General features: G+C 35.5%; 2 protein-coding genes and 1 non-coding gene across 3 annotated transcripts; 2 read left to right on the forward strand and 1 right to left on the reverse strand.

Moving 5' to 3' along the window:
• Nucleotides 1-13,675: 13,675 nt before the first annotated feature.
• On the forward strand, nt 13,676-23,222 carry LOC113753166 (thioredoxin X, chloroplastic). Its single transcript, XM_027297264.1, has 2 exons — nt 13,676-14,139; nt 22,634-23,222. Exons 1-2 carry the CDS (start codon nt 13,777-13,779, stop codon nt 22,838-22,840), a joined length of 570 nt encoding a protein of 189 aa, XP_027153065.1. The 5' UTR covers nt 13,676-13,776; the 3' UTR covers nt 22,841-23,222.
• A 1,298-nt stretch (nt 23,223-24,520) lies between these two features.
• LOC113752043 (sugar transport protein 10-like) lies at nt 24,521-27,793 on the reverse strand. The gene is made up of 4 exons (XM_027296186.1): nt 27,661-27,793; nt 26,368-26,693; nt 25,636-26,262; nt 24,521-24,979 (listed from the first exon to the last, which is right to left on the reverse strand). Exons 1-4 carry the CDS (start codon nt 27,791-27,793, stop codon nt 24,521-24,523), a joined length of 1,545 nt encoding a protein of 514 aa, XP_027151987.1.
• Nucleotides 27,794-48,006: 20,213 nt separating this feature from the next.
• On the forward strand, nt 48,007-48,113 carry LOC113754572. Its single transcript, XR_003465255.1, has one exon. It is a non-coding gene; the product is annotated as a small nucleolar RNA R71 (small nucleolar RNA).
• The last annotated feature ends 23,976 nt before the right edge of the window (nt 48,114-72,089 follow it).

Raw genomic sequence — 72,089 nt, forward strand, 5'->3', positions numbered from 1 at the left:
TCCGCACTTGCATGTGCCGATTTTGCCGTTTTGCTTGTTTTGGGCATGTTAGTGGCCGTTTGTAATATAATGAGATGCAATCTTCTATTTCAGACCGTGGTGAGTTAGGCGGAGCTGGTGGGGCCTACTAGCTAACACGCACGAAGTGATTTATGCTTTTGTACTACTTTTGTGTTTTGAGTAAGTATTCAGGCCATTCTTACATGTTCCTTGCTGATGTGTTTTGATATGTATGAAAAGGGTACGATAGGCGAGGGTGTACTTTATCGCACTCGACCTAAACCCTAATTTGCACACGTATTTGTACATGGCATATGTATATGAACCATTTTGGAACTAAAACCCTCGAGCTGGCATTTTGGTTGTGAGAGGTCGATCTCAAGACCTAGATGGACTATTCGAGCCGGTTAGGGCTTGGTCGAAGTCAGTCCAGCCTAGTCTGAGGTCACCAAATTTGTGAATCCGGTTCACCGAGTATGTGAACCAATTTTGTGACCCGAGCTTGTGAACCAAACTCAATTTCGTTCGCTCGAGCAAGTTTGTGAGGTGACTGGCCAGTGAGGGTGATAAGGTGTTAGGTGGGAGTACAAGTGGAGTTCTACGGACCTTATTTATGGTCGACGGAGTGTCGACAGGAGGTCACGCATGGCAAACGACCTGGCTTTGGAGCCAATCCGTATCCTACCATTGTGATGTTACATTCCTGTATTGATGTGAAATATTTGGATTTTATATGCTTAGTTGAATGTGAACTTTACCGTTTTACCCCTGTTTACTTACTAAGCATATAGCTTACCCCGTTTCCTTTGTTTTCCTTAGCAGGGGATGACACGAGGAACGCCTGGGCACATTCACTAGTATAGTTAGGTCTGCTTGTAATAGTTGGACAATTAAGATGTATGTTTGTGTTTTGGTGGTTTGTATAAGGACCCTCCTTAGGGTCTACTTCCTGCTGGTTGTTATCGCACTGTAGTATAGTGGTTCGACCAGATACTTTTGAAGATGTAAATAGAACTTTTGGCGGTTGTATATATTATAAATAGTACTCTTTGGTTTATTATAGTTTTATTGCTTTAAGTTTTGAGTCCTGGCGCGAGCCAGGCAGGCGGCCCGCCGATACCCTTGGGTTTGCCCTTGGGAGAAGTGGGGTCATCACATATTTCTTTTGGCACTTAGGATAAGAAAGAAACTACTATAGGAGGTAGTTTTATCTTATTGATACTCTTGAAATAAAATGTTTACCACTACTAAATAATTATTAGGATTATCACATATTATCCTCCATCTGATTCAAAAGAATAGAATAGAAAAAAAAAAGAAAAAAATACTGGATTTGTGGAAACACAAATAGGAGAAACTAGGTATCTCCGGCTTGAAATTGATTTATAACAAATAGCCATTTTTGGGGTACATTTGAGGAGGGACAAGCAATTGCAGTGAAGCAACTTTCTGAATACTCCAATAAAGGACTTGATGAGTTAAAAAATGAGGTTAAATACATTGCAAAACTGCAGCACAGAAATCTTGTGAAGCTTCTAGGGTGCTGTATCCAAGGAGAAGAGAAAATGTAGATCTATGAATTCTTGCCTAATAGGAGCTTGGACTTCTTCATATTTGGTTGGTTCCAACAAAATCATACATGAACTAATAACACATTTGTACCTATATATTGCATTTCATTTTTATTTTCTGGTACAAATATCTTAAATTGACTAGGATTTTCGTTTTAGTTATGCTTTCACCAAAAAGTTAATTCGCAGAGTGTTGGTAAAAATGCTATACGTGTATGCAATCAAATGATATGCTCAAGTGACAAGGCTGAAAAAACTTCAAAAAGCTTAACATGGTCGTTGACCTGCTAATGTCAAATCAACTTTTCTTTTCTTTTTCTTTTTCACAATTAATCTACTTACATTCAGGCACAGATACTAAAGTGTAAGATTTGTGCAGTTAATGATTAAATCAGATTGCTTGATTAGCCAAACCACTTCCACATTATCATTGGGATTGCATGAGGACTTCTTTATCTTCATTAGGATTCACGATTGACAATCATCCATAGAGATCTTAAGTCTAGCAATATTTTGTTGAATAGTGAAATGAAACAAAAAATATCAAACTTTGGAATGGCCAGAATTTTTTGGAGGAAGTGAGACTGAAGCAAGCACAAAAAGAGTTGTTGGAACATAATAACGATCCCTTGACCTTTGGATTTTACTCCATAGGATATTAAGTTAATTCTTACTCATTTTATTCTATCTTAGTGGCTACATGTCATCTGAGTATGCAGTCGATGGAGTTTTCTCAACAAAATTAGATGTTTTCAGCTTTAGTATTTTGGTACTAGAGGTTGTAATTGGAAGAGAACAGAGGTTTATGTCATCCTGATCACCATCATTATTTTCTTGGCATGTAAGTTTCCTCTCATTCCATTTCCCATAGCATTCATTGCATTATTTTTCTCATGAGCAGTACTAATCACCACAATTCCCTCCTGAATTCTCAGGCATGGTTACTCTACAAAAATGGCAAATTTCAGGAGCTGATCGATGACCATTTCAGTCCATCTTGTTTTCTATCTGAGGTTATTAGATCAATTCATGTAGGACAAGTGTGTACAATAATCTCTAGACGACAGGCCAAATATGTTATCCATGGTTTTGATAAGTTACCTTTCCCTAACGAGCTTGACTATTTCGTTGATAGAAATTTCTTTTCTAAACATGATGAGAGCACGAAAGCAAACAGTTCTAGCAATCGACTCTACATGCATCACATTGTTAGATGCTCAACAGGTAAGTAAATCCATTGATCCTCTTCTTCGTACATGTTAATTTGATCTCATATTCTTATCAAAAGATTTTTTTTGTTGGCTTATGTTTTTCAATTACCTTTATATTTTTTCAACCACATATTTTGTCACATACATCATATTAGAAAAAGTGTTTCAAGATTATTTAACAAAAGTTTCCAGATAATTTTCAACCCAAACAAACAAACAGCCGCCCAAATAATCTTCAATCCATGAATAAAGTTTTAAAATAGAACCCTCAAACAAAAATGTGTAGCTTCAGCATAAAAAGAGAACTTGATAGAATCACATCCTAGAGCCAAAAAAATTACAGGAAACAGGCACCCAATAATTGGTTTACAACCTATTCTTGATGGTGCCATGTGTACAAATTTTTTAAGTACATGTATGTTTGCTACTTATGATCTAATTAGTTTTATCATTTTTCTAGTATCTTAGGATTTGAATGGTGCTGTGACGACTCCACCTCCCCCTAAGGCGTACCAAAGGGCTCGGCGGACCGCCTGCCCAACTCTCGCCAGGACTCACTCACTCGCATCAATTAAAATAAGGTGCAACCTCAATAATAAACGAAATAACGGTTCCCAAGTTTGAAACATACGAATACATTCATTTCTATCTCAATCATCCATACAGACCCAAATACATCAAAAGATTTAAGTTCTCAGTACATTCAGCCCTAATCGAGCGACTAGTGCGAGTGCAATTACAAAATTCAAAACAACTAGACTACGCTAGTCGGTACACGTCTCACGCCTCGCTCGTACCCCTGTAAGGAAAACAAATGGTGTGGAATGAGCTAAAAGCCCAGTGAGGTTCCAAATAGCAAGTTAACCCTAATTTAAAAGTGCAAGTATCACGTAGCAAAGTAATGAGCATGAATAGTTCATAAAAGTGAGTGATAATACTTCAAGTAGCAAATCTCAAAGTGAGCGAGTGTAAAAGTTTTCAAAAGAAACAATAATCCAATAAACAATAATCACTCCAAAGTATAAGGATACGGATGGCTCTCAGGAGCCAAATTCCCATTGCATCACCAGAGATTGATTAAGTAATAGTTGACACTCCGTCAACCTTAATCATGAGTAATGGAGAAAGAAAGGGTGATCAGCCATTATACCTCAAGACAAGAGCTTGCAGGAGTGATCCTCCACTTTTCCTTGAAATTTTTGTTTCCTTAGGCTTCCCAAGCTTCCAAACTAGTGATTAATCGGTTTAGTTTTTCTTGTTTGCACTCAATCAAACAAAACCCAAGATGAATTGAAGTTCTCTTTCTCTTGTTTTTTCCCTCCAAAGCCACGACCAAGACCAGCAAGAAATGAAGAAAAATCATCTAAGAAGAAAGATAAGAAGGTAGGAATTAAGTTGGTCAAACAACCTTGGAATGGTTGCCACTTGTCGCGATGAGATTAGCTTTTAAAATTTTCTTTTCTCTCTCTTATTTTGGTCCACAACTTCGGTTGGTTTAAGGAGATATTTAGGTATGATTTTGTTCAATTAATAACAAGGAGATTAAGGTAATAAAGTAGTGGTCAAGTGGTGCACTCAATCGGTAACGAACGGTACATTTCGGTTCAACCCGATTTTCCTTATTTCGCACGTACTAGGGTTTTCACTTATAATTCACTATCTTATGGTTATTACTTCTAATCAAACACTCAATATCATCTAAAACTCACTCTTAATCACCAAATTTAGTGCACACATCTCACCGAGTGAGCACACGGTCAAAATACGCAAAAAGCCCTAATTTATCCGAACGAAGAACCTAAAGGAAAAACCCTTGATTCTATGGTGGATTGTAATTACTGAGGGTGTGAATGAGTAGTAAAGCTATTAGAAAGGAATAAATGCTAAATTAAAGGAATTTTAAGAAAAATATGAGAGATTTTACAATTTCATTGGTTACAATTATTGGTTCGATTAAAATATAAGGGATTTAGGAAAACCGGGTAGTCAGAAGTAAACTAGGATTTTTTTTTCCTTTTGATTAGAATTTAGGGTTTCTAATCTTTAAAACAAAAAAATAAAATATAGAAACTGTAATATCCTAAAAGTCGGGGTATTACAATCTCCCCTCCTTAAAAGAATTTCGTCCTCAAAATTCATTCATTTATTCGTAAATAAGTATAAGCAAAATAAAATAGCTATAAGGGTCAATAAAAGCATTTTCAAAACACATTGAAAATAACATACTTTCTTTATATACATATCATAGCAATTCACACATCCTACGGGACATTAACTCTAGGTATTGGTCATGCACTACACTTAATCAAAACTCGAAAAAGTACAACCAAGTACGTACACTTGCATGCTAAGGGTTCCAATTCTCACTAATATCTTCAATATATCCCAAGTCCAGATTATTTGCATTCCCCGTGTCTTGGCTTTCGCCATCCAACCTTATCCTAATAGTACTCGAGATATTGATTTATCATAAAGGTATCACTCTTTGGTACTCAGGTACAAGAATCTAAAATATGATCATTCCCCACTCGAGTTAGCTACGCTCAAGAGGAAATCAACCACTTTTGAGATTCCTACCCAACATACATATCTAAGATCCCCAACAATAGACAATTGTTCCACACTTAACAAGTCAATCCCCACAATCCGAGAACCCTCTCCCGGCACGAGCTCAATAGGTGCTCTGATACCACCTGTGACGACCCCACCTCCCCCTAAGGCGTACCAAAGGGCTCGGCGGACCGCCTGCCCAACTCTTGCCAGGACTCACTCACTCGCATCAATTAAAATAAGGTGCAACCTCAATAATAAATGAAATAACGGTTCCCAAGTTTGGAACATACGAATACATTCATTTCTATCTCAATCATCCATACAGTCCCAAATACATCAAAAGATTTAAGTTCTCAGTACATTCAGCCCTAATCGAGCAACTAGTGCGAGTACAATTACAAAATTCAAAACAACAAGACTACGCTAGTCTGTACATGTCTCACACCTCGCTCGTACCCCTGTAAGGAAAACAAATGGCGTGGAATGAGCTAAAAGCCCAGTGAGGTTCCAAATAGCAAGTTAACCCTTATTTAAAAGTGCAAGTATCACGTAGCAAAGTAATGAGCATGAATAGTTCATAAAAGTGAGCGATAATACTTCAAGTAGCAAATCTCAAAGTGAGCGAGTGTAAAAGTTTTCAAAAGAAACAATAATCCAATAAACAATAATCACTCCAAAGTATAAGGATACGGATGGCTCTCAGGAGCCAAATTCCCATTGCATCACCAGAGCTTGATCAAATAATAGTTGACACTCCGTCAACCTTCAAGTAAGTAACCAATCCAGTAGAGCACCACTTACACTACTCTTCGTCCACCATTCACACCCCCTACTGGGTCCAAAATCCTCAATAAACACGGGTGGTAATATTCGAGTATACCGATTAGCCGAGGAGATATCACTCCACTCGACAAAACGAAAGACCCATGGTTCGTTACCCAATCGACCAAGCTCTTGCCGGCTCGACTCGATTAACTAGCCAATGGGGTTTGGGGTCCCCAAAAAGTCGACGAGATAACACTCCAATCGACTGAATTAAAATAAAAGTATGGAGACGGGAATGAGAGGCACCTCCCACTCGGATAGAGTGTGGTACATGCTGTCGCTCCACACTTACAAATCAAGTACAAGTATATCAAGTTAATTGTAACAATAAACAAGTAGATATCATATTGGGGCAAGTGCGATAAAGTACACCCTTACCTGATCAACAAATCTCGTATCATGTATTTTCATGAATCAAGTATTAAAACAAGTATCCAGTTCAACCAGATATTTGGAAGCACTCACCAAAAGTCTAGTGCCTCTCAAAAAACACGTTCAGGTCCAACTTCTTGGTTGGAGTCCAAATCTGCGATAAAATATCATTTACGAATGTAAAATTTTCTAGAGTTCGAAACATAGGAATTTCGCTTCAAGAAAATCAAGTAAATGCAACTCGTTTAAGTAATATTCAAGATACTTATCAAATTCTAAGAAATTTATGCTCGCTCTTAAGACTTTGAAACTTGGAAACAATTATACTTTGAAATACCATTTGGGTCGACGAAATGGAGAAAAGTATATCTATTAGTCATAAATTTCATTTTTCCAAGGGTACAAGGTCGGCCAAGTTCTATCTTATATATCTCGATAAAAGAAGATACAAATATCCTAGATGGTTCAAGTGGTATTCACTCTCAAACCTTACTCAAGTTGCAAGCATATTTACATAGTTCTCGAGCGTAAATTTGGGCAGCACGCCCTTTGTATTTACCTATTTTCCAACCATTACGGTTTTATTATTTTCCTCAATCAAACCCAAAGTTACACACAACACAAATTCATTTCAATAGCCATTCAATAGGCTCAAGGTAATACAAGTACAAAAATCAAGCTAATGACATGTGCGGAAATGAAGTTTAACAAAAGACAGATTTGACGTGTTTTTACGTAACGGACACAACCGAGGCTACGCTTATCGGATTGAGGTTCAACTTATACTGTTTCGAAGCTAAGACAAAGGGCTACAATTTTGATGAAGATCACTTAGTCCAATTTCCAGTGTAACCCAGTCAAATTCCCAATTCACAGAACCAAATTCCTACTAATAGACCAATTAACCGCACTACCTTTAAATGGCCCTATCTCAAGTTACCAAAGTCCGTTTAAGGCGTTCTTGGAGGCGTTGAAAAGATAAGACAAAGTACTAAAACTTTCATGTTTTGGCAAATGGCTAAATCAGCACGGATCATAGTGAATAGACACGGTCAATTGGATGAACTGTCTAAAACTGATCACTGGATGCATCCTAGGGCAGTGAGGGTATTTTGATCTTTTTACAGGTTACGTTGCTCCGATTGGGCTGAAATTTTGTAGGAAACTATAAAATATCATTCTCTAAAACTTTCATGTTTTGTGCCAAGCCTAATTCAGCCTCTAACATAGAGAAATAGAATCGGGCAGAACTGAAGCTAAATTTTCCAGAAATCTGAAATTTTTGTTATTTCAAGCTATAATTCACATTTTCACCTTGAAACTACCACTACTATCACCTTTACAAGATTATATACCAGATATATACATCATACAACACCTAACCCACAAGAATTATAAGTAAATCAATCAAAATCCTAACTTAAAATTCATCACTCCAATCATCAAAACCACTTGAAATAGGCATCACAAGCACAATTCTAAACTTAATACCCAACTTAATCATGAGTAATGGAGAAAGAAAGGGTGATCAGCCATTATACCTCAAGACAAGAGCTTGCAAGAGTGATCCTCCACTTTTTCTTGAAATTTTTGGTTCCTTAGGCTTCCCAAACTTCCAAACTAGTGATTAATCGGTTTAGTTTTTCTTGTTTGCACTCAATCAAGCAAAACCCAAGATGAATTGAAGTTCTCTTTCTCTTGATTTTTCCCTCCAAAGCCACGACCAAGACCAGCAAGAAATGAAGAAAAATCATCTAAGAAAAAAGATAAGAAGGTAGGAATTAAGTTGGTCAAACAACCATGGAATGGTTGCCACTTGTCGCGATGAGATTAGCTTTTAAAATTTTCTTTTCTCTCTCTTATTTTGGTCCACAACTTCGGTTGGCTTAAGGAGATATTTAGGTATGATTTTGTTCAATTAATAACAAGGAGATTAAGGTAATAAAGTAGTGGTCAAGTGGTGCACTCAATCGGTAACGAACGGTACACTTCGGTTCAACCCGATTTTCCTTATTTCGCACGTACTAGGGTTTTCACTTATAATTCACTATCTTATGGTTATTACTTTTAATCAAACACTTAATATCATTTAAAACTCACTCGTAATCACCAAATTTAGTGCACACATCTCACCGAGTGAGCACACGGTCAAAATACGCAAAAAGCCCTAATTTACCCGAATGAAGAACCTAAAGGGAAAACCCTTGATTCTTTGGTGGATTGTAATTACTGAGGGTGTGAATGAGTAGTAAAGCTATTAGAAAGGAATAAATGCTAAATAAAAGGAATTTTAAGAAAAATATGAGGGATTTTACAATTCTATTGGTTACAATTATTGGTTCGATTAAAATATAAGGGATTTAGGAAAACCGGGTAGTCACAAGTAAACTAGGGTTTTTTTTTCTTTTCCTTTTGATTAGAATTTAAGGTTTCTAATCTTTAAAACAAAAAATAAAATATAGAAACTGTAATATCCTAAAAGTCGGGGTATCACAGGTGCAAATGGATATTTATCGTTTTGACAAATTCAAATACACAGACATATACATATATTAGCTAATGTCTCTGGTAGCGAATTCGTGTTTTAGGGGCATATATATTTATTGTGTACTTTTACACTAGTATGCACATCTTTTTTTTAGTTAGTTTTCTAACTAACACTGACCATAAATACTAAATTTGCATACTTCAATAATTAAAAGCCCAAAAACTAAACACATACACAAAATTATAATTCATCCTAAAATGCCAAATTCAACATGTGCACAATATTTGACAAATGAATTAAAACGTTTGGCTATGAAGATACCAAAAAATTAGAAGCTAAAATCCTTCTCGACCAAATGTTGTTTCATATAAATGAATTAACAGTTTTCGGTATTGCACATCAATTAAAAAATGCAGTAAGATAGAATCAATTAAAACAAAATTTTAAAAGAAAAAAATACAAAACAAAAATAAAAAATCAAGTTTATGCTAATCAAGTCAAATTCAAGTTGACTTTTGAACTTTATCAACTAAAAATGTCATTCATTTTTGTCTTGATTAGTTGGCAAACCAAGTTCCAACAAATTCTTGTTGACTCGAGTTTGATTCAAATATCAAATAATTTGTTTCAACTTTCAACAATAAATGCTGTTGGCAAACTTTCATCATTTGTTAAATTTTCTTTATACCATTACTAAGCGTAAAGTATCCCCAATATATTTAAGGAAAAAGAAAAATACCAATCTCAATTAGATATGGTAAATTATCGTACAATTGGAATAAGTATACATCTCTCAATGTTTACTAACTTTATGTGAAGCATTTGATAACTTATCAATTTTCATTCAAAAAACAAAATAAAAAAATCCCATGCTCGGGATAAAAATTTATAGTGATATTCTTCTAAAAATGTGGGAACATTATGTTTTTTTCTGGGAACGATATGTTCTTGAATATTGAATTACATTGAATATTCCAGTAAATTTTACTTTATAAAGATAAAGGATCTTTTTTTTATCTTGACTTATGCCTGATTAGATGGGAGAGAGTTTCACTTAAAGCCAAATGTGTTTATACTGCTAGACCTAGATGTGTAGTATACATGTTACTAAACTATCCCTTAAGTCGGGGTGCTAGACCTAGATGCGTAGTATTAAGAAATTGAGCTTGGGTTTTAAATGGGATTAGTTCCAAAAATACCCAACAAAAAATAGGAATACTTGGGCATTACTTAGGATCCTATTGGGAGCCACAATAATAATTAACATTATTTTCATGTTTTAGGATTTTTTTTTTAGTTTTTATGGCATTGCCATGATGTGCGTTGATCTAGTTTAATTCAATAAAGGAATAAGGAATTGCATGCTTTAATATATTAGTATTATCAACAAAGTTTTTAGTGATATGAAAACTGGAATACTACTACTAGTACTAGTGTAGTATTACTGAGTTAGTACTGAAACAACTGATACATTTTTTTTTATCACGGTTTCTTTACATTGACTTGTCAAATCAACATTATGTAACATTTTTGGTTTCAATGAGACAAAGATAAAGATGAATGAAATTTCACAAAAATGTAACTTTAAAAATGTGTTGTATTATATGTTGAATAATTTTTCCTGATCAAACACATTTTCAAATCATATATTTTATGGTTCATTGCTCGTTTTTTTTCCTCCTATTCTTTTTCCTACTTTTAACGTCTTTAATCTGTATCTTTTGCTTATGAGAAATTTTTTTTTGGCAAATTGAGGACCATTAGACTAATGACGTAAAATTCAATTAAAATTTCATTTATACAAAATTAATTATTGTTAATGACTAATACATAGCATTGTGTACAAAGATCTCATTGGTTAAAAAAATATTGTTGTTATGCCAATCGGTAACTATGACATAAATTTGTTCCCCTCCGCATGATGAAATGCCTTGTAATTTTTTCCCCTTTGTATTGTAAATGTTTACTGGACAAAGATTTGAAATGTGGAATATGATATTTTTTTGATAGATTTATACACACTTTTGTTGAGTTGGTGATTAGATGCACCTCATTTAGATTTTCCATACAATAGCCTATCAAATTAATATATTTGTTAATTTGTTGGGACCAACAAATCAAGGAGAAGAGTAAGTGGAATTTGCCAAAAAAATATTTACTTTAAAAAATTATTGCAGGAGAAATGAAGTATAGACTTTTTATAAAGTAAAGAGAAAAGAGGTTTACAAAAAAGAAAGGAAAAAATTAAAAAATTTTAAAACAACTAAAATGAGATTTAATGGGCATTTCGATGGTATTAAAATGAGTCTAATCTCTTTTAGGGTCTGTTTGATAACATAAAAAAGTGCTGAATCTGAATTTTTTCCGACATTCAGATGTTTTGAGTGTTTGATAAATGAAAATCTATTTGCTGAACTTGTTAAGCAGTGCTGAACCTATGTGTATTTTTTTCAGCACAAGAATCCTAACTGAATGCTTAATTCTGATAAGAATCAATAGAATTACTTCAACTACCTTATCTTATCTACCAAATCTACCCTTGTTTGTTAATTATGTTCAAAATTCTTATCTAATTAAACAGTATAATATTTTCTATCTAACGATTTTTAGTTTCTCTTTTCTTCCTTTTTAATGACTTTCACATCTTCTTCATATTCCTCATATAATATATTTCATCTTTTATATTAATTTGATTTAAAAATAAATATTATCATTTTCATACCTAACAATTTTAAACTAATTAAATCATAGATTCTATTTCTTTTTTGAATGAAAGGATATAAGGGCAAAATTGTCAAATTAAACTTATTAAGCATTCAGCTATAAATATTTATCAAACAGTATAAATAAGTTTAGCATTAAAATTCAGACATTCATATATTTTTTTCAGTGCTTAAAATTCAGCAAATTAATTTTTTCAATATTCAGATTTCAGAATTCGGAATTCAGAATTCAGATTCAGTTTTATCAAACGGAACTTTAGTCTCACCCATAGTTCTAGGGCCTTTATGGGACTGCTTGAATATAATTTTCAGTCTCATTTAAATTCTGCGTATATCCTGTCCATCCTTTCCGTATGCCATCTCCAGCTGCGGGGCAAAAACAAATGAATAAAAGAAAGAAAAAACTCACTACTGTTTTCTACATTATCATGATTGGAGTACTGTTCTCGAAAACGTGGCTAATTTGTGTTTGAACTCAGGTCATGTAAATTAAATGAAAGAGTTGAACTCCAGCTTATACCATCCGGTTGAGCAAATCCCACGAACAACTTATTCCTTTATCAACTCTACTTGGGATAGATAATGAAGGGGATAATTTCAGAAACCTTCCCTGAGTTGAGAGTTTCACTTAGTTCTCTTAAAAATTTTAAACTATCACTTGCCTTCCCCTTTTTATCTTTTGTAACATTCTCAACCCAATTCAAATTATATGATTAAAGTACTCATTTTAGGAAGGAGAGAATAATTTCTTTCCAACAATGCGCTTTTGTTCCCTTACTTTTTTTTTATTTTATTTTTTAGATTGTAAGTATAATAGTCAAATGCTAAAAATAAGGACAAAAACCATGAATATGTACTTTTTTTCAAAGGGACAAAATACAGTAACTACAATCATAAGCAATATGATTTTTTAAAGTACAAAAATAATAAAATTATATTTAACATGTTTTCAACTTACAAAAGAATTTTTTTTCCTTTAGGGTTTGTCTATTTGGGAAACTCTAAAGTCATATAATTAGAAATAAATCCAATATTATTGTTATTATTTTTTTTGGTAAAAGCATAGATTTCTGCTGCAAAAGTGTTGCAATTTAGGGGTTTATCTATGATTTTAAAACTTTAATATTGGGCCTACCTTCATTTATCCATATACTTATTATTGTGTGCCTTTAGATTACTAGACGAGAAAAATCTTTCTTTTTATATAAAATGCATTGAACAAATTTAATAAATTATTTAGAATCTTTAATTTTTGTTTATCTTGATTGATGGTATGAAAATTTAGAAAAGGAAAAAATGTTTAAAATATACATTTAAAACTTATTTGAGATGTTTAGGAGGTGAAAAAAGTTATTTTCTTCTTCTTTACAATATTTCAAATAGTTTTTACATGTATTGTTAATTTTTTATAATTTGTCAACTTTAAATTTTGTCTCCAAATTATTGATAAGATTAGTTAAAGGATTTCTCAACCCCAACCTTATAATTTTTCATTAGACAATACATTCCACAAGTTTTTAAATGTCAAAGAATTTTAAATTTAAAGGGTAACTTTGGAAGGAAATAACTTTCTCTTTCCTTAAGATAGTATTTTAATTATATAATTTGAATTGGGTTAAAAATGTTACAATAATTTAAAAATAGGGGAGGCAACTGATTATTTTAAAAATTTTAAGGGTGCTAAGTGAAACTGCCAGAAACTTCAAGGGAAGTTTCTGATATTATCCACTCTGAGTGAAACTGCTGCTTAAAATTTCTGCTCATGCCACCGTACAATCTCTGAGTCCACGTAAGCCCATAACAGCCACGCATTCATATCTGTACCTCCACGCTTAGACCACACCCGTTCACCTCCTTAACATGGCCCTTTCCAATCAATTAGATCCACGTCATGGAAAACTTTCGAGTAAATACTATCCTTAATTGTAAAACCGCCCACACCATGTCATATTCTCTTCAACTAAAATACGCCTCCCACATATCCTCGAGCTCTCTCCAAAATCAGAAGAATCTGATTCACATTTTTTTCAGCCATGGAAGCTGCGTCGTTTTGCTCCAGTTATAGACTCCCCTACACTTTCCCTCTCCCTCCAATCCGTACAGTTGGAAACTTGTGGAAACTACGTCGTTTTGCTTCGTATTCTTCCTCTTCTTCTATCAATGCTAACGGTCATCTTTCAGCTTCAGTCCGCGGCAGCAGAAGCTGCAGCAAGACGACGTCGTCATCCTCACTCTCATCGTCAATGAGGATAATTTGCGGTAAGGTACAGGAGATTAAAGAGAGTGAGTTCTCCGACGTCGTTTTGAAGTCCAGTACTCCTGTCCTTGTCGAATTCGTTGCCACGTGGTGCGGCCCCTGCCGTTTGATCGCTCCCGCCGTCGAATCTCTTGCTCAGGTACATCCATAATTCAATCTTTATACTTAATTACTGATTAATTAATGACCATTGGTTGGAAATCCTCCTTTTTCTTAATTTTTTTAAAATTTTTTTCCCTTTCTAATTTTTGCATTATATTTTAGAATCAGCGGGAAATGTTAATAGGCTTGATAAACCTTAGGGTGGAGTGTATGCTTTGATAATTATTCCTACAGGGCATTGTTTAGCCGATGATTATTGATGGGTTATAGTGGAAGGTAATTAGCAGTACTAATTTTGTTGATTTCCCTAATTATGCTGCTTAATTTGTATGTGAAAATCACAAATTTTTCTTTGTTAGCTGTAATGGTGTATGGTTTTGGATATGATTTTAACAATCATTTCATTTCCACTGGACATTGAGTTTGGGATAGGTTAAAATTCGCCATTATATAGGAAAGCCGTCGTATGTCAAAATCTTAAGTTATTTTTCATGTTATTACAGCATTACTTTTTCCACAGCTTAAATACCATTTTGAGAAGTTGGTTTGCAAGACCAGCTTAAGCGAATGTAAAGCGAGACGTTTGAAAGCCGGTTATAGTTTGGAATTGGTAGGTTTAAGTTTTGGATATTTTGTTTATGGTGGGTGAAGAACAGCTTTGGCTGAATATTGGGTGCATTTTAGCCCTAGATCCCCGTTCTAAGGCAGAACGTGTAACGGAAGATGTGGCCGAGGACATATGTAGGCCTACCTTGTGCTAAGAATTTTGAAAGATTTACCGAAAAGTCCTCGCGGCCTCCTTCCCAGCCGCTCTCCCAGCCACCAAAAAGTTTTAATTAAATTATAGTTCCCAGGTCTTAGTCTTCAACTTTTTAATGTAACATCCAGTCTGAATTCTTTAATTTTAGATGTTACTTTGTCTCCGATCAAAATCCGTCTTTAAATCTTCATTACTGTTCTCAGAGAAGAAAATCTGTAGTCAGTTCAATAGCAAATTTGTATCAGTTACTCCAAATTTTCGTTTGGCTTCATGTACCTCTGAAATTTGTTTCCCTGCAAAACCTAGATGACAACCTGCAAAACTGATGGGGCTATTAGATATTAGAGTTAAGCTTCATTAAATTTCAGATGGAAACCTGCAACAAGATATTTCAGTTTATGGATCAAATAGTTTTCATTACTACTTTCTTTTCAGAAGGTTGAACAGAAAGGAAGAGCATATGAATGCCTTATAATACAGTCATATTCTCAGTTACTTTTTTTCTATTTGATGATTCATCTTCTAACTGGACAAAAAAAATTGCCAGCTTCAAACACTGAAAGCTCTTTTTAAATGTGAATGCTAAGTTTTTTTTCTTTAGTTTCTTCTTTATGTCCTCTAGTGGTATCAAATCTAAGAAACCCCAGATACATTCTTGGATAAGGATCAAGGTAAGAAACAAAAATATCAGTGTGATTTTCTCTTTTTTAAGAATGATATATTGTCCATGTAAAAAATCTTTGCTTAAGGACAAAGACATAACAAGAGATTTTTGAACTTTGCCGACACCCACCTCCCCAACCCAGGGGGGCCTGAGCAAGTTTTAAATTAAATGCGCTCCCCCTGCTTGGTAGTCTTTAACTGTTTACTTGTATGCTACTTTGTCACCTATCAATGTCTGTTCTCTATTCTTCATCACTGAGCTGGGAAAAGAAAATTTATAGTCAGATCAATTTTGGAACTTTGTACCGGTTACTTTATATTTTCATTTATTTTCGTGTACCTGAAATTTTTGCTCTTGAACTAGCAGGGCTATTAATTCTTTTGACTTTTTCTTCTAAAAAATTCAATGGAAACCTGCAACAAAGATATTTTAGTACATTGTTTATATAAGTTTCTTCCTATTTCCATTTTGAAATAGGAAAGAAGAAAGCAGAGTGCCTGTCTCTTATAATTTGGTCATATTGTGAATTACTTTGTTTCTTTTTGAAAAGCCATTTTCTAATTGGCCAAAAGTAATTGGCAATTTCAAACTCTGAATTGTTATTTTAGTGTTAAAGCTATTTGTAGCTATCTATTACGTCTTCTGATGGTAAGCAAACTAAGTGCAGAGATACTTTTCCGTATAAGGATCAAACTTAGAAGCAAAATAATACGTATAATTTCATTGATCTAAGAACAATGTACTCTTACACAATGTCGTCTTTTACACTGGTCCGCCTCTGTCTTGGTTTTACTTGAAAAACAGTTGCAAGGTTCCTTAGTTAATACTTTTTTCTACAGATATTGAGCAGAATGATAAAGGCCTTTGCTTATCCTTTTTAAAGTTTTCTTTTCCTACAGATGTTGATTCATCACTCTCTCTGTGTCTTTTGTCAGGACACAGTCTTTTCCAATTTGTTCTAGCTGTTTTCTATCAACCATACCCAGCAATACCTGCATACATTGAGCTATATTTGGAAGTATTAGTATGCACTAACAGCAACAATACAATGTATCAGGACTAAGGGCTTCTGAATTCAGCAACCATTAGGTTGTTGGTGAATTAACGTTTGTTTACTGAAAAAATAGGGACTTACCTTAGAAGGCTCTTAGTTCTTTCAAGAGATGTGGTACCCAAATCTGAAGCACTGTGGCTTCATATTTAAGACCTGCTTGATTATTTCCTTCATTCATTTTGATGTTGCGACACTCAATTGTGAGAGTTTTCCATTTCCTTTCTAGTACATTTCTGTTTTCATAGTTTGGGGTGTTCATTTCTTCTGCAAAATGTTTAATTAGACAATAGCTTTGCATCTTATAAGGAAGATATAACCAAAATGCTTCTAAAATTTTTGATAGATATTACTGGTTCACAACTTTGGAGAGCCAACTGGTAATCCTTCCAGTTCTTTAGAACATAATTGTGGAAGAAACCTTTTGAGTTTGACAATAAGTTATCTTTCCATACTCATCTGTTATTCAAGGTAGTCCGTTACACAACATACTATTACTATGTATCTTGCTGTAAATTCCACCTGCCCACCATAACAGAATTTGATTATGATGTCTCACTGCCACCAGGGAAGTTTTCAATAGTTGTGATGAAATTCCCATCAGTGGATTCTTCAGATTCTTCAATTATCTTGAAAATCCTCCTACATCTTGATAGTCGCTCAAAAAAAAAAAAATTCTTGATAGACAAATTCAATAGAATCTTCCAGTTGGTTTAACAAGTTATGTGATGCAGGTTGACATGTTTGATGCGGTATAGGTAGAACTTTCATTTCTATTGCAGAAGGGTGCTATCACTGAACCATTTAATTTCAGATTTGACACTTTCGTGTCAGAAAGAAAATTGACACTTTCGTGTCAGAAAGAAAATTAAGTTCATTTTTCAATCTTCAGTAGGTTAACCGGTGAAATCCAGTCCTTCATAGATTACGATTTTAAATGGCTTAAAATTTAATGTGCTTGTTTGAATTTGACCTTGGTGTTCTAGGGTCTACAAAAAAGCACCTTGATACTGAGATTTCTGTTGCTTACTTTTCATATCTTCGGCAATAATCATGAATAATTTAAGGAAAAAAATAACGAAAAGTTCTTGGTTCTTGAGAAATTAGACATGTTGCAGTATATGTTTGTCTTTGAAAAGAAGAAATACTTGTTGATTTAAATGTCTTTACTGACCATTTCCTCAAATGGAAATGGGAAATGTTTAGAGAACATAATCTCTGACTGTTCAGAACACATAACTTCTGGTTCAACTGAAAGTGTAAATAGGAGAAGATAAATATTGGTATGGGGTTGGTGATGGTGAAATCTTAAGAAAAATCCTCTGCTTACTAAATGACTGTGTCTTTGTTACTTGGAAGAATTAAGGAAAAGAAAACATAAGGAAAAACTAAACTCAATGGGAAGCCTTTTCAGAACAACACTTTACGCTTGTGCTTTCATTTAGCTGTTTTTGCAAATAATAACTTTTTGAGGCATTCAAGTTTTCTTATGTTTAAAAAGGTCTGTACTATTGTAATGTTATATCCCTCTGCCCAAGGTGCGAACTCTAGAAAACATTTTCCTTTTTGGTTTTGTGTTTAACGATCGTACATGTTTATTTTTTAGTATATCATTGACAAATTGTTATTCTTTACTGTTAAAACTGTCCTTTCTTTTGAAAGGATTAAATAAAATTTCCTGGGGGTTGCATAATGTTACTTACAAGACATAACGGAAGACATAGCCAAAGACATATGTACGCTGACCCTGTGCTAAGAATTTCGAAGATTTTTCTGAAACTCCTCATGGTCCCCTTCCTCAACCACTCCTGATTCCTCCAGCCCCTGGCCCGAACAAGTATTAATTAAAATTTTCCCCCATGTCTTAGTGTTCAGCTGTTTATTTTAATATCCAGTCTGAGTTCTTCAACTTGTATATTACTTTGTCTCCCAAATACCTATTCTTTAGTCTTTATCACAGTGGTTGGAAAAGAAAATCCATCATCAGTTCAATTGTGCAAATTGTATTAGTTACTCTAAATGTCCATTTTGTTTCATGTACCTGAATTTATTTCCCTTCAAATAGCAGGGCTCTTATATATTAGAGTTTGCTTCATAAAAATTTTGGGTGGAAACCTGCAAGAAGATGTTTAAATCCGTAGTCCAAATAGTTTTCCTTCCTAACACCCTTTAAGAGTAGGGAGCAGAAAGGAAGAGAATGTATGAGTTTTATAATTTGGCCATGTTCTCAGTTACTTCTGTTTCTTTCTGAAGATTCATTTTCTGAGTGGACAAATGAAACTGCCAATTTCAAACTGTGAAATCTCTTTTTAATGTCACCTAAGTTTAATCTTCTTTTAGTTTCTTCTTGATATCTTGTAACAGTAACTTTCTTGATCTAAGGATGATAGACTAGTACTATATTTGCCCTTTACACTATTTTCCTATCTTAAAAGTCTTGGCAAGTTGAGTTGCAAGGTTTCCTTAGCTAATACGTTTTTTGTAGATATATAAGCAGGATGATAAAGCTTTTGCTTCTTGTTCTCTAGAGTTTTCTTTTCTTAAGATGTCGATTCCTCGCTCTCTTATTTTATCTTTCATGGTAACAAAGGTATTTTAATTTATTCTTGCTATTATTAACCAGTCCTATCGAGCACCAGCAATGCTCACATACACTAAGCCGTATTTGGGAAGTGTCAGTAAGCAGTGACAGCAACAATATTATGTTTGATGACTAAGGGCTTCTGAATTCAACAATCATCTGGTTTTTGGTGAACTAATCTTTGTTTATCAACAAAAAGCTGGACTTACATTACAAGAATCCAAATGAGAGTGAGTGTCATTAGTTCTTCAAGAAATACAGTACCCAAGTCTAAAGCACTGTGGCTTCGTTTTTATAACTTGCTTGATTCTTTCCTTCATTGATTTTGAGGCTGTAATGCTCGGTATACACTTGCATCTTTGAGAGTTTTTTCTTTCCTTTCTTGTATGTTTTTGGTTTTCATAGTCCACAGTTTTCTTTCTTCTAAAGAGTTTTAACCAGATAATAGCATTGCATGATAAAATCAAAATAAACAAGAATCATCTAAAAATCTTGATGGACAAGTTGAATAGGTTCTTCTAGTTGGCTCAACAATTATATGCTGTAGATTAATATGCTTGATGTGGTATAGGAAGAACTTTGATTTCTTTTGTAGGAGGGTGCAATATGTGAACAATTTATTTCCAGATGTGACACTACCATTTTTCAGTAGGTTAACGGGTGACATTCAATTCTTCGAATTCAGAGGTGAAAATTTTTAACAAAATTTAGGGTAAATTACTAATAACCCCCTGTGGTTTCATCTATTGCCACATAATCCCCTAAGTTTCAAAATATTCACTTCACCCCCCATGGTTTTGTGTAAACTGAAAATTTAACAGAAAATAATTTATGTAATGTTATTAGTTGAAATATGGGTAGTTTCCTTACTTAAATGCTAAATCAAAGCACAACTTAGCCACCTTGTACAAAACCATAAGGGGATTATGTGGATAAATGCAAAAACCATAGGGGGTAAAGTGAATATTTATGCTACCCATATGGGGTGTTAAGTGGTTATTATGATTTCATTAGATGCACTTTTACAGCACGTGTGGTCTAATCTCTATAATTGATTATGCATTCCGTCCATTTTCCACTTTACAAAAAATCACAAGGGGGTTATGCTGCTATTTTGAAACCTTTTTTGGTTGGGGGAGGGGATCATCTGGCATTATGCAAGACCATAGGAGGGTTTTATGTAATTTACCCTAAAATTTAACTTTTGTTGGACATCTCAGTTCTAGGTTCCACCAAAAAGCACATGGATGCAGTGATTTCTATTGCTTTGTCAGTTATTTTCCAATTCTTTGTGCAATTAGTCATGAATACTGTTCACAATTTAAAGTGCTTAGTCCTTTAGCTGTAAGGCATATCAACATATGCCGAATACATTCCTCTTTGAAAGGAACAAACCTTTTGGTTTCAATGTGTTTCTCTGATTATTTTTCAAAATGGAAATAGGAAATGCTCAGAGAATGTACTGCCCAGATATTCCAAAACGTGTAATATCTGTTTAAATTGGAAAGTTTGAATATCGTAAATTAAATTGGTGTGGTGTTGGTAATGTTTTGGTCTCAAAGAAATACTCTGGTTACCTAATGACTGGAGTTTCTGTTTGTTTGTTGGAGAATTAAGGAAAATTACACTCCAGTAGAGTCTCTTCCGGATAACACTTTGTGCTTGTGCTTTTATATAGGTCAGAAATCCTATTTAAGTCTTGTGTGGTTTTGAAGTTTTCTTAAGCTTGTAAAGGTCTATATAATTGTTACTTTATATACCTCTGCCCAAGGCGACAACTTGTCTAAATGTTGTCATTTTTGTTTTTATGTTGAACTATCATCTATTTCTTTCTAAATATTTCCTTGAAAAGTGATTACTCTTTTCAGTTAAACTTCCTTTCTTTTAAAAAGGCGAAATAAAATTGCCCAGGAGTTGCATAATTCTTGTTCCCAATTGATTGAGAAGTGTTTGATTTTTTATTAAACTAATATCTGGTACATAATAAGATTGTGTCTACATGTGATAAACCTGAGGTGAAGGTGTAATAAATTAAATTATCCAGGAATATCTTTTAAGTTATGGAAAAAATGGCTTTGATCTGTAAAGAAGTCCCTACTTTTAAGTGGAAACTCAATAACGAGATGTGCAAAGAGATGCATGTTTCCCTGTCAAATGCGATAATTACTAGTTGTTGTGTTTATTGTTTTTTGAGGTTCCTATAATAAGTTGGCCAATCAATGTGAAAAAGACAGACACTAGATGACTTTCTGTTATTGAATTGTATAGTTAGAAGACACATCTTGGTTTCCTCAAGCATGTTAAAATGTCATAATCTTTTAATTGTGTGTAGTGAATCCTGGATATTTGGAAGTATTTTGTAGATATGTATTATTGTGTTCTTTTTCCTGGTCAACAATTCACGTTGCTTCCGGTACTTGTTTACATTTTGGATAGAACTCACCTCATTTTCGAGTTTTGTCTTGAAAACAAATACTATACTGGATAAGGGTCTACGCCCTGTTAAGCTTCTTAGGATGAGTTTGATAAAACTGAAATCTAAAAATTAAAATTTGAAATCTGAAATCTGAAAATTGAAAATTGAATTTATTTAAGTTACTAAATTGTTAAGTACTAAATCTGATATATTTGAGTGTATATCATATTAAGTGATAAGTGAATAGCTCATCATTTATTTTTGGGAGCAAGTTTTGCCTCAAAAATTTAGTGCCACTTAATTAGTTCAAATGCTCTATTTTTTATTATGAAATGCACCTGAACATGTTAAAATCATCCATTAATTTTAAGTGCTGAATTAGGTTATCAAACAAGGGCCTTGGTTGTTAGATGAATTGCCCCAGAATTGTTGTTTCATATTGTGTTTAGATAAGTACCTTCTTACGATGCTTATATCAAAATATTGAATCTGTTCCATACAGCATAATGAATTAAGTTTCTACTATCATTGTAAGATTGGTAAACTAAATTGTGATTGTCATCAGAAAGTAAAACTTTTGAGCTGATAATTTTGTTTGAAATGTGACTTGCATATTTAGTTTGGTGCTCCTTTATGGAACTTCATAACTGAGATATTGATTGATGGAGCCAATCTGGTCATTCCATGTGGTATGACAGACGTCTAATTTTACCGGGCACTAATAATATGATTGATATGTGACTACCTGTTTGCGATACTGGCATATAGTTCATGAACAAAAGGACTAAATGTATTGTGAGGGATATTTTTAGTTAGATGAATAGCATTTCAGGGACTTATAAATGCATAACCCAGATGCCTTGTTTTTTCTTTTATTTTGCTTAAATTTTTCATTTTTTCTTTCTGGTTGTTGTTTTCTTGGAAAGTTTTAGTACTGAAGTTTAAGGTTGAATTATTATAGAGATGAAAAAGGTAATATAAGAAGCAAAGATGCTTAATGTTTGTACAATATTTTTGAATTTTCATATCTATCTCATGGTTGCTTTTGGGTTTTCTTAGGAGTATGATGAAAAACTAAAGGTTGTGAAAATTGACCATGATTCAAATCCTCGACTTATTGAAGAATACAAGGTGTATGGGTTACCAACATTGATTCTCTTCACAAATGGGAAGGAAGTCCCAGAGAGCAGGAGGGAAGGTGCAATAACAAAAGTAAAGCTGAAGGAGTATGTCGACGGCCTTCTGGAGACAGTATCTGTCTCATGATCTTCAGCTGATTATTCTTTAATTTATGACATGGCAAGAAATATTTGTAAGTAGGGCTATTTTTGTAGCAAACTATATGGGATCTAACCAAAGGTGAATTAATTGTATATCCATGTATGTAAAATCATCCTGTTGCCTTGGCTTGATGCTGCCAAATCTTATGCATCGTGCTGTGTGTGAATGAGCTCAAATTATATAGCGGTTGATAAAAAGTAACTTCTGTTGGTTCAAAAGGCTACTCAGATTGATATAGTGCCAGTGACTTTCTGCAATAAGAATCACTCATTTTTTGAATGATTTTTAGGTGTCATAGTCGTTTGTATACGCATCAGGCATGTCCCAAATTAATTTATCCAGATACGGGGGAACCCTGGCCCGGTAACTCGGTATTGATTGCACATTTTATTTTCTCTTATTTTCCTTTGCTCAACTTTTTATACTCTTGTGATTGTTTTGAGTTTACTTTCGTGTTTTAGAATGATGTCTGGGATTTTCCTCCATTCTTTGTTGGCTTATGGTGAACGACCAGTTCCATTTTTCTGCTACAGACTTTGATTTGGTTTCTTGAATTTTCGTTCTTATTTATTTATTTTGTTATACTTTTACAAGTCTTAAGCTCTTTGCCGTCTTTAGGTATCCATAGACTATAATGGGCTCATACTGGATCTAGTTTTCCACTTTTCATTACAAACTATAGGCATTGAACAAGGTTGTGCAATGTGTTTATTTCTTTTAGTCTTTCTTATGAGTTAATACTAGATGTAATTTCTGTAGAAGAAAATTAAATCAAGTCCATGCTTTTAATATTTGGTGATAAGGTGTAAGTTTCATTGGTTGTTTTTCAATAAATGGTCACATGGGATTTTTAGACTCTTTGATCTATAGTCAAGTTGGAGTACGTTTGTTGTTTTTGGTCTTTTTTGTTGACGAGTCTCTTGAATGGCAATTTCAGTTTGCTCTATCCTCTTTCATTCTTGTGTAAGGTAAGCGGTTGCCAGGGCTCGTCTTTTCTTCCCTTGAGAAATAGAGCAGAAGATTTTCTTTGCCTTTGTTATCAAATTTCCTTTAGGTTTTTCTTTATTTTTTGATCAGGTCCATCGAGTTTTCAGAATGTTTCACTTTTAAATTTTAGCTTCAACATTGATGTTTAGTGATGCCAGATAATCATAGAAGTAAATATTTGTTGTAGGAGTTTGACGTAATGATTGACACATGCAATATATTGTATGTTTACGTAGTATTAGAAATGTATTCCATTGGCAATTTGGTTTGCTTTGTATTACAAATTTTAGTCCAATCCATACAGAGAAGAGGGATGGGAGATTATTTAAACAAATTATTTGAGATAACACTAATGTGATATATATGAGATAAAAAAAAGTGGTTGAAAATTGTGTTTATGATGTAAGCTAAATAATATTTGAAAATATTTTTTCGCAAATCAGGCTAACCAAATAGAGAAAAAAATCCAGATATGGTGATATAAATCATTGTTTATAATTTCTTAATCATGCTATGGTGATATAAATCCAGATATTTGGATTTTTTCGAAAAAAAAAAGAGAAAATTCATATGAATCCGTTTCTCAATAAACTTTTTCTTGTAAAATAAACTAGTTTTCGTTGGAAAACTTCAACTGCATAACTCTGCGTTCATGCAGTTGATACATGAATTCCCCCCTCAAAATTCGATTGATTTTGGCTGATGGCGAAGGCCAACAGCATCATCTGGGATATACTTTCCCCAGAACCAGTGAGCCTTCCAGACTCTATTCATTTCTTCAATTGGCACATTCTTGGTCTCAGGCAAGAAGAAATAGACGAACAAAGTCATCATGATCACAAATCCGCCGAAGAAGAAGAAGAGGCCAAATTTCAAGTGGCAAAGCATAGTTAGGAAGAGCTGTCCGATTATGAATGTGAAGAACATGTTTACAGAAACATTGATGGATTGCCCGGCTGATCGGATTTCGAGGGGAAAGATTTCACTAGGCACCAACCACCCCAAAGGTCCCCAAGACCATGCAAATGCAGCAACGTACACACAGATCAAGAACAGTGCAATATCGCCTTGAGTTTTGGTGAAGGTTCCCTCCCCAGATACTCCGAAAACTTTGGCAATCAGAATTCCAACGCCCAACTACAAGAACAAGATCAGGTGTCAGGAGTCAGGATATTAGTTTCAATGCATGAAAAGACTTGAAAGAGTGATTGTTAAACTCGTGCTATGGGCTCATTTACCTGTAGATCATGTTTCAGAATCAAGCCAAGTAAGGATACAGCTTTTGATTTTGAGTAATCAGTTTTTTTGTTTTAATGTTATGTGCGCTTTTGTATTTAGATTTTAGAGTTTTCTAAAGTAATTTTAGCTGATTCTGATTTCTTAATAATTGCTCTTCACAATCGCAATCAGCTTTTGCAAAATTTATAGCAAAAGGTGATATGGCTTAAATCCTCAGGATTGGGGTATGTCCAGTTGAGTTTTGGTCAATTGTGTTGATTGATGCATTGTTTATGGGATTCAGTACACATCTCGAGTTCAGCCTGAGATAAAGCCTAGCTTAGACCTATTCCGTTCCTAGTGTGCAGGACCATAGTTTACACATATATACGAGTGTGTACCAAATCATGCAAACGATACACCAACTGAACATAACCGGACAAAATCCAACTAAGCCTGTCCCATTCCTATTTCTAACAATACGTGTCCAATAGCTCGTATAAAGGGTATATGTATAGTCGTGAATATGTATGAATGTCAAGAATAACTAATCCAATTGGGAGATAATGCCTTACCTGGGAAAGGATCATTTGGATTCCACCTTCCAAGAACAATGCCCTTCTCCCAAACCTATCAACACTGATGATTGACACCACAGTGGCGAAGACATTCACCAGACCAGAGACCACAGCACTAACGAGGGAAGCTTCATCACCAAAGCCAAGAGTCTTAAAAAGAACAGGGGCATAAAACATGATCACATTGATGCCAGTGAGTTGCTGGAAAAATGGAATGAGGGAAACAATGACCAGATGAGGCCTATGTTTCCTGTCCAAGATATCCTTCCATGGTTGCTGGACTTGGTTTGAAGCTTCACTTGCCACCACAAGATCGTTGTATTCCTCATCCACATTCTCGGTTCCACGGATTTTCTTCAACATTTGCCTTGCTTCATCTTTCTTGCCTCTCTCAATCAGGGAATTGGGAGTGTCTGGTAAGAAGAGAGATCCGACGGTCATGATAATAGCAGGGACCATTGCCCCACCCAGAGAAAATCTCCATCCATTGTGCTGCATCTTTGATGTTGCGTAGTTCACCAAATTGGCTCCGAAAATTCCTATTGTTACAGCCATTTGGAAACCAATGTTGAGTGCACCCCTGATCTTCGCGGGCGCCATTTCTGATAGGTAAACTGGAACTGCCTGCAATATGAATGATTTATAACTACAGTCCATTTTTTTACCTTTTTTTTGTGAATTGTGAAAGAATCTAGGAACTCATGAGAGTGATCAGTAGAGAAAGAAAACCTGGTTAGCATATCCAACGCCTACACCGAGCAAGAGACGACCAATGATGAGCATTGCAACATTCATGGCAGCTCCATTGATGATTGCACCTATAAGAAATACTAGACCTCCAATTACCATGGAGGCCTTTCTTCCCAATGCTTTTGTTGTTGCAGAAGCAAAGAAGGAGGCAACCAGGGCTGCTAAGTAAAGGGAAGAGGTGAAAAGTGTCAGAACTGCACTGTCAAATTTGCAATAGTTGCTAGTATTTCCACTAAGGTTCTTTTCCTTTTTATACACCTCCGGAAAGAACTTTTGCAAGAACTCATCCATTGACGTAACCCCTCCTGCAAATTTTTTTAAAAAAAGGAAGAAAAGAAATAAGGAAAGAAAGAAATATTAGAATAGTCCCGCATGTGATTGTGTTTGAAATTCGAATAGACAAAATAAAAGTGTTACAGTTATATTTTTGTGAAACTCATACGTACAAATAGACAAAATAATCCCACAAAATAGAAGTGCTACAGTTAGAATAATTCCCTATATGATCGTGGTTGAAATATGAATAGACAAAATAAAAGTGTTACAGTTATATTTTTAGAATAATCCCACATATAAATGTGCTTGATGTATGAATAGATAAAATGAAAGTGTTAATGTTAGAATAATCCCACATATGATTGGGCTTGAAATACAAATAGATAAAATAAAAGTGTTATTGTTAGAATAATTTCACATATGAATGTGCTTACGAATATATAATATAAAAGTTTCACAGTTATGCGTTTCTTGAGAAAAACTATCCATATTCCTTCCATACGGACCTTAATTTTGGTATCTACAGAAGTAAAGAAACACAAAATCATTTAGACACTTTTTGAATTAAAAGAAAGGAAGGAAAAGGAAAGGAAAGGATACTAATAGAAAAGAAAGGACGGGAGAGTAGGGGAAAGGAGACTAATAGAAAAGAAAGGACAGGAGAGTATGGGAAAGTGATTTCATCCATTTTGATTGGATTAAATATGAAGGGAAAAGAAAAAAAATACTGAAATTTTGTTTGAATTAAGAAGGAAAAGAAAATAGAGAACATATCAGGTGTTAATTTATTAGAAAATATAGGGAAAATTAATCTTTTAAAAAATTTAAATTATTTAAATTAATTCAGTTTCATTTTTCTCTGTTTTCGCTCATTTTTGAGTAGAAACCATTACTCAACAAAACAATTAAATCCTTTCCCAACAAAAATGAAATCGATCCGATTCCACTCATTTCCTTTCCCTTCCATTCCCTCAATCCAAATGGTGCCTTGCCTACCTGAGATACCAATGTCATAACCAAAAAGGAGACCACCACTGGCAGCAACCAAACATGTCATAATTACAAAGCATGTCACCTTGCCCTCATAGTTTCCTGCACCACCTTGAGAGACAAAACCACCTCCTGCCATCTTCTGTTTACTTCTGATATACAAAAATATACAGTCTAAGATACAGATATTTTTGTTTTTCTAGGGGGGGGATAGTCTCTGGTCTTGCTACATGGGGGGAATCGTGAGGCAAATTTTGCCGCGCCCTTTGATCGCTTATACTGAGCAACCAGACTAAGGATTGTTTATATACTTGCCATCCTCAAAATGAAGTGATGGATCTCACTGTTTGGTATTTTTAGGGCAGAACGCACAATGCACAACCGCATTTCTCGCTGTTTGTGCAAAAACTTAGCCATGCATTTCTGTTGGCTTACCATTTGATACGGAAAAGAAAGACATGCTAATAAAATTAATTCTCATCAGTTTAATGGCAAATTTGATCTCCTTCATTTTAGCAGTGCCTGACATGGCAACCAGTAAATAGGAAAAGTGAACCATTATATATCCCATAGTAACGAGTGAATATACGTAGTTATAATCCGATTTTATCTTATCTTTTATTCTAATCTTTTATATATACACACACATCTGTATGAAAAAATTAATTTAGCGTAACTTCATTATTTATTGCATTGGGCTGATTTCATTTTGATCCTCCATTATGGTCCAAAAATTCCCCTTACTTTTTAGAAGTCTCAACTCGATCCTATAGGTACCAAAATATCTTGATTTGGCCATTTAAATTGGAAAGTCTCATTCTTCCAATGTAGCACAAAATCTCACTTTGACCCTTAAACTAAAGAAATCTCAAATTGGTCATCCGAATTGAGAAAATTATTCAAACTTGGTCCCCCATTCTCATAATGGTTCAACTGTGTGACGATTAAAAAACAAAAACAAAAACAAACAACTAGACAAGGAGTGTTTGGATTAGGTATTTTTGTGATTATTTTAGAAAACCCTATTGTAGATTTTTTTGTTTTAAATAAACAAATAGGTATTTTTGGAGTGTTTTAAAATTTTTGGGGCATGTTATTAAAAATGGCCACCCTCTCATTCCCTATTTTTTTAGCATTCCAACCAACTGCCCTTTCTCTGCCCCCTTACCTTCCCTACTCTTTCTTTTTCACTTTCTCCTCTCTCTCTTCTCCCACAGTTTCCCTCTGAAAATCTTGGGTTGCACAATCCTTAATTTCGATGAATGAAAAACTAAAATGATGATTTGAACTCATATTTTTGGTGAGTTTTCACTACTAGAGGTGCTCAAGCAATTGGCAAAAGAAAAGATGCAAAACAAGAAGAAACAAAGTTCATCATTAAATATTAGACGCACCTTCGAACAAGCACTAGGAGGATCGGACATCCGAAACATCTCAGATAGTTTGTCACAAAGTATTGGACAAAGTTTCGGACACTGAGTTAAAGGATCGGGTGTCCGAAGGATGAGGGACAAATTAACCATGATGATCGGATGACGGTTCGGATGCATACGTGGACCATCATACGTTTCCTATAGATTAAGAGCTAAAACTTAGAACTCTTTGTTTCTATCGAATGTATCTATTAGGTGTGGGATTGGCCGATCGATACTCCTAAAAAGACCACTCAACAGACCTTTGAATGCAGTGTCCGACACATTGGTTGTCCAATAGGCCTAACGGTTAGTTTCTTCAACATTAAATGTAACACCATTGGAAGTTCATTTAACATCATTTTTCTACACATATAAAAGGAGTCTAGTCTAAATAAAAGATAGATCTTTTCACACACTGAATACAAGCTCTTATAGTGATTTTTGGCTAGAAAAATACACTCCTTCTCTTTTGTACTCTTTGTGTGGTGGTAAAAAGAAAATAATTTTTAGTTGGTTAGGTAGCAACCAATTGTAGCATAGTAAGACTTAATTTGAGAGAAATTGTAAAATTCTTTAACTCAATTAAAGAATGTATAGGGTAAGTAAAGGGTAAACCTTCTTATATACAATGTGATTTGTAACATCATCAGTTGAAGAAGCTATTGAGTGGATTCAACTTCAAATTTGGAATAAACTTAGAAGTTTATTAGTTTGCAATTCTTTCTTTCACCTTAGTGTTCTTTATTATTACTTGTTGTGTGATTAAATCGCTTTATCTTTCCTATCTTTATTGCCTTTTCACTTGCTCAATTATGTGATCACCTAAGTATTTTTGGATAGTTAATTTTGGGCTACAATTTGTTATAGCTTGAGGAGTTTATAATCAACCTAATTCATTCACCTCTTAGGTTATTTTGGGCCTAACAATTGGTATCAGAAATTGGTATTCTAGAGATTAAACTCAATTGACTTAGGAGTAAAGACAGCAACTAATAATGCATTGCTTTTTAAAAGGACAATTCATCATTAGGCCTCCTATGTTCAACGGTGTTAATTGTGTTAGTTAAAAAGAACATATGAAATTATTTTTGCAATCTATTGACATTGAATTATGGTATATTGTGAATGAGAGTCCTTATAAAGCTAGTATTTTGGATGTGGATTTAGGAAGGTTTAGACCTAAAACTAGGAATGAATTGAGTGCTTAAGATACACAAATCTCATGTTAAATGCCAAACCTACGAATGTCTTATATAGTGCTTTAAATGCTAATGAAACAATTAAAGTAAAATGTTGTAAATCAGCTAAAAATATGGAATAAATCAAAAGAAATTCATGAAAATAGTAATGATGTTAGAGAATAAAAGAAATCCTTGCTTATCACTAAATATGAATTTTTCAAAATGGAACCATATGAAAATATAGATAAGATGTATTGTAGATTTAATGATATTATTAAAGATCTTGAAATGCTTGGTAAAGAATATTCTTTGGGTGAAAAAATAGAAAAATTTTAATGCTTTATCTAAGGATTGGGAAACCAAAGCTACGGCCATAAAACAGCTAAAGATTTGAATGTCTCGTAAATTCTCTAATCTCTTATGAGTTAAATCTTAAGTCTAAAGTGCAAAAAGATGAAGATAAAAGAGCCGAGAGAAGCATTGCTCTCAAAATTTCTCAAAAAGAAGATGATATACTCTCCATTGATGGCAAAAATATAGCGATAGAAGAAAATAGTTTAGCTCTTCTCATTAAGAGTTTCAAGAAGATCTTTGCCAATAAGAGGAGATTTAGAAGAGGTGGACCAAAGAACAACAACAAAACCAATTTTTCAATCCTCCCAAGGGCAAATAAGAGCAAGAGATGATGAAAAAATAACATGAAAAATGCTGTAAATGTTGTCAACTGAGACACTGTGTGAATGAGTATCCAAGAAAGAAGAAGAAAGAAGTTAGAGGAGAAAGAAGATAAAATTTTATCAACTTCCAAATTTTATGGAATGATTGCAAATCAAATGGTGAAATTGAAGAAGAAATAAAAATGGTTCAAATGATTTTCATGGCCATTAGAGACAATGATGTATCCTCTAGTCACTCCTCTCATGATAAAATGATAATGACATTGATGAAGATGATGATGTTGAAGCATTTGTGATCAAATTACATGATAATTTAAAAGAAATTTATACTAAGAACAAGGAGTTGAAAATTAAAAATAAATGTTTTGTTATGTAAAAGCTCCAAAGTTTTTCAAGAAAACAAAAGGTTGAGAAAAGAAAATGATGATTTGAAAAAAAATGGAGTTAAAAGATGGAGTTAATTTTGCATGCAAAGATGATGATTTGAAAAAAAAAATTAAATGAGAAGATAAAATTTTATGAAAATATCAAAGAATAACAAAATTAGTTGAGACAAAGGTTGGATAATCTTAGTGATTTTCTTCAAAAAGAAAAACAAAGTGTTTTACAAAAAGAAGAGGCTTAAGTACACCTTTGGTAACAACAAATTCACTTTATACAAAAGAATAAGTAACATTTTTATTAAACCTTCTTTTGTGGAAAACTTTAATGTCATATGTGATTAATGTTGCCAATACGGTCATTGAAAGGATGAATGCTAAGTGAAAAAACTATGAGATTTGGATTGAAAATTATGTGGATTGTTAGAACTAGCACTAACTCTTGAGGATCCAAGAAGGAAAGAGTACCAAATTTTATTTCTTAATCTTGTGTGTAGATATGCTTGACAAGCACCACACATGAGTTAGAGTGGGTCATTGATAGTGGATATTCAAAACACACGATCAGTGATCCTCTCTTTTTGTCAAGCTTAAGATAAAAATAGTGAGAAAGTCACATTTGAAGATGATATGAAGGCAAAACCATTGGAGTATGTGACATTGTAAAGATGGTGAAACTTTTATTCAAAATGTTCTTTTAGTTGATAATTTGGATTATAATTTGCTGAGTGTTAGTCAATTATGTGATAGATATTTATATGTTTTCTTTAAGAAATATAAACATTTAATTCTTGATACTAGTTTTAATGTTCTATTCAAAGGAAAATGATATAATGATATAATGTTGTTTATCTTGAAAGATTACATCATAGTAGAAATAAATATTTTATGGTTGGTAAAGATGATCCTTGCCGTTGGCATAGAAGACTTTGCCATTTCAATATGGATTTGTTGAATGAGATTTCTAGAAAAGAACTTGTTAGAGGTTTGCCAAAAGTCAAGTGTCAAAAAGATAGAATTTGTGATGCATGTCAATTTGGAAAACAAACAAAGGTCTCTTTTAAAACCTAAAGTTGCATTTCTACTTCTAGACTTTTGAAACTTTTACACTTGAATTTATTTGATCTTACTCAAGCTACCAACTTAGGTGGAAAGAAATATGTTTTTGTGGTTGTTGATGACTATTTTAGATATACTTGGTCGCTGTTTCTTACTCACAAAGATGAATCTTTTCAAAATTTGTTAAATTTAAATATTGTGAAAATTAGGACTGATAATGGAACTAAATTTAAATATTGTGATTTTTCTAAATTTTGTGATCATATTAGTATTTACATGAGTTTTAGGCCACTAAGGTACCATAATAAAATGGTGCAGTTGAAAGAAAAAATAGAACTCTTAAGCCGGTGGAACTATGATTAGTGAATATGTGCCAAAACAATTTTGGATCAAAGGGGTTAATATAGCTTGTTATGTAATGAATAAAGTGCATTTAAGACCTATTGTGAACAAAACTCCTTATGAGCTTTTGTTTTTCTTTAAAAAAAAACACCATTGTTGGTTGTTTCGATTGTTTGGTTGTAAATGCTTTATTTTGAATACTAAAGAGCATCTTGGCAAATTTGATAAGAAAACTGTGAGAACCCGTAATTTTTCATTTTCTAGGTTTTATTATTTTTCATGGCTTGTTTTCTGCATTTTCGTGAGTAGGAAAAATTTCTAGATATTTTTAAGGAGCAGATATAGTTTTTAGATGATTTTTCTAGTATCGAATAGATTTTGAGAAATTAAGAGCGTATACCGGACGTGGGACCCACTAGTGCGAAAAGTTCGAAAAAATTCGGCCAACTAGATTAAGTTTTGGATACTGTAATTAATTTACCGGGTGTTAAGAGATAAGTAGAGGATGCTAAGTGGATTGGTATGAGGGAGACAAAAGTTAGGCAAGCATTAAATGAGGTGACAAGTGTCACCATAGGATTGGTTCTTACATAAGACCACTATTCACCTTTTTCTATTTGACCAAATAAATCACAAAATTAACCAAAATTTCACCATTTTCTCTTCTCTTGTGGCCGGCTCTTACTCTCAAGAAAGAAAGAAAGAAAACTCTCCAAGTTGCTTCAATCTTTGCTCCAATCTTCTAAATCAACCATTAGATTTTGTTTTTGCTCCATAGAAACACTTAAGGAAGTGATAGTGAGGTGTTGTGTGGAGTTATTTGGCAAGCTAAGAGGACTACTTGCTCTCTCTCTCTTGTTTCTAAGGTGAGTTGTGAAGAACCACCCTCCTCCCTTTATTGATGCTTAAATCATGATTAGTGGTAGTATGAGATGCAAGTTTATGGATTATTTCTTGATTTGTGATTGAAGTGATGAAGTTTTATTATTTTTGGGGATTTTTCTGTTTTAATATGAACATGATTGTATGGCTATATATGATGATTGGAAATGGTATATAATGACTCTAGAAGGTGGAAAAAGTGGATAATTGCAACCAATTTCTGGATTGGAAGAAATTGTAGAAAGTTAGGGTTTTATTGGGAACATTCTGCCCGGTTTTGTAGCTCCTAGTTAGAGGCCGAATTGGCCTTGGCTTAAAACATGAAAGTTGTAGGGAATGACATTTTAGAGGTGCCTACAAAATTTCAGGTCAATCGGAGTAGCGTAGAATGAGAAAAGTCAAAATTACCCTTGCTGTCCTGGTTTTACCCGAATGTAAGAATTGAGCCTGTAATTGGTTGTTTTGGCTGGAATTGCTTCGGAATTGGTTGTTGAGGCCTTCTGATTAAATGTATCCCTGTTTCTTAGCTTTCATCTGGTTTTGGAATTTCTGGATTTGGACTTGGATAACCTGATTTATGATGTTTCCGCTAGAATGCGTTCTGTGAATCTGTTTTTGGGATTCTGGTGTAGTATCTTGCATTTTTGACCTGGTTACACTCAAAAATGGGTTGAGTGACCTTCTGTAATATTGTAGCCCTATCTCTTAGCTTCGAAACAGTGGGTCTTGGACCTTCATCCGATAATCGTAGTGCCTTTGGTGCCATTACCGTAAAATGACGTCAAAAACTGTTTTTTTCAGGGTTAAAGCCAGTTCCATTTCTGGATTTTTCTGGTTTCCTCTATTGCTTGTGTGTACTTATGGAACCCTATTTTGGTGATATTTGGCTTTGGTTTATGACTCGTTATCGAGTCTCATTGTACTTGTTTGCGTGTTTTAGGGCGTGACGGTGGTTCACGACGTTCCTTTGACGGAAGTGCATGAAATATCACTTTCGAGCTTGGTGAGTGTACTACTCACTTGTGTGTTACTATATGGCTTTGATACTTGAACTTGATGAGTTAAATGTTTATTGTACCATTGATATTGATTGAAGTGAGGGTGTACTTTATCACTCTCACTTATTTCTCATGTTATTGAAATGTTACATGAAATGAAAAGTTCTTGACTTGGTGTCGTTTGGACGAGTATCCAACGACCATGATTGTTACCATTGAGCTCAACCCCATTGGTAGTTGATTGAATCGAGCCGGCGAGGGCTTGGTCGTGCCAATTAATGATCCTTGGGGAAAAGTTATAAGGAATCTTGTAGTATGAGAGACTCTCGATTCCGGTATACTCGAGTAATACCACAGTGCAAGTGTTTGGAGTTCGGGCCCGGTAGGGGGATGTTAGGTGGAAGGAGTGGGAGTGAAGTGAAGTCTACGGTTGGTTACTTTTAAACATTGACGGAGAGTCAATGAGAAGATGATCTGATCAAGAATGCAAAAGAGGAAAAGGGCTCTTGAGAGCCGTCCGTATCCTTTTATCATCATTATTGATGTGTGTTTTATTTACCTTTGATGACTTGGAATGAAAATCTTGATGCCTATATGAACTTGGTTGCTTGAGTAGTATTATCTCACTGGGCAACTAGCTCACCCCCGTTCCTTTTGTTTTCCTTACAGGAAAATAACTACTTTTGGACTGCAATTGATAATTGGTTGCCGAAATGAGCTAGTTGGACATATCTTTTGTATAGCTCATTTATTGAAACCCTAAATGTACTTTTGGGTCTGGTTCTCTTTTGATTTGGCAAACCATACATGTATCTACTTTTGAATACTTTTGTATGCAACTTTGGATTGTAAATACTAAAGTTCAAGATGTGAACGTTTGCTTGGTATTTGGTTGGGTTCTGACGGGTCGGTTACTATTCATGGCCGACTCCGGATTTCATTTTTTTTATTTTGGGTTATTTTACCATTTTGACTTGTTTACGCGCGTTTTTAAGTTCCGGATCGCAATAGATCACTCTAACTGCACCGTTAGTCCTGGCGAGAGCTGGGCAGGCAGTCCGCTAACCCCTTTGGTTCGCCTTAGGGAAAGGTGGGGCTGTCACAAAAACGGACAAAGATATTTTCTTGGGTTATTCTAGTGATAAAAAAGCTTATAAGGTTTACAATAGAAGAACACTTGTAATTGAAGGAATCATTTATTTTATTTTTTATGAATCTAATGATGTTTTAACACAAAAATTTTGTGAAAATGATGATGTAGGTGATACGAAGAGGCTCAATTCACACGATGTTTCATGCAAAACAAGAGCATGTCGAGCTAAAAGTGTGAAACACATGGTGATACGAACGATACCAACCTTGTGATGCAACCCGTACAGATAGGGAAGGATCTAGAAGGTAAGGACTCACGTTGATGAACACGAACGCAGCGGAATCATCTAAACCTGTTGATCACGTGGTCAACGAATCTCGGTATTGGTAGAAGATACCACAATTTAGCGTAGTCCTAGATTGATAAGTCAATTGAATACCTAAGAACGATTCTAAGATATTCAATGGTGCTTCAATGAAACTTTGAGAGAACTCTCAAAAGTGTATTTCATTAATTATCAAAAACTGAATGTAAAACAATGACTGAAAGCTATTTGTAGCCGTGACTAAGACCTAACAAAGCTTGGGAAACATGTACGGAATTTGGCCAGGCCTTGGGCTTCCCTTTGGGCTAACACTAGCGACACAACATACGTACCGTAAGCTCCGGGGCGCGTCGCCCCCTGGACCCTCGACTTGCTGACCGGGCAGCGAGACCTCCGAACCAACTCAGCGTAGGGACTAACTACATGGCTCGCTAAAATGCTATTGACCCCAAGGCCCACATGGCCTAGCCCATTGACTCAAAGACTAACAACGACTAAGGTCCAAACCACAAGCTAGTTGGACCTCTTTATTACACTATACTAACTAATAATGGGCCATGGACCCCTTAGCCAACTCATGGGCTTCTAATCTTCAGTGATGGCCGAAACTAGGACAACAAGCCTAGCTTCGTCGAGGCCCTCGATGGCATTTGGCTCTCCACTCGACTCTCGGGCCGCACGAACCAATGTTTGTAGTGTCTCGTTCAATCTCTTCGCGCGAGCTCGAGTCATAGGCCCTAATGGCACCTTCACTTGCTCCACTTGGATAGCTCCCTTGACCTCCTCATCACATGGAGATGGGTTTTGTACGGACATCAAGTTGAGAAACATGAGGAAAAAAGGTATAGAGAGGATCTGCTCACACGAATCTCCTCGCAGATCCAATTCCATCATACTTTTTGTCTCCGATTGCATCACACTTTTTGTCTCATTTTCTTCTTGACCAATTTCTTCCTCAAATCTGCGTGAAAATCCGGTCGTATATCCTTACGCAAATTCTGGATGGGTTAATTTTTAGGCTTTTTCTTATTTTCATATAATTTGCTAGGTTTTTGCTTAATTACTTAACTATTAGTTATTAGGAATGAATGACAAGCTAGACTAGCTATTTTTACCATTAGATTAGTAGTTTTAAAGAAATAGATGATGTAATCCTTGTCCGATTCGGATTTGGACTAGTCTTAGGGCTTTGGCTATAAATAGTCAAACTTTTACATTGCAATGGGAGACGATTTATTCAGAGGAAAGTTTGTACTCAAGCTTCTTGCAAGCTAATCTTGAGCACATTAGAGGGTTCTAAGTGCTCATTTGACTTTATCAATGAAGGAACGTGCTTGATTGTTGTGTCATCTACCCATCTTATTCATTCTTGAGCGTTCCAAGTTTGAATTAGATTTTTGCCACCAAACTAGATACCAAACTTTTAGATCTTATGGCCTGTTGTGATCCGGATTTCATCTAAAATAGGGCGAGATTCGTATCATCTAGCATCAGAGCTAGGTTAAGGTATCGAGTTATATCCCTTTTAGTTGTTTTGTTTGAGTCATGTTCGCATCCGTTTCTTGGTCTCTTGAGTCACAAGGGTTTTAGCCGTGTCTTGAATTCTTGTTTTGTGTTTCTTGTTAAGTCACAAAAAAGGTTACTATTATAATTACTATTTATCCGGGCTACTGTTCATCTGATTCACTTTTGTTGTTTGTTGGAGTCCTTATTTTGTTTGTGCTGATTTTGGTTAACTCTTGGAGTTCTTGAACCAAAAACACAAAAAAAAAAAAAAGAAATTGGGTTCTTGAAACCCTTGAAAGTTTCTTGGAAAAACCCTAATAACCTCTTGATGTTCTTGGAAAAAGTCTTGAAAGATTAAGTTGTTCAACTACCTTCTTGATTCAAACTTGATTGAAACACTTGCTTGATCTTCAAAGCCTCAAGAAAAATATGGGAACAAGTTTTTGGAAGTAGAATCCATCAATTTCTGGCTGGAAAAATAAAGAAACAGCTGCGCATTTTCGTTTTCTAATCGGAGTTGGAAAACATCAAAATTAGATTCCTTGTTGCATCGTATTGGCTGAATACTTCTTGGATTGGGGCAAATCCAGTTTCCAAACATCAAGTTTGGAAGAAAAAGGGTTGAACTAGAAATTTAAGCCCCCTAAATTTCCAGAATACTTCAAAGGTACCTAATCATCTCGTGACTTCAAAATTTCTGGGTTTTAGGCGATTTTTTTGTCCTTCTTAGTGTTCAATTGTGTCTGAGTTATTTCGCTTTCTTTGGGTCATTTTTCTAGTAGATTTTAGAGTCTTTTGAGTCATCTAATCAGGTCAAAAAAGTCTAAAGAGTTGTCAAGTGAAATTCTTGCTTCTAGTGTGTCCTAAATTATACTACTAGTGTCTTTTGTTGCTCTAGCTTTAAAACACATGTTGTCTAGCCTTTATTCCTCGTTTAGTCAAATATTTTAGTCCTCAATTTATCATCATTTATTCTTAAAATCCTGCTACACTTGCGTGATCCATTGGTAGGTTGATTGTTCACTTGAGATAGTCTAATGTGCTCAAGATGAGTGACCAAGAGCTTAGAAAATCGGTGGTGAGATTAATAAGTATTTTAATTTGAGTGAAACATGAGGGTGAATGTATACACTTAAGGGAGTGAAGTGAGGAATATCTTTCTACACAAACCTTTTTTGCAGGTTATTTCATTATGTCGCACGAAGAAGAAGGCTCTTCACAAGTCTTTGATTTTAAACTATTTTTCGTGGCGTTGAAAGGAGACATTTAGCGCATGGTTGACCAGTCCTTAGAATCAATGCGGGAGAGGATTGATCACATGGAAATTCACATAGCTGTTCGAGATCTAGTTGAAGGAAGACTCCTATGCATGAATTTGAGGATTCCTTTAGTGAAGAGGAGGTCATTGGAGACCAAGGCGTGAGCATAGGAGTAATGTACATGACAATGATTTGATTAAAGGATCAAGCTCAAAATTCCACCTTTCCAAGGAAGGTCAAATCCTTAAGCTTACTTGGAATGGGAAGGTAAAATTGAGATGGTTTTATATTGCTACAATTATACCGAGGAACAAAAGGTGAACCTTGCTACCATGGAGTTTACAGATTATGCTCTCATTTGGTGGGATCAACTTCGTTTCGGCCATAGGAGGAATAGAGAGCAAGCCGTTGAGACTTGGCATGAACTTCAGGGTCTCATGAGAAGAAAATTTGTACCCAATCATTACCATAGGGAGCTGCATCAAAAATTGCAAACTCTCATTTTAGGCAACAAGAGTGTAGAGGATTATTATAAAGACATGGAGATGCTTATGATGAGGGCTGAACATGAAGCTGTCGAAATTACTATTGCAGAAATTGTTGAGTTGCAACACTACCTTGAGATAAGTGGCATGCTAGAAAAGGCAGTCAAGGTAGAACAACAACTCAAGAGGAGGGGTACTACACATTCTTTTTCTACTACACCTTTATCAAGTTGGAGGTCAAATCTACTCTTTAAAGATGATAGAAGCCTTTGAATACCAATCCTCAAGCAAGTTCTAAAACTGATCAAACTAAATCCAATCCTTAAGTAGATGTCAACAAAGAGATACCCATACGAACAAATGAAGCTTCTAATGCCAAGGATGTGGGCATATCCAATCTCAATGCCCTAATTAATGCATTGTGGTTATTAGGGATAACATAGAAGTTGTTTTAGATGATGAAGCCGACAACGAAGGAATGTCACCTTTGTTGGAGGATGATGAGTCGGGAGAAGAAATTACACCACCTAGTGTTGCCAGCGGGTGCTTGGTTGTGCGAAAGGCTTTGATGATGTTTGCTAAAGATGATGAGGATTCTCAATGGGAGAATATTTTCTACACACGGGGCCATGTCAAAGATAGGGTTTATATGTGATCATAGATGGTGGAAGTTGCACAAATGTCGTGAGTTTGCTCATGGTAGAAAATTTGGCTCTTCCAACCATTAAACATCTGAAGCCTTATTGTCTACAATGGTTAACAGTTGATAGAGATGTTTGTGTGTATTGCCAAGTGTGATGCCCCCACTTCTTCCAAGGGCGAAAACAAGGATATCCGTGGAACGCCTGTCTAACTCTTGTCGGGGCTCACTATAATCCATAATTCAAAACTAGAAATACTTCAAAATTTTCTTTTCAATATACATTCAAAGTACTCCAAAACATTAATACTTAAAATTAGCTAACCTTCAAGTTTAAATACAACTCAAAAGAATATGTACTATAGTCATTGCTACAATACAACTTAAAGTCTTCAAAAGAAAACAACTTAGTACTATTCGCGAGCACTCTCAGCCTTGAACCCTGTTAAGGAAAACAAAAGCGTAGAATGAGATAAACAGCCCAGTGAGGTTCCAAAACACATAAGCAGTTCTAATAGATCAAGTAAATTAAGCATAACACATATATGGTTCAAGGTTTCACATTGGCACATTAAAATGAGACATTTATCATTGTATAGAAATAAATATACATTAAAAGGATACGGTGTTCACGTGGAACTGTTTTGATCAATTGCACCTTATAACTCCAATAATTCCCCCGGTTATCTGGCCATCGCTTTATCCCTCCAGTGATAATACTCGAATATACCGAAACGGTGGTCTAGGGTTCCAACCTACCCGACCGAGCCTAGTCCTGACTCGAGCAGGTTAGTAACCAAGGGCAGGGTCCAGTTCAGCTAAGAGATTACAACATGCGCAAGTAATCAAATATACCGATAAACAGTAGAAATTCACGGTTAAATGGTAGAAATTTATTATTTTCGTAGGCCAAGTGTGATAAAGTATATACTCACCTTAAAACGGTGAAAATTACATAGTAGTAATTATGGGGAACACTTAAACACACAAGAAATATGCGGTAAACATGTAGCAAAACTATTCAAGTTTCAAACGCATACGAGGAACACTCACCAATTCAAAATAAGTGAGTAAAGAGCGCCAGAAGAAATAACAATTATCTATCACTTACCAATACTTATAAACCCCTTGCCAAACAAGGAAGAATGTACACTTGTGTAATACAATGACAATGTCTTAAAAAAGTTTCACTCTAGTGAAATTCAAGATTCAAAAGTGAGAGTTCAAAGTCACAAGGGATAACTCGTATCCTCCATGAAATCGGATTCAAAACGAACTATCAATATCAAAAGGAAATGAAAAGTTCTTGAAAACTCATTTCCTAAGAAATCAAGAATTTTCAGCTTTGCGTGACAAATTTGGTAAAATCTGATCTTGAGTTTGATACGTCCAAAAATGGAAAAATTTAATCGTTGGAAACTAGATCCAAAGTACTAAAAGTTCCTAGAAGAACTTTTCCAAGATTCAAATCGGGAGGCATTCATTTTTCAGCTCAAACTTTCAGTTCCTAGATACCAGATTTGAACCAGTCTTGGTTTTCCAGCAATCTTTGGAAATTCGGCATAATTCACAAAAAGTGAATCATGCTCTGAAATTTGTAACACAATAAGAGTTTCAAACAAGGTTTCAAACACAACAAATGGAGCTAAATTCGAAGTTTTGGGCAACAACATATAATAGCTTAAAGTTGGCTGAAATTTGAACACTGATCAGAAATTTTTCAGATTTAAAGAGCCACGTTTGGGGCGTTATTTGGGTATCAAAATTGCATTGAAATTTCACCAAATTTGGTACACTTAACCTTCCATAAATGAGCTACTTCTCTACCAAAATTTAGGTAAAAACTCGTACGAAAAGGTAGTTAACGAAACAACCAAAGTTCATAAAATGTTTCAAAGCTAATCTGCCCTCTTGCTTTTTCTTTTTTTTTTTTTTTTTCCAAACGTTTTGCACAATGAAATCAGCCCCAATTCGATCCATTTTTGAAACCAAGGTTCTAGAAACCTTTAATAAACACTTTATGGTTGATTGACATCAAATTTTTGAAATAAAACATCTCACAACAAAATAGACCAGTCGGGCAGCAAGAAGGAAAATCTTTCCAGTTTTCTAGCTTTATCACACTTTCAAAATCAGGCCATAACTCACACAATACAAGTTCAAATTGGGAATGGTTGGTGGCATTGGAAACTAGGTTCAAAATAATTCATTTCATCAGAAAAAATATTTCCAAAATCAGTTCACAAGTAGTTCAAATTCAAGCCACAACTTGCAGCTTCTTATGTCCTCTTGGACAGATATTCATAACAGGGCAGCAAATTTTGCCAAATCACTACGGTTCACTCATTTCCATCTAGAAGGTGAATTTTATATCGTCAGAAATCTACAATTGTCGAATTTCAAATGCCACAAATGGCACTCAATTTTGACTTATGAACAAAGAGTTATGTTCGATCAAAGGAGCACTATTCGGCTAGCCAGAACCCATTTCCAGATTTCTTCCAATTTCAAAAATTCAAGTTTTGCTCAATCAAATCAAATGATTTTTGGTAGACACTTTCTACACACAATATACAACCTATATCCATCAATTTCACAGTCAACCAAGCATAAAATTTTTGAAACTAAAACAGAACAACATGACCAGAAATTTCGGACAGCACCTCTTCCTTACGGTTTCTCTCTTTCTTTTTCCTCATCTAGTTTCTTCCATTAAAACTCATCACAAACACACTGACACACACCTAAACAAGAAACAAGAAAACAAGAGTTTTTGTGGGAGATGTTTATACCTTCAAAACCCAAGAAGAAACCCCCTAGATGAAACCAGAAATTTCCACCACAAATCGTCTAAGAAAATCCGCAAGATTGCTTCTTGTTCCAAGATAAAAATAATTTTCAAATTGTTTGGAAGTTGGATGGAGATTTGGAGCAAGATTGGAGCAAAAGTTTAAGTTTTCTCTTGTTACTTTTCTTTCCTCTTGGTTTGGCCGAAAATGAGGGAGTGAATGAGGGTTTTGTGTGATGAAACTTGGAGAGAAAGAATGGAAAAGGTAGCCATAAAGTGTGCACAAAAGTCAACCCTCCATAGAGCGAAATAGTGTCGTGTACTACTACTTTTCTCTCTTGTTTGGTACACTTATACATTAAACCTCCAATGTAATTTCTTTAACACTATAGTTAATCACTCTTACTAGTCTAATATAAAATTTTCAAATCTCCAATTAGTCGTACCAGCGCGACTTTCGAAAAACTATCGATGCGCGCACGGTAAAAGCTTAAATTTTAACTCACTCACATCTAATCCCTCAATTAACTTTTCTTAGTTGACTATTGATCATTCTTAATTCTACAAGACTATTGCATTCTCAAATCGAATTTATCTCAAAAAATGTGTATTCGCTATTTCTCGCTAAATGAGCCGTAGAAAAATTAAATTTTTTAACGAAACATTTTAAAATTATAAAAGGGACATTTTTGCATACAAATGGACTTAAAATGGATGGAATAAATTATTTGGGATAAACGGTGAATAAAGAATTAAATAAGCCAGTAAAATAAAATAAAAATAAGAAAAAATTCAGGTTCTCACAACCTTCCTTCTTTAAAAGAATTTCGTCATCGAAATTCATACCTTCCATAACCTCAGATAACCCTGGACCTTGTTGTGTGATCATTGCATATGTTCTTGCAGGTGTCATTGGTCAGTTCCCTCATTCATTAACTTGTCAAGGGATAGTTTTATTTCCTTGTTGAATAGTAATTTCTCGTGAATACCTCTTTGGGCAGCCATGAACTTTATTGTTAGTGCTCCCACATCCCATACACTTTCACCCCTTCAGCCAGCAGTTTTCTTCGGTATGATTTGTCCTTCCACAATATCCACAGGTTAGACGAGGAGTTGTGACTTGACTTATCTGCGAAGTTTCCCTTAATTGTATCTGTCCTACTGGAACTTCTCGTGACATAGTTCTTTCTAGTTTCTTTATCATGGGTAGCGAAGGAAGTGGTAGTCTTACTCCATCCACTCCTTCTCTAACTTTAGGTGGCGGTCCAACTTCTCTTGGTACTTCAAGGTAGTGACCACTATCGGATACATCTCTTTTTCTCGCTTGAAAGGTTCTCAGTTGGAATTTTGTACTCTCCACCCTTTGTGCTTCTCGAGAGCGTCACTAAATGTTTCAATCTGTGCTGCGGCAAGGGCAACTTGGATTTCTAAATTTAATCCTTGAATAAACCGTCTTATTTTCTTCCACTCCGTAGCCACCAATTCTAGAGTATATTTAGATAATTTCGTGAATTGTGTTTCATATTCAGCCACACTCAAAGTTCCTTGACGAAACTTTATAAATCATCTTCTCTCTTTTCTTGGACTAGTGGAGGAAGGAATTTCTCATTAAACTCTCGTACAAAATTTATCCAAGTTCTTGGAGTTTGATTTCTCTCATACTTATTTCTTATAATGTTCCACCAGCCTCGAGCTGCTTCCTCAAGTTGAAATACAGCAAAAGTGACTTGTCTTTCTTCTGTGTAGTTCAAGGCATCAAATATATTTCTTATATTTTCTAACCAATTTTCAGCTACTTCTGGGTCAGGTCCTCCAGAAAATTTGAGTGGAAAGAATTTCTGAAACCGTTCCAAAACTCGATCCTCTCCTATCTCCTGGTGTCCATGTTGATTTCCTTGTCCAACCCTCTGTCCCTGTTGTGCTACTAAGAGTTCTAGTACATCCATCATACGAGTTAAAACTAATGCCATTTGGTCATCTCCTCCCCCAGCCTTTGACTCGGTGTTTTGATCAATAGCAGACTCATTATCTATCCTTTGGTCTCTAGGTAGTCTGGGTTGTGAGGACTTGTAAAATTCCTGATATTTTCCTTAAAAATCCCTTTTTATTTGAAAATTATTATTTTATAATAGCCTTACTATCCAATCACCCCACAATAAGTGCAAATGAATATAGAATTAAGGGTTTTCCCTTTAGTTTTCAAGTTATCGCAAATTAGGATTTTTACGCCTTTTCGTAGTATGACTATTTGGTACGGAGTGTGTATCAAATTTGGTGATTAAGAGTGAGTTTGAAATGATATTAAGAGTGTGATTAGAAGTGATAATAATAAGTTAGTGGATTATAAGATAAAATCCTAGTATACGCAATTTAAGGAAAATCAGCTCGAATCGACGGGTATCGTTCACTACCGATTGAACACACCACTTGACCACTACTTTCTTATCATGAAACATCATTGAAATTAGTGCAAAATATCAGCCCCTTTCTTAACTCATAGTGGCCGAAATTATTGACTAGAAAAACACAAGGAAAAGAAAAAAATTTTGAGAGTTAATCTCATGGCGATAAGTGGCGGTCATCTAGGACACTACGTGACCTAAAACTATTCCATGTTCAACAATAAAATAATATTTTTTCCAGTTAAGCATGAGATTAGTTTCTATACATCTCAACAAGATCAATTTCAGGTTATCTAGGCAATTATCGAAACTATCACCATATACACTAAAGTCGTCCATGAAAACCTCAATAATTTTCTTTAGATATTCTGAAAAAATGCTCATCATACAACTCTGAAATGTCATAGGGGCATTGCACAATCCAAAGGGCATTTACCTGTATGTGAAAGTTCCAAACGCATACGTGAAGGTGGTCTTTTCTTAATCTTCCGGTGCGATTGCAATTTGAAAATATCCTGAAAATCCATCCAAAAAATAATAGTAAACTCGACAAGCTAATCGCTTAATCATTTGATCAATAAAAGGAAGAGGAAAATGTTCCTTTTTCGTGACAGCGTTTAATTTTCGGTAGTCGAAACACTACCGCCATCCGGTGGATTTGCGCATTGGCATGAGCTCACTCTTCTGGTTGGCCTTTACTGTCACTCCTGCTTTTTTTTGGAACTACCTGTAGTGGGCTCACCCATGGACTGTCTGATATTGCGTAAATAATCCCCATATCTAGCAGTTTCAATATTTTTTTTCACCACTTCCATCATGAGGGGATTGATCCTCCTTTGATCTTGCCATACAGGTTTGGCATTTTCTTCTAATCTAATTCTGTGCATACACATAGACGCACTATTCTCTTTAATGTCGGCAATGGTCCATCCTATTGCTTGCCTATGCTCTCTAAGAATTCGGATTAGATTGTCTTCTTGTGTTTCCGACAGTTCTGCCACGATAATCACCGGAAGCATTTCCTTCTTGCCCAAATATGCATATTTCAAATGTTTTGGCAGAGGATTCAATTCTAACACAGGTGCCTGCACCACAGACGTTAGTACTCTTTGGTGAGGTTTGGGTAGGAAAATAGGTGCGAGCTCATACCTTATTGTAGTGGTTGGCAACGATTCCAACACCCCAATCGTACACTTCAGCTCTTCACTCAACTCTACCTCATGAGTTGTATCCAATTCGAGGTGCTTGGTTAAAGTAATTTCCAACTCAATCTTGCCAACAATTTCAAACACTTCCTGCACCGCAGGGTCAATAGCACTCACAGAAAAAATAGAGATAAAATTAGAGTTTGAGAGGTATTTCGTAATCTCAAAGATATTGAAATGAACAATTTTTTCATCAAATTCCATAGACAAAGTACTCTTGTTAACATCAATTTTAGTGTAACCTATGCTAAAAAAGGATCTACCTAATAGCAAAGGCGAGGGATCAGGGGAATGATCATCATCCATGTCAAGTACATAAAAATCAGGTGGGAATATCAATTAGTTAATTTTAACCAACACATCCTCGACTAACCCATTAGGGTATGCATTTGTTCGGTCAGCTAATTGAATTATTATCTCAGTTTCTTTTAGCAGGTATAGGTTCAAAGAACCATAGATAGATTTAGCCATCACATTGATTGACACTCCTAAGTCCAACATGGCATTTCTAATCAAAGTGGTGCCTATCTTATAGGGAATAGTAAACATATCTGGATCCCTGCATTTTGATGGGAGTTTTCTCTACAGAACCACTGACACATTCTCTCCCACAATAACTCTTTCATCTCCCCTCAATCTTCTTCTATTGACGTACAAATCTTTCAAAAATTTCACGTACCTTGGCACTTATTTGATTGCATCTAACGGAGGAATGTCGATCTCTATCTTGTGGAATACCTTCAAGATCTCTTCTCCTTGTCCTGCTTTTTCGATTTCTCCAACCTGTTAGGAAAGGGAGACGGATTAGTTTTAACCTCAATAATTGGGTCAAGAATTACCACTGAATTTTTGCTGTTTCTATCCTCCTCCTTGATTTTTTCTTCATCCTTGTCCTTTGGAGTCACAAGTTCGGGCCCCTGAATTTCCTTCCCACTCCTTAAGGTCATTGCACTTACATTCTTCGGGTTCAGTTCAGGTTGAGACGGCAAATTTTCTTGAACTTGGGAATTTAGGCGGTTGATTACTATTGCCATCTTACTCATCTGACTCTGTATTGTTTGTATTTTTCCTATTTTATTCCTTATGTTTTGTAAATCAGAGTTCGTCTTTTGTTGAAATTGCGTGTTACTACCAATTAACTGCTTCATCATCTCTTCTAAAGACGGGTTTGAGTTTAGAGGAGGTGGTAGCGGGCGAGGTTAATACTGCTGTTGATACCCTTGCTGCCTATTCCATGCAAAATTTGATTGCGTATTTCCTCCATAGCTAAAGTTAGGGTGATCTCTCCAACACGGATTGTACGTGTTCAAGTACGGGTCATATGGCTTTTTTAGCACGGACGCATGACCAGCTATGTTTACTTGCTCTGCAGTTTCTTCTTAAATCATGGGGCACATCTCTGCAGAATAACCCATGGCAGTACAAATTTCACACACCTTGGCTTGTGGTATATTTCTTATAGTCAATTGCCGAACAAAGGACGTTAATTCGGATAACTATTATTGGATAGATGATGTTTCTACCTTATTCATCATGCGAATCGGGACATCCTCCTTTGTACCGAACTATTGCGAATTCTCGATCATTTCTTCAATCAACTCCCACGCTTCTCGAGGATTCTTGTTCACCAACGCCCCTCTACTTGCAGCATCAATAATACTCCTGTCTCTGAAAAATAGTTCCTCGTAAAAATACTGGATGAAAATTGCTCGCTTATTTGGTGTTGAGGGCACTTGATGCATAACTTCTTGAATCTCTCCCAGTAATTATAGAGCGATTCTCCTGGATGTTGCTTGATATTGCATATTTCCTTCCTCAGACTTGCAACTCGAGATGCAGGAAAGTATTTTTCCAAGGACTTTTTCTTCAATTGCTCCCAAGTGGTGATACTACTTAGAGGTAGGTAGTACAACCAGTCTTTTATTGAGTCCTTGAGAGAGAAAGGAAATGCCCTTATTTTTATCTATTTTTTCATAATTTTCGGGAGTTTCATACTATTGCAAACAACATCAAACTCTTGCAACTGCTTATAAGGCTCCTCACCTGATAAAATATGAAAAGATGGTAAAGGATAGATTAGGCCAGATTTTAAATCAAACGGTGTGTTATTAGTTAAATTCGAAAAAGTAATGCATAAGGGCTGCTGATTTAAATTAGGAACAGCCAACTCCCTTAGTGTTTGTGCATTAGTTATAATAACTTATTCTCGATCCGAGTAACTCGAAGTATCACCAAGCGAACTTGTTGACTCGACTTCAGGATCAAGTCGCTGAGATGCAGCACTAGATTGCTCTTCCCTGAATTGTCTGGTCTCCTTTCACGTCCGACGCGCGGTCTTCTCTACTTCAAGATCAAAAATTAATTCACGTATACAAGAAGAATGAGGCATAAATCAGAAAAATATCAGAAAATTAAAAAAAAATGAACTTAAAAAGAAACAAATTAACTAACTCTAGTCCTCGACAACGGTGCCAAAAATTGACAGGTTGTCGAACTTGTGCAATAATAAATACCTGCTCAAACAAAATATAATTTCTGTAGATAGTGATAAGTAGGGTCGAATCCACAGGGATTGGGGATATTTATCTCTTTTGAAGTTCAAATTGACAGTGGGGGGGTTTAAATGTTCGAATAAAAATAAATAGCTGACTAAAGATTAAATGAAAAATTATTAAAACCAAAGTAATAATAGCTACGCTCTAGTTAAGAAATAATTTCGGCAATGGTTCACCTAATTGATCTTTGATGCAAAGGTAATTCCAGTTATTAACTAATAAATAGGTTATAAATGTCAAAAAAGCGATGACAGTCAATTCCTTCTTACTGTGTCAATGACTAAAGTACGCCCGTTAATCACTACTCTAATCGAGAAAAAATCCTAAGTACGCCCGTAAGATTTAATTCTCCAATTGCCTTACATATTAAAGGAACCCTATTCTAACCAAACAATACACTACCAGGGTTATTTTAGATTAGCCTGCGTATTCTCCTGACACAAATCTAGTCATGCCAGTTGTCACTATTTTAGAGTAATTAAATAATTACGGATTTAACGCTTCAATTGACATTAGGTTGCTAAATTAATTCAACATCCGGACCTAGGATATTCAATTAACGAAACAACCATAAACACTACCAACAGAGAGTATGCGAATACTAGTAAATAAGAGGAATAAATAAAATTAATTTGATCTTACAATTTTTAGATGAACCAGAACTTTCGTTGCTCCTTCATTAGAAAAAGATATTTAGTTCATCTTCGTTGAGGAAAACCCACACACAATTGCAAAATTAATTGCTGCATACATCGTCTCTCAATTTAGATGATCAATGCAATGGAACAATTGAAAGAACAACCAAATAAGACGAAAAAATCAAAATTTAAAAAGTCATGAAAAGTGGTCTACTGTTCTCCTATCTAATTCCTCTCTATCCCTTTTGTCTACCTCCATACGGCTACCAAGAAAGCATAGGAAAAAAGTCCTAATCCTTGTTGACTTCCTTTTCCTTTTGAAACTACCAAAAATAAAGAAAAAGGAAGTGTCCTAATTTTTCTCCCAGTCTGCCGCATATTTTCCACTAGATAAGGAAACAAAATTGAATTAGTCTCCATCTTGTTGACTGCTACTCAAACTCTTCTGCTGACTACTGTCAAATTGGCACCTTTTTATGGTATTTTGTTCCACTCCCTGTAATAAATACAAATTTCCAAAATGAGTAAAATACGCCAATTAATGCATATTTGATAGAATAATACGAGGGAATTAATTACAAAATATATAACAAAAATACGTCATATCAATTTTATTCATCATCTGACTTGACTATTAAAAACGTTGACACTTGAGACTTATTGTGAGGATCTGAAAAATTTCTTATTTTTATCAAATATTATTGGTTTATTTAAATATTTATTCACTTGTTTTCTCCAAATAATTTATTTCAACCATTCTAAGTCCATTCATACGGAACAATGTCTTCCTTATGTTTTTAAAATGTTCCGTTAGCAAATTTAATTTTCGGAGGTTCGTTTAAGTGAGAAATAATGAGTACATGTGTTTCGAGGTGATGTTCTATTCGAGAGTGTAATTATCTTGGAAAAATTTAGAATGATTAATAGTAGATTAATAAAAGTTAATTGACGAATTCAAGGTAAATGAGTTCTAATTAAATGCATACCGCTCGCACGTCGTTAGTTTTCTGAAAGACGCACTGATACAAATTTATTGGAGATTTGAGGAAGTAATACTAGACTCATGTGAGGACCCGCGAATTTACTTATTTTAAACTCCTATTACTGACTTATTTAAATATTTAATTGGCCGTTTGCTCCGAATATTTTATTCCAACCTTTTTAGACCCAATTACATGAAACTATGGCTTACATGTATTTTTAAAATGACTTGTTACAAAAATTTATTTTGGAAAGTTCGTTTAGTGAGAATAGTGAATTCGCGTTTGGAGGCAATATTCGATTTAAGGGTACAATAAGCTTGAAAAATTGGAGAATTGTACATTAGTCTTGTAATAGGTATTTTTATGTTTAAGTGCTTAAGTATTAGTTAGTGATACTATCGTTATAAGAATTTCTTGGAATTTTCACCTTATCGCGCACAAATCGGAAGTACTCGTTTTCGCGTGTGCGATTAATTGAAGGACTTTAGACCCTTATTTTTAGACCATTGAGAGTGAATAATAATAGTATGAATAGAAGTGCATTAGAGGTTTAGTGCATAAGTGAAACAAACTCGAGAGAAATCGAGCACGAAACGCGGGCGTGTGCGCGCGAGGAGAGAGTTGACTTTTGGAGTATTTTGAACCACACACTTAAGTTTCTCAAGGAAGCTTCATTTTCAGCACAACTCCCTCTCTCTCTTCACTCAAACAGCCGGCCAACCAAGAGGAGGAAGAGAAAGCCAAAACCTCTTCAACAACTCACTCATTTCTTGTCCAAATCATCTCAAAATTTTACCACAACTTGCAAATCACTTGGTGATCATATTAAGCTAGGAGAAGAGCTTCCTGTCCACGGTTTGTTTGAGCTTCATTGGACCGAAAATTCCTGCTTTAGTCATCTATTAAGGTAAACAACGATCAACCTCTTAAATCTTAGTTTATGGAAGTTATCTTGCACTTATGAGCTCATTGATTCACATGGGTAGATATATATTATTGGAAATCTTGTGAGTGGGCTCTATGAAATTCCACAATGGCTTGATGAACTGATTTGATGAGATTTGATGTTAATTATGTTGAATTAGTGCTTAATCTAGTGAAAATAAGTTGTATTGTGGAAAGAAAACTCAAAGGAAACAAAAGAGAGAAAAGTGCCGATTCTACCTCTGCTTTGCCGCACCCGTTGGTGCAAGTTTTTGTGGTTAAATTGACTTGGTTTTGATGTATATATGTTGTATAGGTTGTGTGGAAAGTTTTCATAAAAAATCACTTGATTTGGTTGGCCAAAAGTTGAGATTTCGAAAATGTAGCAAAACTGGAAACGTAACCAGAGCCTCTCTGGCAGTGATTTTGTTTTGGTCATAACTCTTTATTCCGACGTCAAAATCGAGTACTGTTTATGGCATTAAAAACTAGACATTTCTAGTTTTCCAAAGGTATAAAATGTATGCCCCGATTCCACCTGAGGGAGCCGTACCAACCTTGTAAAGTTCCCTGTTCTATTTCTTGTCTGTACTGGAAGCCCTGTTCTGAGCGGCGACTTGATGCTCATATATGAACTAGTTGTGGAAAGAATTTTAAAATGATTCCTTCTAATAGATTGTGGCATTATGAATGTATTTTTCAACACCACTGACCACGCTCAATTCTGAGTTGAATTGAGTGAGATGTGGCCGAATTTCAGATTTGTCTTCGTGACAGAAAACCCTAATTCTGGACTAATCTATAGCTAATCTTGATTTGGGACTTGTTATTCGAAATCCTTGGTGTTAATCTCCTATCAAACATGGAAATTTTTGGAACTTTAATGGTTTTGTTAACTGACTTCCTGTGCGAGTTTTTGCATGAAAATTTAGAAAGGAATAGCTCTTAGATGGTTGTGTAATATTGCTAACTTTGGTGCCATTGCAAGTTCATTTACATGCTCAACTAAAGTACCAAAGCTCAAGCTTTAAACCTGGAAAACCCCTGTTTGAGGAGGAAATTTCAGTGACTTTGAGTCACTATATTTCGGTGCTCAAAACTCTAATTTTTGTTCTGCTTGTTGTGTTGAAAACATTGATTATAACTCTAATTGAGTTCCAAATTTTAGAGGTTAGTTCGCATTGTGTGAATTTTGCCGAATTTCCAAATTTTACCAAAAATCAACCCAAATCTGTCTTGGCATTCCAAAACAGCAACTTTGGACTGAATTTTGAATATCTTCCATTTGGAATTATAATCTTCCAGAAACTTTTAGTACTTTGGAAGCAGTTTCCAATGGTACCAAGTTTTCCAATTTTGGATTTTCAGAGAGTGAGTTATGATTTTTCAAAGAATGCCCCTAAATTTGATAATTCTTGGCCATTTTGTAAAATTCTCGCACGGGAACATGTACAAAGAATCCGGCCGTATATCTGGCTAGTTTTTGGCCGGATTGTTGGCCTGATTGGTGGTGGAAATTGAAAAAGATTTGGATCCTTCACTGCCTCGAATCCGGACAGAAATCCTTGGCTGGATTGTGACGTGTCACGCTTCAGTTTTGTCTTTGATTGATCGTTTGGAAATTGATTTACATGATTTCATACTTACTTGTTTCCATCCAATGATTTTAATGATAAAGATTAGATTTTTCTTATGATTGTTGAACCCCACTTTTGAGTCTCGATTTACAAGAAAATTTAGGCTCATCATCGCAATATTTTATAGATTGTACATGTGTGCAATCTTCCGTGATAATTGGGGTTTATAAGTGATAGTTGTGAGAACCCTCATTTTTAAAATACAATTTTCTCAAACTACATGCCTTGCACCAAGATTTAAACCACCTCTTACATTCTAGCATTATATTTTACAATGTGTTACAACAAATCCCTTGTATTGACCCTCACTTTAAAACACAATTTTCTTATTTACATGCCTTATTATTATAAGATCTAGACCATTTAATATATGCCCTTACAATATATTTCCTATGTATTACAATAATTTCCATGCATTACATTACATTTCATTTTACTTGAAGTAAAATATTATCTTGAGTTGGATTCTAGTAGTTCATCACTTGCATTTTACCAAGTGTTCTTTTATTAGTGGAAGAGACTTTATGTGAGTGATTAGAGGGGTTAAATTAGGATTGGTACATTTGGAAAGGTATAAATACCATTACTCAAAGGATTAAGAGAAGTTGTGGTCAAGAAGTGAGAGATGTGGCAAAACCCTAGCCATGGACTTGTTTGACCAAAGACTAACAAGACAATTTAAACTAAACTTAGCTTTTTTTTAGTATGTTGGCCGAAATTCCTAGCTTCAAAAGAGAGTGAGAGAGAGAGCTCCATAAACTTGTCTTTTACCCTTAGTAAATCAAGAGCAACCAAATCAAAAGAGAAAGATTTAGAGTTTGTGAGAAAACTTTCTCCAATCCTAGTGGTTGATTCAAGCTTTGAGGTTTTCATTTTGGTGGATTGACTTGGTGGTCCAAGCTACTCACAAGAAAGGTAAGTACACCTTAAATGGTAGTTTATTGGTGATAAATCATGTGTTTCAAGTATTAATGGCAAACCATAAGTTGTTTGGGTTGTGAGTTGAAGTAATCTTTTGAACTAGACAAATGAGTAATTAGTTAGAAAGCATGCCTACCAAGTGTTTGATGAAATGCATGCACTATATTCATGGTTGTTTATGAAGTATTAACATGTTTTAAAACCCTTTTGAGTGAGATATACCACTTGGTATGTGATTTAAGTGGAAATCATGAAAGGATGAAAGTTAGAAAATTTGAAGAAGGTGCTGTCCGAAATTTCAAGGACTTTCTGCCCTGTTTTGCTTGGATATTTTCGTGCTTAATATGGCTACAAATGTGAGGGATATATGTTGTGCTATGTGTGTTGAGGTTGTCTACAAAAAATTAGCCAATTTGGTTGGATAAATTTTGAGTTATGAGCAAAGAGGCAAAACTGGACTAGGCCCAGGAATTTTCTAACCAGTGATCTTGTGAGGGTCATAACGTTTTCCTCTATGATTGGAATTGAGTGTTGTTTGTGGTATTTGAAAGTAGACTCTTAGAGCTTTAAAATGGTACAAAGCTCATTTTCTGGTTCATCCCGAGCTATTCGTGGCGAGTCTTGAAAGTTGGCTGCCCGTTTATTACTGTTCATCCGAGACTGTCCAGAAAATTCATTTGGTTGCTTGACTTTGAACCACTTACGTTTGGATTTTGGAAATGGTTTCTTCTACACAAATATAGCTTTGTGAACCTAGTTTCCAACGCCACTAATGGAACCTAATTCTGACTTTTCCACAGTGCATTATAACCGTTTTCCCGAGACTGCCAGGCAAGACTGTTCAACCCGAGAAAAGGAACCCTTAAGCCTAAATGAAACCTTTCTTTTGCCGAGCTTTCATGTACACATTAAACTTGTTTTCTCATGAACTTTTACCATGGTATGGACCTCATTGCATGCCGGATTAAGTAGCCTAGACTACTCACTTGGTTTCTTAATGAACCTATAATTTAGTGAGGAACGAATCTAATTGTTAACAATTTCACTCGTTGCCTAAGGTTTGGGGAAACGAAGGTGACCGTAACTGAGACGTTTGATGTTGATTACTACTTTTGCTTGACAGGTGAGTGTTCCACTACTTGCTACCTGTTATGTGAAATATCTGAATATCTAAAATACTTGATTTGTGACTGTTGGAGCCAAGTGTGTTTTGATAGAATGGAGGCGAGCGTGTACTTTATCGCACTCGAACTCCCTTGTTTTCCAATGAGGCTCTGTGTACTGTTATTATGAGATGTGATTTCTCTATATATGGCTGTGTTTAAGTTGTTTGGGTGATATCCCATCAACTACTACTACTGTTTGGATACCCAACCTCTTAGGTGAGTCGGTTGTATCGAGCCAGCAAGGGTTCGATCGAGAAGGCCGATAAACCTTAGGGACTGATGTTTGGAGGTCCCTGGTGAAGTATAGCCATTGTGCTTGCTTGTTGTGTTGCCTAGCACCACCAGTGGTAAAATCCTCGACTTGATCCTATTTCTTTGGAATCTTGGATTCCTGGTATACTCGAGTATTACCAAACTACTGTTTGTGGCGTGCGGGCCCGGTAGGGGGTTGATTGGTGGACGGAGATTGGTGAAAGTGGCATTCTACGGACCCTATATATTGTGCATACAAGTGTTGATGGAGTGTCAACAGGAGACAATTATGATCAAGCTCAAGTGGATTTTTGGCTTTTGAAAGCCACCCGTATCCTTGAATTGAACTGTGATTAAACTGTTATTCTACTATACGGTGTTTAATTGGTTATTTTTTGACCTTATGTGGTTATGTATTTATTTGCTTTACTTGGAACCTCACTGGGCCTTTGTTTTCCTAAACAGATCGAGGATGGATTGATCAAGAGCTTTTTTAGCTTTATTTTATTTTGAACTTGTATTTTGAGATTGTAACCTTTTGTTTAAGACGACTTTACTTTTGACTTCCGTAAGCTTGAATCTATAAGTTCGACTTATGTTATGTAAATTATGTGTGGAGTGATAAGTTGTCTTGTAATTATGTGTATGCTAAGCTTTTAGATTATTGGTGTAGTGTTTATATTTAATTAGGGTCACACTCCCTTGTATGGAAGATATCTCATCCGCTTCATTTGAGTTATTAGTACTTTGATCGACTGAGCCCCGGCGAGAGCTGGGCAGACAATCTATTGATACCCTAGGGTTCGCCCTAGGGAGAGGTGGGGCTGTCACAGTTGGTATCAGAGCTTAGGTTTCAGATCCTTGTAGTATATCCTAGATTTAAACGTTTGGGATGCTGGATTGTTGGATTGGTTTAAAAGCTAAGTGACCACTAAAAGGGATAAAAATTAGAGCCTAGGTTTGAATTGGCCTGAGTGAATCAGAAATTTTCGACTTGAGGATTATATTAGACTATTCCCCGTTAAGAGTACTTAAGTTTCTTCTACACTTTGTGTAGGATGGATGGGACGGATCTAGTGGCCCTAGCAATAGACCGGTTTGCGAGCCGTTCCGTGGGGACATACCGATGATTAAGTATCGAATCTGGCCCGGAGGAGCTTGAGCCTAGTAGAGCCCATCTAACTGCTACAGGTGGTGTGAGTGTCTTCATATTTATACCTATCCTAATGAAGTAGTATTGGCTGTTGTGAAAGGGTGGAAGGTGCTTGCAAGGGACAATGCTAGGCTTGAAACTGAAGTGAATCAACTGAAGGAAACTATTAAAACGCAAACTGATCGGATTAGGGAGCTTGTGTATGATGTGGTCGAGGGCCGAGAAAGGGCTGATGACCTTTGTGCACAGCTTGGAGAAGCTCAGGAGCGCATGGTTAAGAGGCCATGAAAGTGAGGAATATAGCTGAATCGATTTTGAATATTTGTGATGTCTTACTTTGAGATGTGAGCGATGAGGCTTTCTACATTGGAGGCGAGGCAGGAGTTGAACCTGCCAGGCTGAGGGGTCAGCTAGTCTAGGGCAGACTAAGCCTTTACTTCTAAATTACTATTTTGGAGTGATTTTGACTACTGTACATAGAGAGGATAGGGGATGTGGTGGCTCGGTAGTTATACTGATTTCTTTTGGCCACTTACACAAGATTTTTACTTGATATGATTGTATGACTGTATCTGTATTTTTGAGGCTCGTACTTGATATTTTTGGTCTTGTTATCTTGTAAACAACTGTTATGAGCATTTGAACGTATAATACTTTGACTGTGGCTGTTACTTTGACTGTAACTGTGACTTTGACTTTGTTTCGGAATTGGCGCTTAACTGCTTTGCATTTTCACTCACTTATCGTGACTCCGATTTCATTTTTATTTACCTTTTGGAAATGGATAAGTATCTGTTATGTATCAACACGTACTTATCTGTCAGTTATTATATTTGGTCCCTAAACCAGTGAGTAGGAATGGGAACTAAATGACAACGTGGTCGAGACTGTAGGCGAGAATTCAGGCAAGTCCAGGACTAAGGAGATGAACAAGGGTCTATAGCAAACCAGAACTAGGGACCCCGAGATGAAGGAGGGGACCAGGTAGCTACGACTATCAATCGAATGACGGATTTACTAGCCCGTTTGGTTAACCAGCAAGGTCAAGTACCTGGTAACCAGCAAAGGGACCATGAAAATAAGGCCCTGAAACGGTTCCAAAGTTTGCTCCCCCTAAATTTCTTAGAGGACCAGATCCCAAAGCTGCCGAAAACTGATTTGAAAGAATGGAAGATATTTTTACTGCTTCGCGTGGTCTCTGCGCGGAATGAGCTTGGGATCAGGTGGTATTCTTGGGCGTAAGTTATGAATCAAGACTGTTATAAGCATAAACCCTTTATCAGGGTACTTGGAAGAAATAGATATGTACATCGGGAAGGAATCTCTAATATAGGTGATTTACTCTTGGGACCGGCCGGCTCGAGTTGTAAATTACCTTATTGCGGATTCTTGTACTTGATTACCAAAGAGTGGAGAGCACTAGAATAAAGGTTTGTATCTTGATTGCACTTGAGATAAGTTTTAATGGCAAAAGTCAAGGCACGGAAGATTCTAACATTTGACCTAGTTATTGGACTAATTGAGGAAATGGATCTTGGAAGTTGTCATGGAATAATCTAGAAATAGTTTGTTAGGGTTTCTATAGATGGTGGCTAGATTGTAGTGTACGTCGAGAAATTTACACTGAAGGCCTATTTCTTTCTCCTGTGACTGTGAAGACTTGATAAGTGTTTATTTCAAATGTGAGGCGGTTTTGATTGCAACTATATGGATATTTCTACCCCTCTTGTGATATTCTTTCCTATACTTCCTTGGCACCTATCCACTAATGTCTAAGTATGGACTTGACTCGATTACTATCGTGGCGAGATCGTGAGTTTTGGAATTATACATAGGGATTTGAGAAAAGAATTTGGGTTCTATACCTGTATGCAAGAGCTTGAGATAGGATGTGGAACTTTTGATGTACAAAGTACGCTTTAGGATTTCATTATGTACATAAGTGGTAAGGATACTCCTTGTGTTAAAATCTCCGGATAAGAATAAGTGGCATAGTGTTTCGAGATATTGCTCTAAATGTACCATACTTTCTTGTCTATCCCATCTGAGAATAGTTACATTTAGTTTCTCGTGGTTGGATTGGAAGTGAATAAATTTAAAAGTTATATGGTTAGAATTTTCAATTATAATTAGTTACTTATTCTGCTCCTTTGATTTGCCTGGCAAGCTATCATCAAGTTAAGTGGATCGACAAGATGACAAATTTGACTGATCTGCATAAGAAAATAGAGATTATTCGAAAGGAAGTATAGTTCTAAAAGATATTAACTGAGCACTGGGAATGACGATGGAAACAAGAATACTTGGAGAAAAATTGAACTACTACACCAGAACATATAATTGAAAAAGAAATATGAAGGGATTCCAGAAGGGGTACGCAATAAGTTTGAATTAGTGCAGTTGCCTAGTCGAATAGCATCTCAAGACATTCCTTGTCAAGTTAGCCATTAGTGAGTGGATGGGCAGCATTGGATCCTTGCCCATGAGTCTATTGCTATAATTTAGTCTTTAAGTTAAGTGAAGATTTTCGTTTGTCGTTCCCAAGGAATAAATTTAACGTATAGTGTATGGGTTTGAGAGCTAGCAAGAATAGTAGCCAAGTTTTAACTCTTCTTTTATCAAGATTAAAGTTTGTGTCACATTCTTCACCTTGACTAAATCAAAAAGTTGACCAAATTGGTTTCATTTTCCTCATGCTTGGCTGAACAAATGGAGAAGAAAAACCAAAGAGAGACCTTCAACTCTAACCTCAAATTTGTACTTGAATCTTGAGTTTCAACCAACTAATTTGCAAACTACTCTATAGAAATGATAACTAAGGTAGATTTCAAGGTGTTGGTGGCGTGATTTTGAAGGAAGAAGCTCTAAGTTTTCATCTTTCTTGAGGTTACAGGGTAATTTTGGCAATAAACTTTCCTCTACTTTAAATATATGCAAACTGGTGGTTTAGGGTTTCAATTTCAGTTGTTTTATGAGAAAATATCATGGTTTGAAGTTGTGTTGTGAAATTTTCAGTTTTATGGTACTTTTCTGTCCACACATGATACTTAAGTGTTGGCCATGGTTTGGTAGCCTTGCTATGTGAAATATCTACCTTTTATATGCTAGTTTAACTTGCCCAAAGAAACTTCCAGCTTGTGATTAGGAATTTCAGTTTAGGGTTTCATTTTCTAACTTGAATAGATGACAGTTATATGCTTGATGTAGTGAGTTGTTGGCTTGATATTTATATGCTTGGGTTGAAGCTATTTCATGGGAAGAATAGAGCCTTGAATGGGCTGGAAAAAGTTAGTAAACACAAAGGAAGTGCTGCTGAAAAGTTTTCCGCAGGGAATCTTGGAAAGTTTTACGAAAGCTGTTATATCTTGATGTGGAAAAGTCAAAATTGAGTTTCGTTTATTATGTTTGAATCTAGGTTCAGAGTATCAGTATTGTTCTCAATTCCCATGAATATGTGTTATTTTCAAAATTGACTGAAATTGCATACCTGTTCTATCTTTTATTGGGTGAAGCAACAAATTTAGGTTAGAATTTGACTGACTTGTGGATAGGATCTTACAATGGTACCTTCTAGAAAGTTGTAACGATTTGAATCTGTTTTCCAATGGTATAAAGTTTATAAATTTTGGACTTAAGAATCTAGAGATATGATTTTCAAATGAGATCACACAAAACTGGAAAATTTCTATTTTCCTAGGATTATTCCTACTTACATTTCCAACTTTAGGATTGGAGTTGGTAAACTATTTTGAGGTTGGTTTATAAGTGGATTGAGGCTTAAATAAAATGAAATGAGTTCATCAAATCATTTTAGGTCAGATAGTTTACCACTTTGCATTTTGAATGTCTTTTCTACTTTCTCCAAATATTTGGCTATAAGTGATACTTTTTTGCTCTAAATGACTTTTGCAACATTGATTGGTAAGGACATGAGGATTATTCCTCGATTGGAACAAGCTAATATTATATTTTGATAGGTTATACGAGTATGAAACTTGTAAATTGATACATGTTCTAAATAAAGATTTGGAGCCTCAATTCCTACATAATATGACTTTGTATTGCTGGTCTTTTACTAAAGCATGTGCTCACAGGACTTGAGAGAGTTAAAAAGGATATTCACCGAAAATATTTTAAACTATTCAGTAATCAAGCTGAGAATTTCGAGGGTGAAATTCTTTAAGGGGGAGAGAGTGTGAGAACCCTCATTTTTAAAATACAATTTCCCCAAACTACATGCCTTGCACCAAGATTTAAACCACCTCTTATATGCCCTAGCATTATATTTTACAATGTGTTACAACAAATCCCTTGTATTGACCCTCACTTTAAAACATAATTTTCTTATTTACATGCCTTATTATAAGATCTAGACCATTTAATATATGCCCTTACAATATATTTCCTATGTATTATAATAATTTCCATGTATTACATTTCATTTCATTTTACTTGAAGTAAAATATTATCTTGAGTTGGATTCTAATAGTTCACCACTTGCATTTTACCAAGTGTTCTTTTATTAGTGGAAGAGACTTTATGTGAGTGATTAGAGGTGTTAAATTAGGATTGGTACATTTGGAAAGGTATAAATACCATTAGTCAAAGGATTAAGAGAAGTTGTGGTCAAGAAGTGAGAGATGTGGCAAAACCCTAGCCATGGACTTGTTTGACCAAAGACTAAGAAGACAATTTAAACTAAACTTAGGCTTTTTTTTAGTATGTTGGCCAAAATTCCTAACTTCAAAAGAGAGTGAGAGAGAGAGCTCCATAAACTTGTCTTTTACCCTTAGTAAATCAAGAGCAACCAAATCAAAAGAGAAAGATCTAGAGTTTGTGAGAAAACTTTCTTCAATCCTAGTGGTTGATTCAAGTTTTGAGGTTTTCATTTTGGTGGATTGACTTGGTGGTCCAAGCTACTCACAAGAAAGGTAAGTACACCTTAAATGGTAGTTTATTGGTGATAAATCATGTGTTTCAAGTGTTAATGGCAAACCATAAGTTGTTTGGGTTGTGAGTTGAAGTAATCTCTTGAATTAGACAAATGAGTAATTAGTTAGAAAGCATGCCTACCAAGTGTTTGATGAAATGCATGCACTTTATTCATGGTTGTTTGTGTAGTATTAACATGTTTTAATACCCTTTTGAGTGAGATATAACACTTGGTATGTGGAAATCATGAAAGGATGAAAGTTAGAAAATTTGGAGAAGGTGCTGTCCGAAATTTCAAGGACTTTCTGCCCTGTTTTGCTTGGATATTTTCGTGCTTAATATGCTACAAATGTGAGGGATATATGTTGCGTTATGTGTGTGGAGGTTGTCTACAAAAAATTAGCCAATTTGGTTGGATAAATTTTGAGTTATGAGCAAAGAGGCAAAACTGGATTAGGTCCAGGAATTTTCTGACCAGTGATCTTGTGAGGGTCATAACGTTTTCCTCAATGATTGGAATTGAGTGCTGTTTATGGCATTTTAAAGTAGATTCTTAGAGCTTTAAAATGGTACCAAGGTCATTTTCTAGTTCATCCCGAGCGATTCGTGGCGAGTCTTGAAAGTTGGCTGCCCGTTTATTACTGTTCATCCGAGACTGTCCGGAAAATTCATTTGTTTGCTTGACTTTGAACCACTTACGTTTGGATTTTGGAAATGGTTTCTTCTACACAAATATAGCCTTGTGAACCTAGTTTCTAACGCACCTGATAGAACCTAATTCTGACTTTTCTACAGTGCATTATAACTGTTTTCCCGAGACTGCTGGGCAAGACTGTTTAAATGAAACCTTTCTTTTGTCGAGCTTTCATGTACACATTAAACTTATTTTCTCATGAACTTTTACCATGGTATGGACCACATTGCATGCCGGATTAAGTAGCCTAGACTACTCACTTGGTTTCTTAATAAACCTATAATTTAGTGAGGAACGAATCTAATTGTTAACAATTTCACTCGTTGCCCTAGGTTTGGGGAAACGAAAGTGACCGTAACTGAGACGTTTGACGTTGATTACTACTTTTGCTTGACAGGTGAGTGTTCCACTACCTGCTACCTGTTATGTGAAATATCTGAATATCGAAAATACTTGATTTGTGACTGTTGGAGCGAAATATGTTTTGATAGAATGGAGGCGAGCGTGTACTTTATCGCACTCGACCTCCCTTATTTTCCGATGAGGCTCTGTGTACTGTTATTATGAGATGCGATTTCTCTATATATGACTGTGTTTAATTTGTTTGGGTGATATCCCATCAACTACTGCTACTGTTTGGGTACCCAACCTCGAAATTGTGAAGTATAAGTTGGAAAACGTAAGTTAGTGATTGATCTGATAGGATTAACCATGAAGGGATTGATCTGTAAGTGAATTTCGAGGACGAAATTCTTTTTAAGGAGGGGAGGATGTGAGGACTCGAAAAATTTCTTATTTTTATCAAATATTATTGGTTTATTTAAATATTTATTCACTTGTTTTCTCCAAATAATTTATTTCAACTATTCTAAGTCCATTCATACGGAACAATGTCTTCCTTATGTTTTTAAAACGTTCCGTTAGCAAATTTAATTTTCGGAGGTTCGTTTAAGTGAGAAATAATGAGTACAAGTGTTTCGAGGTGATGTTCTATTCGAGAGTGTAATTATCTTGGAGAAATTTAAAATAATCAATAGTAGATTAAGAAAAGTTAATTGACGAATTAAAGGTGAATGAGTTCTAATTAAGTGCATACCGCTCGCGTGTCGTTAGTTTTCCGAAAGACGTGCTGATACAAATTTATTGGAGATTTGAGGAAGTAATACTAGTCTCATGTAAGGACCCGCAAATTTACTTATTTTAAACTCCTATTATTGGCTTTTTTAAATATTTAATTGGCCGTTTGCTCTGAATATTTTATTCCAACCTTTTTAGACCAAATTACATGAAACTATGGCTTACATGTATTTTTAAAATGACTTGTTAAAAAAATTTATTTTGGAAAGTTCGTTTAGTGAGAATAATAAATTCACATTTGGAGGCAATATTCGATTTAAGGGTACAATAAGTTTGAAAAATTGGAGACTTGTACATTAGTCTTGAAATAGGTATTTTTATGTTTAAATGCTTAAGTATTAGTTAGTAATACTATCATTATAAGAATTTCTTGAAATTTTCACTTTATCATGCACAAATCAGAAGTACTCATTTTCGCGTGCGCGATTAATTGAGGGACTTTAGACCCTTATTTTTAGACCATTAAGAGTGAATAATAATAGTATGAATAGAAGTGCATTAGAGGTTTAGTGCACAAGTAAAACAAATTCGAGAGAAATCGAACACGAAACGCGCGCGTGTGCGCGCGAGGAGAGAGTTGACTTTTGGAGTATTTTGAGCCACACACTTAAGCTTCTCAAGGAAGCTTCATTTTCAGCACAACTCCCTCTCTCTCTTCACTCAAACAGCCGGCCAACCAAGAGGAGGAAGAAGAAGCCAAAACCTCTTCAACAACTCACTCATTTCTTGTCCAAATTATCTCAAAATTTTACCACAACTTGCAAATCACTTGGTGATCATATTAAGCTAGGAGAAGAGCTTCCTTTCCACGATTTTCTTGAAATTCATTGGACCGAAAATTCCTGCTTTAGTCATCTACTAAGGTAAACAACGATCAACCTCTTAAATCTTAGTTTATGGAAGTTATCTTGCACTTATGAGCTCATGATTCACATGGGTAGCTATATATTGTTGAAAATCTTGTGAGTAGGCTCTATGAAATCCTACAATGGATTGATGAACTGATTTGATGAGATTTGATGTTAATTATGGTGGATTAGTGCTTAATCTAGTGAAACTAAGTTGTATTGTGGAAAGAAAACTCAAGGGAAACAAAAGAGAGAAAAGTGCCGATTCTGCCCCTACTTTGCCGCACCTGTTGGTGCAAGTTTTTGTGGCTAAATTGACTTGGTTTTGATGTATATATGTTGTATAGGTTGTGTGGAAAGTTTCCACCAAAAATCACTTGATTTGGTTGGCCAAAAGTTGAGATTTAAAAAATGTAGCAAAACTGGAAACGTAACCAAAGCCTCTCTGGCAGTGATTTTGTTTCGGCCATAACTCCTTATTCCGACGTCGAAATCGAGTGTCGTTTATGGCATTAGAAACTAGACACTTCCAGTTTTCCAATGGTATAAAATGCATGCCCTGATTCCACTTGAATGAGCCGTAGCCTTGTAAAGTTGCCTGTTCTGTTTCTCATCTGTACTGGAAGTCCTATTCTGAGCTGCGACTTGATGCTCATATATGAACTAGTTGTCGATAGAATTTTAAAATGATTCCTTCTAAGAAATTGTGGCATTATGAATCTAGTTTTCAACTCCACTGACCATGCTCAATTCTGAGTTGAATTGAGTGAGATGTGGCCGAATTTCAGATCTATTTTCGTGAAAGAAAACCCTAATTCTGGACTGATCTATAGCTAATCTTGATTTGGGACTTGTTATTCGAAATCCTTGGTGTTAATCACCTATCAAACTATTTTGGCTGTTTCCTAGACTTTTTCCTCATAAATGAATCATTTTTGAGGAATGTTCATTGGCCAGATGTTTGAGAAAAGGAAAACTAAAGTACAAGGCAGATTTGCCTTGGAAATTCTTGGAATTTCAATGGTTTTGTTAACTGACTTTTCGTGCGAGTTTTTGCTTGAAAATTTACAGAGGAATATCCCTTAGATGGTAGTGTAATATTACTAACTTTGGTGCCATTCCAAGTTCGTTTACATGCTCAACTAAAGTACCAAAGCTCAAGCTTTAAACCTGAAAAAACCCCTGTTTGAGGAGGAAATTTCAGTGAATTTGAGCCACTATATCTCGGTGCTCAAAACTCTAATTTTTGTTCTGCTTGTTGTGTTGAAAACTTTGGTTGTAACTATAATTGAGTTCTAAATTTTAGAGGCTAGTCCGAATTGTGTGAATTTTGCCGAATTTCCAAAACTTTGCCGAAAATCAAACCAAATCTGTCTTGGCATTCCAAAACAGCAATTTTTGGCCGAATTTTGAATATCTTCCATTTGGAATCATGGAATAGTATCTTCTAGAAACTTTTAGTACTTTGAAGTAGTTTCCAACGGTACTAATTTTTCCAATTTTGGACTTTCAGAGAGTGAGTTATGATTTTTCAAAGAATGCCCCTAAATTCGATAATTGTTGGCCATTTTGTAAAATTCTCATGCGGGGACATTTTCAAAGAATCCGGCTGTATATCCGGCCAGTTCTTGGCCGGATAGTTGGCCGGATTGGTAGTGGAAATTGAAAAAAATTTGGATCTCTCACTGCCTCGAATTCGGCCAGAAATTCGGCCAGATATCCGGCCAGTTCTTGGCCGGATTGTGACGTGTCACGCTTCAGTTCGTCTTCGATCGATCATTTGGAAATTGATTTACATGATTTCGTACTTACTTGTTCCCATCCAATGATTTTAAAGATAAAAATTAGATTTTCTTATGATTGTTGAACCCCACTTTTGAGCCTCGATTTTCAAGAAAATTTAGGCTTGTCATCGCGATATTTTCTAGATTGTACATGTGTGCAATCTGCCATGATAATTGAGGTTTATAAGTGATAATTCATTATTAATTGCTCTGGCACACAAGAGGACCTTCAAGAGGATCCTACGGTGGACGCTTAAACCCTCAAAAGGGCATTACTTCTTTGTTTACTTGGTGAGTGTCAAGTGTATGAGTACTTGATACATGCTTAACTGTTATAAATGATTGGAGATTTTGAAAATGGAGTCGAGTGTGTACTTTACCCCATTCGTTCTCATTTGAAATGAATGGAATGAAATATATTGAATGAAATGAATAATTGGATGATATTGAATACTTGGATGAAATGAAATGGTATGCTATGGTTGCATACGTCGTTGGAGTGAATCTCCTCGACTCACAAATGTTACATGGGGGACGCCCAAACTCATAGGCTGACCTTGGGACTTGAGCTGGCATGGGCTTGGTCGGGAACCTCGGTGAGCCATGGGAATTACCTGATAAGCTTGATCTATTGGAGAGATCTCGCTTGGCATACTCGTGGAGTATCGCCTTATAAATGTCGTGCGGGCCCGGTACGGTGTACGGTGGACGGACTTGAGAAGTAAGTGGAGATCTACGGATTGAAAATATCAACCCGGTTGACGGAGAGTCATCGTGGGAAGATATACGAATGAGATTGGTAAAGCAAGTGGAAGATAGCTCCTGAGAGCTCCTATATCCTTGAATTGTTTCTGTTTACCCTTCTTGCTTGAATTGTCATTTACTTGAATATTATTTTTTTACTCGTTAATTGGGATTGTTACTTGGACAATGTGCTTGCATGTGTGTTCTTGGCCTGACAAGCAATCGCTCACCCCGTAGATTTGTTTTCCTTAACAGGAAAGGACATGGAGTGAATCTCCGAGAAACCCTCTGGATGTACTTGTGTATTAAGGTTTCAAATGCAATTAGCTAGATATTTTGGCTGTTGTATAATTTGGGATTTGATGTGTATTTTGGAAAATCCGATGTAAGAATTGGATAATCGCTTTATTTTGACCTGGTAGTGTAAGACTTGGACAGTCAGTTATGGAAACGACTTCTCTTTAGTAGGCTTGTATTAATTATATACATTGTTAAGCTTGAAAGTTTCCGCACTTTCTTACTTTATCTTGTCGGAATGACTAGTATTGTATTAAGATTGAATCAAATTGTCTTGAGTCTTGGCGAGAATTGGGCAGGCGTTCCGCGGATACCCTTTGGTTCGCCTTAGAGAGAAGTGGGGGCGTCACACTTATTTATAACCTTTTACAAGACTCAAAGACCTAAACCAATTGAAACAATTAACTACTTTCCTAAAATTCTAACTCGATTAGAATAGGAAATTAATTAACTCAAATTGGCTTAATTATGGTCAACATGACCTTAGTCTTTATTGTGTGAAACTAACGGCTCAACATTAACTAATTAACTACCTACTACTTACTAGAAATAGTGAAACACACATGGTTGGAATTTTCCAAGCAAATGACACACAATAGTTATAAGCTGAAATAATGACAAACTACGGAAAACTATTCCAAACTAAGGAAGGGATTCGGATTTGTTGAGTTTCAATAAATCAACTGCTCTTTTATCTTGAATCATATTTAGAATTTGATGCCATTGATCATATGTTCGTATCATTCCCTTTCTCTTAAAAGTGATTTGCGTTCAAATCGACAGATTGGAGAAAATGCAGCACTTCGGGCAACACCTTCATGTGAGCATACCACATTGCATGGCACTTATTAAGTGTAAGGAACTCACGAGCAAAGTCTTCAACCAAGAGATGTACCAATGTATCCGAAACTAATTATAGTGCCACTTTACTCTAAGATGTTCACGAACAATCTCTATAACCACTCACATGAACTCTTTGTCTCGGATTGTAAATTCGGCACCTACAAAAGAAATTAAATAGTAAGTACTTGTAGGTATGAAATCACTTAAAAATTTATCATTTGCATCTACTAGATAGGGATCTTCATAGCGATGCTTAAGTAGACTAGAAAAACTTCTAATCTGGTTATGTAAAGTAGTACAATCCTTCACTACTTGATGTTTATATGACGCATCTTTACAACTTTGCATATCTTGCATGGATGAAACTAAATAAGAATGGATAGTTTTTGTGACAGCCCCACCTTCCCCTAAGGCGTACCAAAGGAGTTAGCGGACTGCCTGCCCAACTCTCGCCAGGACTACTAAAACGGTAAACATCAACTCAGGTCGTTCGGGAGTCTATTAGCGCGCTTAACCAAACCAACAATCGAGAAACGGAAAACAAAAGTCAAAACGTAAAGCGAATAGTGACGGCTACATCACAATCCACCAAGACCCAATCAAATGCAAATGACTTCTTACAATCCCTGAAAGGAAAATATATACAAGCCAAGTATAATACATTGAACATGAATACACACACACTGTTACAAACCACATTTGTATGATTACAAGGCAAAAGGAAACATGTAAATCCAAGTACAATCAAGTTGCCACTATTGAGGAGCTATACAAAATCTCTCAACTAGCTCGACTCAACTCATCTTCAAACTCAAAAGTCCAAAAGATAATCCCCTGTAAGAAAAACAAAATTAACGGAGTGAGCTTTCGCCCAATGAGGTACAATCACGAAAATATACCAGGATCACATAAACATAAGAATATTCAGTCCAAATACGCACGTCAAGGAAGTAAAAGCAACAACACCCAAGTGTAGGGAATAAAATGATACGGATGGCTCTCAAGAGCCCTTTTCCTCTTTTGTCATGCTTGATCTCATCTCATTGACTCTCCGTCAATGTATACCAAGTAATCATGACCGTAGACTCCTCTTTACTCCAATTATCCGTCCACCTCACTTTCCCCTTACCGGGCCCGAACACCAAACAGTACAGAATTGGTATTACTCGAGTATACCGGAATCAAGGGTCTCATACCCAAAGATTCCCAAATACAGTCCCCATGGCTTGTCAAATGTCCCCGACCAAGTCCTTACTGGCTCGAGTCCATTGACTTCCAATGAGGTAGAGCTCAGAGTGAACAGTAAAGGTCCAGAGTTACAGTAAAGATTGGTATCCAATCGACACCAAATCAAGTACAGTCAAGAGTATTCAAGTGATATAATAAACAGTCAAGTAAGCCTAATGTAATAACCAGTCAAGAAGGCCAGAGAGTACGAGAGTGGTAAAGTACACCCTCGCCTCACCTAGCTCAAACAATCATCATAACTAGTCCAAATCACAGAATTCAAGTACAAGAAAGCCACGGAATAACAAACATGTGAGTAGTACACTCACCAAGTTCAACAAAGAAATTTCACAAGTTTTCGCCCGACGTGAGCCTCGGATCACCGGCACGCCCTATAACAATCAAGAAAGTACAATGAAAACTCAAACACAAGTCGAATACCTTTTTCTAGGAACTATTAAGGCAAGACCCAAATATAGCTTGGAAATGAAAAATACATAACATTTAGGGTTAAAAGTAGAAATAAACCCTAAGATTATTCATTTCTATCAAATCTCAACCCAACTCATAAGAATCCGATACCCTAGACACTTGGACAGCATTTCCCCTAAAATTTCAGCTTTTCCAACCTACAAGACAACCATTAAAAGCTATCCAACACAACCACAAGCACCCAAACAATTCATAAGCCATTCAATATACTTCATTGGGGTCATAATACCCCTCAATTATAGCCAATTAGAAGCTCAACTATCAACCATAGAAAACCCCCAATTAGTAACCCTAAATCTGAAATTTTCCGCACAAGCGGAAATTTTTCGCAATTAACCACAATTAACGCACAAGAGAGCTATATAATGCCATTTAGAACCATCAATTCCAGCTCAATCATCTCAATCATAGGAAAACAGAAAATTCCCACAAAAATCAGAAAATTAGCTAGCTTCACTCCAATCCACCAAATCTTCCGAAAAATCACGTATATAGCTACTATAAGGCACCAATTGGCCAAAATTAAAACCAAAAGATGAGTTCCAAGCAAGATACCTTAGTTCTTCAAGAAAGGTTGTAGCTTAGGAGATTTCCTTCCAAAACAACACCACCAAGCTCTTCAAACACCCTTAGGAAGTTGATTTTGTGGACTAATTCAAGAAATAATCGGCTAGTTTTCAAGATTGAGCAAGGATTTGAAGATGAAAGGTTGAAGATTTCTTTCCTTTGTTGGCTAGAGAGGTTCGGCCATGAGGAGATGAAGAATGAAGACAACTTGGTCAAAATTAGACTTTAAGTAAAGTAAAGAAAGTTAAGTCAAAAGTTAGGTAAGCTTAGTCCAACAACAATTGGACACTTGGCACTTTGTTTTTGCTAGAGTTATCCTCTTGTCCCTCCATGATTAATCCATCTAGGTAACCTCCAACTATCTCCTAATCCCTAGTAATAAAATCCCTTTGCGCAAAATTTAACCTAATTGGCCGAATTTCTCTCACTTAATGCACTAGCGGGTCCCACGTCCAAAATACGTTCCTAATTTCTCACGAACTACCTTATACTAGAAAAATGATTTAAAAACTATATTTACTGATAAAATGTTGATAAAAGTAATTTAAGAAAGAAAATAAAAGAAAACGGGTGCACAGGAATAAAATAATACCTAAATAAAATTTTTTTTTCTGGGTTCTCACAGTTTTGGAATCTACAAACAAAACAATGAAGTTAGTGTCGAATGAACTAAAAAATGGACAAAGAAAGATTGGAACAACATTATCGAAATTATAAGAAAATATGAAACAAAGTTCAAGTGTAGCCACTCCATTTGACACAGCAATTGGCTGATCAACAAATAAAATATCTCTAACTTGAAGTTTGAACATATGTTGATAACAAATCGAAACAACACTCAAGACTCCAATTCCGTGAAAGCTCTCTAACTCTCCAATAGATGTAGGAATTGAACAACTTAAGACCAAGACGGTTGCACTTTGTTTAACCTGCACAAAATAAGAAACACTAAATAAATTAAAGTTAAGATTGTTAGTAGATAAATAAGTACTCTCATTAATTCTCTCAGTTTTTACAATCATACTCTCGATCTCAAGAGAACGCTCACTCATGTTCTCACTCAAGCACAATGCACTTTCTTTTTCATTATCACTTCCTTCGACTTTTATTTAATGTACATTCACATTTTGTACATTATTGAATTTGCTCTTAACTTCATTCTCCCATTCCATAGCTTCAATAATGATTTCTTCAAATTCAACTCCACTTATGATGGGTTTAGGTGGATTGTCATTGGCTACAGCATCCACAAAGTCCATATTAGAAGATGCTTGAGTATTGCATTTAGATTTCTCCTTTATTTGCTTCTCATGTAGCAGACGTTGGTAGATGTCCCAATATGATTTCTCATGTGGCTCATTCTTCAACTTAGGCATGGAAGTTGTTAGATAAACCTTCTCTTTCCTTCTTTGAAGTTGCCTTTCAATTTTAACTGCCATACTTACTGCATCCCTCAACTTCATATGAGGTAGTACTTCAATGCGATCAACAATCTTTCTATTCAAGCCATCCAAAAATTGATCAATGGTAGTGTCTAGATCTTCCTCAATCCCATCTTGCTTCATTATTGACTCTATCTCTTCAAAATACTCAATCATAGTTTAGAATCTTGATTAAGTAAGTGAAATTTTTGTAGCAACTCTCCAAAGTAAATAGGAGTATATCTCTTAAGCATTATTTTCTTCAATGCACTCCAACTGGAAATTGAAGATAGTCCACGTAATCAGCGTTCCTTCACAAATTGATTCCACCATGTTAAAGCATAATGATTAAAAGTATGGATAGCCAATTCTACCTTCTCCTTCTCAGTATAAGATTGATGTCCAAATAAGCATTCCATTCTCTTTACCCATATTAAGCATGCATCAGGATCTTTAAGACCACTGAAATATGGTATGGATACTTTAGAGTTAGAAGAACCAACTCCTTGATATCCTTTTAATTCCTTCTCATGATGTCGCCAATCATTAATGTAATAAGGTGTTCCACTTGAATATCTGGAAG

The sequence above is a fragment of the Coffea eugenioides genome, chromosome 11 (assembly GCF_003713205.1).
Source record: "Coffea eugenioides isolate CCC68of chromosome 11, Ceug_1.0, whole genome shotgun sequence".
NCBI classification, from domain to species: domain Eukaryota; kingdom Viridiplantae; phylum Streptophyta; class Magnoliopsida; order Gentianales; family Rubiaceae; genus Coffea; species Coffea eugenioides.

Bases quoted from the DNA above. Each gene is read 5' to 3' on its own strand.
- LOC113753166 (XM_027297264.1), top strand. From the start codon at position 13,777: ATGGAAGCTGCGTCGTTTTGCTCCAGTTATAGACTCCCCTACACTTTC. The intron at 14,140-22,633 runs GTACATCCATAA...GGGTTTTCTTAG, and splicing joins CCGTCGAATCTCTTGCTCAG to GAGTATGATGAAAAACTAAA.
- LOC113752043 (XM_027296186.1), bottom strand. From the start codon at position 27,793: ATGGCAGGAGGTGGTTTTGTCTCTCAAGGTGGTGCAGGAAACTATGAG. The intron at 26,694-27,660 runs GTAGGCAAGGCA...AAAAATTTGCAG, and splicing joins TTATGACATTGGTATCTCAG to GAGGGGTTACGTCAATGGAT. The intron at 24,980-25,635 runs GTAAGGCATTAT...TTGTTCTTGTAG, and splicing joins TCCAAATGATCCTTTCCCAG to TTGGGCGTTGGAATTCTGAT.